Source organism: Pongo pygmaeus, chromosome 1, assembly GCF_028885625.2.
Source record: "Pongo pygmaeus isolate AG05252 chromosome 1, NHGRI_mPonPyg2-v2.0_pri, whole genome shotgun sequence".
Classification (NCBI taxonomy): domain Eukaryota; kingdom Metazoa; phylum Chordata; class Mammalia; order Primates; family Hominidae; genus Pongo; species Pongo pygmaeus.
Genome location: NC_072373.2, coordinates 57,106,104 through 57,178,192, shown reverse-complemented (window position 1 = coordinate 57,178,192; position 72,089 = coordinate 57,106,104).

Genomic DNA, 72,089 nt, shown 5'->3' with positions numbered 1-72,089 from the left:
TATTCATAGCGTAGATATTTTATGGTAAGGGGTTGATATTTGAATTGATACTATACTCCCTCAAGTTGCATCATATCTCCCTCTTCAAACGTCTTTTAGTTTTTTAAATACACTATTATGAACTGAGTTAGGTCCCCTCAAAATTCACATGTTGAAGTTATAAAACTCAGAATGTGAATGCATTTAGAAATAGAGTCTTTAAAGCAATGATAATTAAAAATAAATAAGCAAAGTGGGCCCTAATATGACTAATGTCCAATCAGAAGAGAAAATTAGGGCATAAACATGTATAGAGGGAGGACCATGTGAATACACAAGGTGAAGACAAGGAGAGAGGCCTCTTAAGAAATCAACCTTGCTAACACCTTCATCTAAGGCTTCTAGCCTCCAGAATTGTGAGAAAATAAATTTCTATTGTGTAAGCCACCCAGTCTGTGGTATACTTTGTTATGGCAGCCCTAGCAAGCAAACACATGCACTCAGTGCTTTAATCTAATGAATGACTTGGTAGTTACACTTGTATAGATACTAATGTTATAATTACCATATGGCTAGTGATCCTGCTGGCCTGCCATCCCACTGAGAGCAGCAACTATGAACCTAGAATTCCCCACATCTGGGTTTCATTTCCCACAGAGCTCATCAGGATCCTGTGTACTCAGTAAACAATAATTTGATGGTCCTTGATGGATGACTAAATTTAAATTACCTTAGGAAAAAAATCAATCCTGTAATTAATTGCCCCATTGTTTATAAGAATTCATCCATGACACATGTTTTTAATTTACCCTTTACCCTCTGAGTGTCATGTAACTCTCCAGAGATTTTCTCTTCCTCTCTATAAAACTACTTCTTGAAAGTTTTTAATTCTTAAGGAAATTTTTAGAATTTAAGAAAGAAAAAAAAATCCAGTTTGCTAAGTGCCTATTCTTTCTTCAAAACAGTTTTCTCTGTTTTCTAAAAATATGTCAAGTTGACTTAAAATAATCATCATAAAAATTACAAAAATTAAGACAATAAAGAATATCATGTTATTTCAAGTAACTGTAGTATTTATTTGTATTACTTTGTACATAAATTTCCAGAGAAATCAAGGCTTTATAGCTGCACTCTGTTTGCATTGATACTTACCTCTGCTTTTAGTGTAGGAGACATTTTCCAATGGTAAACACTGCTTTATATCTTCAGGCTCATTAATCCCCAGCATCAGTGTGCCTCATCACAGATGAGAAAATGCAGAAGGTTCCTGTTTGGGGCCTTGCTGTCATGGTTTCTTGTTGCTAGCAACACACAGAAGCATGACCAGCTGCTGCTGCTGCTGCTGCTGCTGTTCCTGCTAATCTGCTAACTAAATATGGGTGAATTTTTCTATGAGTCAGTATTTCTCTACTGTCAATAACAATGTGTGTGTGTGTTTAAATTAAGGCCTGATTGTTAAGTCACTAAGGATCGACTGAATCCAATTCTAACATGAATAATCTTCAAAATTTGGCTTATGGTGTGCCATAGATGTCCAGCTAAACTGAATATAATATTCAGGCATGAATTATGTTAAGAAAATTACTGCTGATTGAAGCTATCGTTCGTGGATTAACTCACACTTAATAAAAAGCTATGCTCCTTTGATATCTTTTCAGGTTTAGTCCAGATTTGGTGGGAGTAGGTAGAGGGATGTTCTGTGGTCTTGTAAAATTGGGAAGCATTAAGAAATACAAAATTAAACATATTCCAATAATACATAAAGTTTTAGAGACTAATTAATGTCAATTTGTATCATGACTCTCCTAAAAGGGAATAGAGAATTTTCTAATTCTAACACTCATTTGGAGTAACTTATGGCAACTACAGAAAATGTGGTTTAAGACACACAGGAGTTCCATATGTATTTGCAAGTAATTTGAGATGCAGTATCATATGATGTGGAGTTAGAGGCAGAAGACCTGAATTTTTCTCTTACCTCTGTCAAGAATTAGCTGTGTGAACTTGGGAAGGCCTGGGGAAAGGCATTTTTATCCCATGTCTCATTTTTAAATTTTTAAAATGGAGATAAACTTATAAGGCTATTGTGAAAATTAAATTAATAAATGCATAGTGAAATTACTGTGTAAAATGAAAATCACTATATGAATATGAGTTGATATTCCATTTATAAGATGCCACTTACATTTCCTTCAGGATTTATAGTACTTGCTGTCTCTGATTAGAAGTTGTCCTACTCTCTGGCTCTAAAACACTGCAAAATGAAGCAATCTTCTATCTGATATAGTCGTCTAATTACAAGTCCAGGTCAAGCAAAATAAGACAATGTTTGAAAGTTTTTCTGATTTTTGAATTTAAAGAAATACTTTCAAATAAAGACTATAAATATAAATTTGCTTTTATTTTGAAACCATAGAATGATAAAATAAAAATTATTAGGATGGTTACTTATGGCAAAAGACACAGGGACAGAAAATGGATGTCTCGGAATATGTGTGTGTGTGTGTGTGTGTGTGTGTGTGTGTGTGTTTACATAGACATGTATACATATCTGTATACATATATACACATACACACACACTTTGGAACCCTGTAAATGCTTTATGCTCTATGTAATCAAAAACTGTGATTATTTGAAAATTAAAAGCTAAGCAGTCGCTCAAAATTTTTTGAAGCAAAGGGATCTAATTGCATATCAAATTGTTGACAAAACCACACAGAGAAAAATTATTTCGAGTGACTTTAAAATGCAGGTTTTTTTACTATCACTAGTGAGATATATCCCAAGTATAAAAATCTCCACAAAGAAATCACAAGCTTTATTCGGTAGCATTATTATTAATGATAATAATGTTTGTATTGTTATTTTGAAATTACTATATGTATATGGTATAAGATAAATAAATAAGTATGTACATGTAATTAGGAACCAAGAGTGTCAATATAAGAAAATTTGGGGAGAAAAGGTATAAAAGCAAAATAATAGAGGTATAGAATTATCAAGGTAGAACAACATAAATTAAGCATATATTTAAATATAAATATCAACATGAACACGATTTTTCCTTTTCCTAAAATATATAGACCTTGAATTTATTTTTAAAATATATAACTTGAATTTATTTTTTTAGATACATATTACATAACTACCTCTTCACTGAAAAGCTACAGAAGCAGTGGCAAACCAGTAGTAATGACCACCTCTAGGGCCCAGATTCAGGTCTCTAAACTTTAATTCTGTCCTCAGGGAACTGATTGTTTCCAGGACTGGCTGGACAATATGTTGAATAAGTCTGGAACATCTTGTTGTGCTGAAAAGCAAGAAAGCAATCAAGGATTACAGGGAACATGTCAAAGAGACAGAGAACCCAATTAGAGCAGCTCCCACTGGCGAAACTGTGGAACAGTTGGAGCAACAATAAAAATGACTGGAAAGGTCGTATATATCCATAAGTTACTAATTATACTAAAACAAAACACACACGCACACACACACTCATTGGTCACCTTTGATAATTACTAGAAAATTTCAAATACTGATTTTAAAAAGAGAAAGCATTATGGATTGTTTGTTCTGCCTTTCCTGTGTGTAGCGTATTTCATGCTGTTTTCCCAAGGTAGCTGTTCAGTATAAAATCCTGTTTTCTCAACTGAAGATGACTCAGAAGTCTACCAGAGCACCGAACTCTCTGTGGGATCAGCTGAAGCCATTGCTGAAATTGTATCACAGGTCAATTCCTCCCTCTGCCCACTCCTGTTCCCAAGGGCACTCCCTAGTCAGTATCCTGGATGCTAACCTCCATGACAGTTTGCATCCCAAGAAATCTAACCTGTTGCAAGCAGTTATTGTCATGTGTGGTTCAAGAAAGAAAAACCTAAAACAGGGGTTTAGAGCTGAATTAACCTGCTCCAGAGCTGGCAATGAGGAGCCTACCGCTGATGGCAGGTGGAGCACAAATAGCCTCTGGCACAAGATAGCAATGCAAATGGTAACATTTTCAATAGGTTGGTGCACTGCTGAAGAGAAATGCATTAGCTAGTGCAATGTGTCAGAAACTGTGAAACATGGGGGAGTAGTAATGATAAGGAGACTTGAGTGAGCTCAAGTAACACTCTGGGAAGAAAGATAAAAACTAAGAGTGATTAATTTACAAATAAAAGTTAAGTGTAAAAGTCATAGGTCACCTTGGTCCGAGAGAGAGAGAGACTGGAGGAAGGGGAGTCATGTCCTTTCTCCTAAGGTGGGAAGGCAGACTGTACAGTAAAAGCTGATGACGAGGCCTATAAAAGTAGCAAAACTCCAAAAAAGGTTAAACTTCCAACCAAGGCAGGTCTGCAACACCAACATCAGGTTTCTGTCTGGGAAAAAGTATGATCTTGACATATGAGGTAGGGAGAGCTAGGTTGGTGTACCTGAACATCTTAAACTCTCTTCTAAAAAATATTGATCCCAAAAGCAATGCTTACTAAATGCCCTCCACTTATCTCTGTCTCAATGTCTGCCTTTCGGGAAAATCAATCTGCAATAGTAACCAAATACCTAATGAAAATCTTCTCCGTGGAAGAATTCTAGCTAATAAATGTAAAAAGATTATAGAATTAGTAAATCACCATTGGCAAACTGTAATGAAATTATCTGGCCTCTCATCACTATATAACAAGCAACACATTAACCTACTGATCAATCTTAACATCACTAAAAGTGAAACTCAATAATATGCCCCCTACATGCCCCTGATGCGATGAAAGATACTATGTATAGCACCACCTATAAAGTATTTCTTCCAAAGTTGAACCTGAATCTAATCAAGTCTATAAATTATCAACTTACAGGAAATATGGGTGATAGAGATACAACCACCATACCTAGAGGTAGAAAAATAATAAACCAGTATCTTCAACAAATATATGGCATTATTTTAAAAAGGCATTTAGAGACATATTAACTAAATACAATATGTGGTCTGTGTTTGGATCTTGATTCAAAAAACTGTAAAAAGACATGTTTTTAGATAAAAGAAGAAAATAGAACATTGGGCCAATTATCGGATGATGTGACATTATTTGTAAAATGTTGTTATTCATGATGAAATACTGCTAAGCTAAACCTTTTTTATAATTATCTATTAAAGATGTATATTGTAATATTTATAGGTGAAATTATGCAATATCTGTTATGTGGTTTATAATAATCTAGAGAAAACTCATACATAAGATAGGGTATAGATAAATAAGAATGGGAAAACGTTGATAATTGTTGAGCTGGGTGATGGGTAGATAGGAATTCATTGTATTGTCAACTTTAGTACATGTTTAAAATGTTCCAAAATAAGTTTTTAATAATTATTTACATCTTTAATGTTACTCTACTTGTAATACCAAATCAAAAGATTGAGTTAAGAATTTATGAGGTAATTAAGTTTAAGAAATGTTAGGAATTTTAGGAAAATCTCTTCAGGGCATTAGCCTATGCAAAGAATTTATGACAAAGACCCCAAAAACAAAAGCAAGAAAAATAAAAATAGATACATAGGACTTAACTAAACTAAAAAGCTTCTGGATAGCAAAAGAAATAATCAACAAAATAAATAGACTACCTATAGAACGGGGGAAAATATTTGCAAATTATGTCCCTGGCAAAGGACTAATATCCAGAATTCACAAGGAACTCAAATAACTCAAGAAAAAAGCAAACCACCCCATTAAAAACTGGGCAAAGGACATGAACAGACGTTTCTCAAAAGAAAAAATACAAATGGCCAACAAACTCATGAAAAAGTGCTCAATATCACTAATCACCAGAGAAATGCAAATTAAAAACACATTAAAATATCATCTTATATCAGTCAGAATGGCTTCTATTAAAAAGTCAAAAAACAAAAGATGGTGTAGATGCGGGGACAAGGGAATGCTTATATACTGTTGGTGGGAATATAAATTAGTTCAACCTCTATAGAAAATAGTATGGAGGCCAGGCTCAGTAGCTCATGCCCATAATCCCAGCACTTTGAGGGGCTGAGGTGGGTGGATCACTTGAAATCAGGCATTTGAGACAAGCCTGGCCAATGTGGTGAAACCCCATCTCTACTAAATATTTAAAAAAATAGCCAGGCATGGTGGTGCATGCCTGTAATCCCAGCTACTAGAGAGGCTGAAGCAGGAGAATCGCCAGAATCTGGGGGCCAGAGGTTGCAGCGAGCCAAGATCCCACCAGGTCTCAAACTCCTGGTCTCAAGTGATCCTCCCATCTTGGCCTCCCAAAGTTTTGGGATTACGGGCATCGACCACCACACCCAGTCTTGTAGCTTAAATATAAATATAAAAAGTGAAAGTTTAAAGGAAAAAATATATATGTGCTAAGCAAAGGGTGAGCACATGAAATTCGGTGTGGCTATGTTAATATCAGATAAGAAATGCAAGCAAGGAAGGAGACAGATATTAAAAAAGATATTTGGTAATAATAAAAGGGACCGTGCATCATGAAGATTTAACAATCATAAACACATATGGATCTAATGACAGAATTCAAAATATGTGAAACAAAAATCACGGAAGTAGAGGTACTAATAGACCAACAACTATACTTGGGGATTATAAAATCTTTTTGTGCATAAAAGAACAAGTAGAGTTTTAAAAATAAGTAACAACATAAACAGTCTAAACTATACTCTCAACCAACTTGATTTAACTGACATTTATAAAACACTTTCTTTTCAAGTGCACATGGAACTTTCTTCAAGAGAGACCACGTGAAATACTATAAAATAAATTTCAGTAAACCCCAAAAACTTAAAAGACTTATAGAATGTTTTTTGAGCACAATGGAATTAAACTATAAATCAATAACAGTAAGTCTAAAAAAGCCTCCAAATATTTAAAAATGAAACAACAATCCTATAACAGAGATTATAAATAAATCATGTGGAAATTAGAAAATATTTTGGACCTGATAATAAAAAATATAATATGTTGAAATTTATGGGATTCAGCTAAAAATGTACTTAGGAGAAATGTTTAGCTTTAAATGGATACAAGAATTTTTTAAAGATTTAGAATCAATTATTTAACCTTTCATCTAAATAAGCTAGGAAAAAAGACCCTATTAAAACCAAAGTAGAAGAAAGGAAATAATAAAAATTAAATCAGACCAATTAAATAGAAAACTAACAATAATTAGAGTCAAAAAGTGGTTCTTTGAAAACACCGATAAAATTGATTGACCTCTCTCAAGATTGACCATGAAAAAGACAGAAAATACAAGCTGTCAATAGCAGTAAAAAAAGGAGGAAATAGACATATATTGGCAGTAAACAGTATTATTTCTGTGTAGAGATCTTTTATATTTTGTGTTAGATTTATTGGTAGATATTTGATTTTTTCCATACTATTATAGACAGTAGTACTGTTTATAATAAAATGTAATAAAATACTGTTTATAATAAAATAAAAAATCAAATATCTATTAATAAATCTAACAAGAATAGAAAAGATCTCTATACTGAAAATAATACCTTGCTGAGAAAAAATAAAGACCTAAATAAATAGATATTTTATATATGTAACACAGAAAATTTCTTATTTCTAATACATTTTTTCTACTCTAATTAACCTATTCAACACAATCCCAATCAAAATCTCTGTATGCTTTTTAGAAGAAATTATGAAAGTGATTATAAAATTTATATGAAGTGCAAAGGATCTAGACTAGTCTGATTGATCTTAAAACACAAGAATAAAGTTGGGGACTTATACTACTCAATTTCAAAACTTCATAAAAAGGTACTGTGATCATGACAGTTTAATATTGGCATAAGAACAAAGTTTAATATTGGCATAAGAACAAATAGTTCTTAATACAAAGGTACTGTGATCATGACAGATTAATATGGGCATAAGAACAAATAGTCCTCCAACTACTCGACGAATATTTGAAAAACATTAAACTTTGATTTCTATCACAATCACATTCAGTACAAATGTTTGTATATTAAGATGAATCATAGACCTACTCATAAGGGCTGGAACTATCAGCTTTTATGAAAAATGAAAAAATATTTTTGTAACCTGAAGTTTGTGAGTTAAAATGTATCTCTGAAAAGGACATGTTCGAGTCCTAACCCCAAATATTTATAAATATTACCTTAGACGGAAATAGAGTCTTTTCAGATATAATTAGTTAAGTTAAAATGAGGTCATACTAGAGTATGGCAGGCCCTAATCCAATATGATTTGGATCCTTATAAGATGAAGAGAACAGACACAGACACACACAGGGGAGAATGTCTTATGAAGACAGAGGCAGAAATTACAGCGGAATGCCAATGATTCCCAATAACCACTGATGTTACGAGAAGCATATGAAATGGATTCTCCCTCAGAACTTCCAAAATAAACTAACCCTGAAAACTCCTGGATTTCAGACTTGTACCTGCAGAACTATAAGAGAATAAATAGTTTTGTTTTGGTAAGCCAGCCAGTTTACAGTGCTTTGTTACAGCACCTCTATAAAACTAATATACTTTGGCAAAAATTTCTTAAACAGGATATGAAAAGCACCAAAGAAAAAATATATGTATTTCATAAATATACACTTCATAAAAGTTTTTGTTCATCAAAAGTTACCATGTAGAAAATAAATAGGCAAGGCAAAAACAGCAACACATATGACTAGCAAAAGATGTATATCCAGAATACACAAAGAACTCCTCTAAATCTAAAACTTTTTTAAATGAGCAAATACTTGACCAGATATTGTATATTAAGATGAATCACAGACCTAATCACAAGAGCTGAAACTATCAAGCTTTTGCAAAAAAAAATGGAAAAATGTATTCATACAAAAATGCATCTTCTTCATAAAGGAGGTATTAGTAAAAATGAGCATATGAAAAGTTGTTCACCATCATTATTCATCAGGTAAATGCAAATTAAAACCACAGTGATCTATATTTCAAACCCACTGTGATCGGTAAAATCAAATATTGCTGAGGATGGAGAGCACCTGCGCTTCTCATATATTGCTGCTGGAATTGTAAAATACTAGAACTGCCTTAGATAACTATTTCATAGTGGATTATAAAAGCAAACACCTACTCTATGAGAGAGCAATTTCATTCTAAAAAAAAAAAAAGTTTGTTCATTAAGCAAATGTGTATATTCATAGAAGCTTAATTCATTACGGCCAAAAACTGGAAACAACCTGTATCAGTTTTCTAGGACAGTCATAACAATGTACCACAGACTAGAATCCATAAACAACAGAAATTTGTTTCCTCACAATTTTGAAAACTACAAGTTCCAGATCAAGATGTGAGCAGAGCTGGTTTCTTCGAAGCCCTTTTTCCTTGAGTTGCAGATGGCTGTCTTTTCCCTGTATGTTTACATGGTATTCCCCTAGTGTGTGCATGCAATGGTCAGTATTACATTAGGGCCTACCCTAATGACTTGACTTTAACTAAATTATCTCTTGGTTGTGGGGTGGCGGGAGGGGGGAGGGATAGCATTGGGAGATATACCTAATGCTAGATGATGAGTTAGTGGGTGCAGCGCACTATCATGGCACGTGTATACATATGTAACTAACCTGCACATTGTGCACATGTACCCTAAAACTTAAAGTATAACAATAAAAAAATAAATAAATAAATAAATTAGCAGGGGTTAGGCAAATTGAGCAAAAAAAATAAAATAAAATATATAAATAAATAAATAAAGACCCTATCTCCAAATGTGTCCGGAATTGGTGGGTTCTTGGTCTCCTTGACTTCAAGAATGAAGCCGCGGACCCTCGCAGTGAGTGTTACAGTTCTTAAAGACGGTGTGTCTGGAGTTTGTTCCTTCTGTTGTTCGGATGTGTTCGGAGTTTCTTCCTTCCGGTTCGTGGTTTTGCCAGTTTCAGGAGTGAAGCTGCAGACCTTCTCGGTGAGTGGTACAGCTCTTAAGGCAGCGAGTTGTTCGTTCCTCCCGGTGGGATCGTGGTCTCGCTGGCTTCAGGAGTGAAGCTGCAGACATTCGCAGTGAGTGTTACAGCTCATAAAGGCAGTGTGGACCCAAAGTGAGCAGTAGCAAGATTTATTGCAAAGAGCAAAAGAAGAAAGCTTCCACAGTGTGGAAGGGGACCCCAGTGGGTTGCCGCTGCTGGCTAGGGCAGCCTGCTTTTATTCTGTTATCTGGCCCTACCCACATCCTGCTGATTGGTCCATTTTATAGAGAGCCGATTGGTCTGTTTTACAGAGAGCCGATTGGTCCATTTACAATCCCTGAGCTAGACACAAAAGTTCTCCATGTCCCCACTAGATTAGCTAGATAGAGTGTCAATTGGTGTATTTACAAACCCTAAGCTAGACACAGAGTGCTGATTGGTGCCTTTACAATCCCTTAGCTAGACATAAAGGTTCTCCAAGTCCCCACCAGATTAACTAGATACAGAGTGTCCACTGGTGCATTCACAAACCCTGAGCTAGACACAGGTGCTGATTGGTGTGTTTACAAATCTTGAGCTAGATACAGAGTACTGATCGGTGTATTTACAATCCCTTAGCTAGACATAAAGGTTCTCCAAGTCCCCACCAGACTCAGGAGCCCAGCTGGCTTCACCCAGTGGATCCCACACTGGGGCCGCAGGTGGAGTTGCCTGCCAGTCCTGTGCCCTGCTCCCGCACTCCTCAGCCCTTGGGCTGGGGACTGGCACTGTGGAGTAGGGAGTGGTGCTGTCGAGGAGGCTGGGGCTGCACAGGAGCCCACGGCGGTAGGGGGAGGCTCAGGCATGGCGGGCTGCAGGTCCCGAGCCCTGCCCCGTGGGGTGGCAGCTAAGGCCCAGCGAGAAGTCGAGCACAGCAGCTGCTGGCCCAGGTGCTAAGCCCCTCACTGCCCCTGGCGGTGGGGCCGGCTGGCCGCTCCCAGTGCGCCCCCCGCCCAACCAGCCCACGCCCACGCAGAACTTGAGCTGGCCCGCAAGCCTCCCGGGCAGCCCTGGTTCCCGCTGGCACCTCTCCCTCTCCCTCCACACCTCCCTGCTAGCTGAGGGAGCCGGCTCCAGCCTTGGCCAGCCCAGAAAGGGGCTCCCACAGTGCACTGGCGGGCTGAAGGGCTCTTCAGAGTGGGCGCCAAGGCTGAGGAGGCTCCGGGAGCAAGCGGGGGCTGTGATGGCTGCCAGCACACTGTCACCTCTCACAAATACTGTCACATTCTAAGGTACTGGGAGTTAGGACTTAAACATAAGAATTTTCTGGGGACATGATTCAGCCCATAACACAACCCAAGTGACCACTAACTTCGGAATGGGCAGTCATCACGATGGTTACATTTTATGTAACAAGTTAACTAGACTACCATGCCCAGGTGTTTAGTCAAACACCGGGCTGGATGTTGCCATGAAGGTATTTTATAGGTGTGGTAACATATATAATTAGTTGACTTTGAGAAAAGGAGGCAACCTTCTCAAATGTGCATCACCTTCAGCCGATCGTTGAATAGCTTAAAAGCAAAGGTTGAGATGTCCTGGAGAAAAAGGAATTCTGCCTCAAGACTGTAACATAGAAATCCTGCCTGAGTTTCCAGCTCACTAGTCTGCCCTGCATATTGCAGACTGAAGACAGGGACATCAACTGTTTCTTGAGTTTCCAGTCCACTGACCTACCCTATGGATTTATACTTTCCAAGCCCCTACAACTGACAACCAATTTCTTAAATTCAATCTTACTGGTTCTATTTCTCTGGAGAATTCTACATGTTACAGTCATGCATGGAAAACTACTGTCATAAAAAGGACCAAAATATTCATACATACATACAACATGGATAATGCTCAGAAATGCTATACCGCATGGAAAAAAAAAAAAAGCCAGACAAAAAAGGATGCATACTCCATCATCCCATTTAGATGAAGCCCAAGAACAGGCAAAACTCATCTATGGTGATAGAAATAAGAAAATGGCTGTCTGGGGTAGATGAATGAGGATAGATATTGACTGAAAACAGACAAAAGGGACCTTCCTGGAGGGATGGAATTGTGCTATATCTTGTTTTCAGCGGTGTTTTCATGGATATGTACCTTTGTCAAAATTCAGAGACTTGAATAGTCAGAATCTATGCATTTCATTCTGTGTAAATTGTATCTTTAAAAAACAACATGAAAAAATTACATATTACCTTAAATTTCAACTATGTATATATATTTACTTCAAATATATTTCAAATATAAATTTTTCAAATGTTACGTTTTTTATTCATTGTAGATGTAGCTACAATGAATAAAACATATGTAGATGTTTAGGAGTGACTTAACATCAACTCTAACCTCCTAACCATTGTCTACATTCCTTTTCCTGGCCATCTTTCAGAGACTTGTTTAACCATTAGGGGGACCCCTCAGGTCACGCAGGCAGTGTGCGACTACTCTTATTAGACATCCAACTTCAGGTTGGTGATCAGTTCATCCCAATCAGGTTCAGTGTAACTCAGTCAATATTTACAACAAACAGGAAACTTTAACTGGAGTGAAAGTTATAATTAATCTCTTCATTATTTTGGTACAGATTACAGTTAAAATGTAACACATTAATTATATTCATGTGTATCATGTGTTGTTAACTACTTAGCTCACTTAAATATCCATTTCCCAGCTGTACTATAAATTCCTCACAGGCTAAGATCATGTGTTAATATTTTTCTGTGTCTGCCAAAAAACGAAGACAGCCTGGATATGTATATTTGGCAATTGAATTGATGAATAAATTAGGTGTGTTGTTTTGGCTTTGCCCGGGGAAAATAAGTTAATTCACTTCAGGCTCCCTTCCCCAGCCACCCCCCACACTCCCCCCGACCCTCCACTGAGTTATCCTATTCTATACCATTGAATAAAACCATTGAGTAAATCCATAAGTTTGATTTCAGCTCTCTGGAAGCGTTTGATTAATTGTAAAATTTTTTCTCAAAATCATTATAAAATACAATTTAAAAAGGGAATATATGGATCAAGAGGAAGACAGGGAGATGGTGGAGGAGGAGGAAAAAGAAAATGAAGAAAGCAAAGGAGGAGAAGGGGGAAGAGATGATGAAGATAAAGAAGAAATGTAGAAATTGCAAGTACACAAAATCGGGAATCTTTTAAAAGACTTTGGTTTTATCTTCTAAATTCTTAGGCATAAACGCTCTCTCTCTGAATGACTTAAAAAATCAACATAAAGCTTGATTCTATGGTTTATTGATTCTATATTTCAATTATCCCTAATTAAAATGTCTGCTATGATTTTAATTTCCAAACAAGGGGAAAAAATTACAGGAATTTCTTTTAAATGTACTATTTCATCCTCAACCCAGTGGATGCCATTCCACTATATTTAGTGAATTCCAGTAATATAAATATATATGATATTCTTGCATATAGATACATATATATTCTTATGCACAAATTGAGTGGTACTTATTTTCAAAGGATTTAGTAGGAGAGAAATATATAAGTGAGTGTCTCTTTCTCCCTAGGATCACAGACCTGTTGCTCCAACTAAAATAAAAAGCATATTAGATTTAAGATATTATGACTCCCTATGATTGATTCAACACATATTAATTGAGCCCTTACTATGCCCCTAATACTCTCTTAGTATATGAATGCTACCTATCCATAAATGAGTGAATAATATTTATAAAGAAATATGGCATAGAAGACTAAAACAGAGAACAATGTGAGACGGAAAATAATCAGGTGCCTCAAAAATATGGGCAATAAGGGCTATTTAAAATCTAAAGGATAGAATAATTGAAGAGTGCTCTGAGATACATTTCCTTCTCTTTATCATCTACACAACAGAACTAATAACCTCCTATGAATGTTTTAAATATCAAATGAAATAATAATATATATAAGAAGAGTTAAGTACCCACTATATATATAAGAAATTGGCCGGGCGCGATGGCTCATGCCTGTCATCCCAGCACTTTGGGAGACCGAGGTGGGCAGATCACGAGGTCAGGAGATCGAGAGCATCCTGGTTAACACGGTGAAACCCCATCTCTACTAAAAATACAAACAATTAGCTGGGCGTGGTGGCAGGCACCTGTAGTCCCAGCTACTCGGGAGGCTGAGGCAGGAGAATGGCGTGAACCGGGAAGCGGAGCTTGCAGTGAGCGGAGGTTGCACCAATGCACTCCAGCCTGGGTGAGAGAGTGAGACTCGTCAAAAAAAAAAAAAAAGAAATTAAAATGGACCAGGTGAAAACAGGCTTACAGAAGTAAAAAAAAACTCTAAATTCACGTACAAAGACACTGCAACCATGATGAGTATCCACAACATTTGTAGTCCTATGCTTAATAATGTTGAAGGAAAAACTTCAGCCAAATTAAATTTAAAGGAGTTTAATTGAACAATGAATGATTTGTGAATCAGGCAGCTCCCAGAATCACGGCAGATTCAGAAGGAGTCCAGGTATGCCTCGTGGTCAGAACAAATTTATAGACAAAAAAAAAGAAAAGTGACGTATAGAAATCAGAGGTGAGGTACAGAACAGCTGGAGTGATTACAGGTTGGCATTTACCTTATTTGAATACAGCTTGAAGACTCAGCGGTGAATGACTGGTTGAAGTATGGCTGCTGGGACTGGCCAAGACTCAGCCACTGTTAATAGGCCCATACTCCTAAATTAGGGTTTCAATCTTGTCTACCCACTAGGTTAGGCTGCAGTTGCTCCACAAGGACTCAAATATAGAAGTATAGAGTCCTTCTCAGGCCATATTTAGTTTGCTTTAACAATTATGAAAGAATTTTTATAAAGTATCACATAACATCAAGTATTTGATGATAGGAGACATAGGTGATAGGAGATAAAGTCATAGAGGCAAGGAGGGCAAAGGTGCACAGCATCTTATAATGATGTTGTCTTCACTCTTACTAAGGTAAGAATTTTTATAAAGCATTACATTCATTAAATATTTGATTGCTTTATCTGTCATACCAGTAAAAATGTGTTCATAAATACATATCATAAGGTGACAGGCAATAAATACAAAATATGTAGTATGGTACACGTTGAGAAATGCTAAGGACAAGCACAAGCAGGGAAAAGAGATAGAAATTACGGGTTGGTGGGGGGAATTGTAATTTCAATTTAGATGACCAGAGACAGCCCCACTGAAAAGGTCTCATTTGAGCAAAGACCTGAGAGATGAGGTGAGGAACAACGACATGTAACTATTTGGAGGAACGGCATTTCAGGTAGAAGAACAACATCAGTAGCAGTTCTGACGGGGGTGAGGCCTGTTGTGTTTGAGAAACAGCCAGGTGAGCAGTGTGCCTGGAGGCAAGAGTGAGAGGAGGATGATAGGAGACAAAGACACAGAGGCAAGGAGGGTGAAGCTGCACAGCGTCTTATAATGACGTTGTCTTCACTCTTACTAAGGTAAGAAGCCATTAGAAGGTCGTGACCAGATAAATGAAATTATTGTTTATGGTAGGAGATTATTCTGGCTGGTGTCACTGGTGAAGTGGAGAGAATAGTTATAAAGTTATCATTGCAATTAGGTGAAGAGATGATAGGGGCTTGGACCAGGATGGTTGCAGTGAATGTTGTGAGAAGTATTTGGATCCTCAACTCTACTGTCAAATTGTTTATAGCCCAGTTAGGAGAAAAAGTCTGCGAAACTTTAACAACGTGTTTTTTTAAAAAAGAGAGAAATAAATCATTAGAAGCTAAATGGTATGAGTACAATTACAAATTTAAGAGGGATTTGGGAAAAGCAAATTGAACAATGTGACAGAAATGTGACTGATTAATAGTGTTTTAATAAAAGTAATAATTGCTGACATTCATTGGGTTCATTGCATGCCAGGTGCCAGGCATAGTGCTTTATGTGTGATATCTCAAATAATCTCCACCAAAAACCTATGATAAGTTGCTGCTACTGTCCCATTTCCTATATGCTATAAGAGCAAATCAAAGAAAGAATATCTGGAAAGGTTAATAAATTGTTCAAAGGACGTAGCTGTAATTTCATCATGATTTGGCTTTTATAAGAGCCCAAGCTCAACACTGACACGCTATTCTGATTTGCCATATAGGTGGAGGGGGAAAGAATACATTCTAAATGGGTGAATCCATGTGAGTGAAGGTTAGGAATTCATATGTCTTGTGTGTGCATGAGAATGGCAGGTCTGGAGCAGAAGGTTCATTTTGGGGAACAGTAAAAGAAATAGTGGAGACTGAAAAGTATAAACAGGTTTTAGAAGTCCTCCAGAGCTAGCCAAAAAAGCTTTCATTGTATCCAGGAGAGCCTGGGAATCTAAGATGAACATGGAAGGAGAAAAATTATTATTATTATTATTTTGAGATGGAGTCTTGCTCTGTTGCCCAGGCCAGAGTGCAATGGCGTGATCTCGGCTGGCTGCAACCTCCGCCTCCCGGGTTCAAGCAATTCTCCTGCCTCAGCCTCCTGAGTAGCTGAGATTACAGGCATGTGCCACCACGCCTGGCTAATTTTTTTGTATTTTAAGTAGAGACAGGGTTTCACCATATGGGCCAGGCTGGTCTCAAATTCCTGACCTTGTGATCCACCCGCCTCAGCCTCCCAAAGTGCTGGGATTACAGGCATGAGCCACCACGCCCAGCCAAAAAATTAATTTAAGATTATTCTGGCTCCAAGGTGCAAGATGAGCTGGGGGCAGTAGAGATCTGGCAAGTAGAATAGCAAGAAACAAACATGATCATTTATATATGAGGTAATAAGAACTAGTAAAACTAGGGATTGAGAGGTAAATGTCAGCATATTTCCCAGAATTTTTTTTCAAAATCCAGGACAGAATTTGGTTCTGAGTTGTTTATTAAAAATATTGAATCACAATCCATGCCATGTCCACAATTAGTTGTGTAAATTTGGGCAGTTTCTTCATCCATAAATAAAGTTGTATTAGATTACATTTAATGTTTTCTTCCTTCTTTTATATTATGATTAAGATTTGTTTGCTGATTTGTTTTAAAGTCACAGTTTAGAACAATATAAGAGCCTTTAGCATCTATTTCTTTCAAGGCATTAAGATTAAATTTCATTGAGTGTGTGGCGCTATGTTTGGAACAAAGAAGACGCACGGAAATACTCCCTGAGTTGAAATGAATTTAATTGAAACTTAAAAATTATCAAAGAAAAAGAATAATTTCTAGCCTTATCCCTGTATCTATTAAAGACTGAATATCAAAATATAAAATGTTTAGAATTGGTCTAGATTCATCCATTGTCCTGCTGAATTTCTTGGCCAGTGATATTCCAAGTGTGGTTCCTGGACCAGACTATAGGTTACTAAATAATTTATATATAATTGTGTGTGTATGTGTGTGTGTGCACATGCACGTGTGTGTGTGTGTGTGTGTGTGTGTAAAATCACCTCAGGCATTTTTCCACACTGGAAGTCACCTCACAGCCTTAGGTAGCAAAACTATGCCTGGGATAGCTGTATTATTCCAGAACTTTTTAAATATTCCTAGATACTCTTTATGAATGTATCCAAAAAGCGAAAGACAGAAGCAGCCTGACTGAGAAGGCCTTGGTCCCTGTTTCTAAGAAAACTATTATACAAAGTGAAACAATATAAACAAGATTTATTTGTTTGTTGCCTAATCTTTGAACCCAGAGAGATGATCATCTATAATGGCTTTGCTTTTCAGCTTTTTCTGCCTCCTGCTGTTCAGACTAATGACGTGGAGAGAGCTCAAGCCTGAGGAACTGACAGTTATTAGTTCAAAATCCAATTCTGCTGTGCAATCTCAGACATGTTTCATAAACTCTCCATGCCTCATTTTCCTTATCTCATTTCTCAGATTTCTTATCTGATAAATAAATAAGACACTATAATAATAGCATAGTATTTGGCACAAATGAAGTACTCAACAGATTTGTGTTCCCTTCTTCCATCTCTAATTTGTGAATATTATTTCTGAACCTCTTTCTTAAACCCTAGAACTAACGTAGGAAATAACTTCTCCACCCCATCCATGGTGTTATACATGGAGGAAATACACATTTGGGGAAGTGCACAGCTCAAGTGACTCTAACCCTGGATTTCCAGCTGCTCCCACCCCAGAACAACCCACAGGGAAAAGGAAGAGAAACCACTTCCCACAACTGGGGCTTTCCTCATTTCCGAAGCTACAGAAGAATGATCATAGTACTCAGAGGAAGCACTGCTGGCCTGGAGGTCATTTGCCACAAAGAGGGAGTTCAATAGCCGCTTAGTCCTGTCAGGGCTTCTCCCTTATTCCACATTACTCATCTGTAACCTAGTACTTTAAGTAAAATCTTGTATTTTGCAAAGTAAAGAACATTAATCTTCCACCTTTTACATTCCTACTTTCTCAATTTATGTTTTGTTTGAATAACAAGAATGGAGGAGATAAGGGGAACAACTGTACTTCCTAATGGTTAGTCCACAAAAAGCCATTAGCATTCACTCTAAACAGTATTCATCAATGTGCTGTCTTGGGTCAGGATCAACTTCCTTATCTGAACTTGAGAAGGGACTGCCCTTTTTTCTCTATCTCAGTTATAATACTTGTGGGTGGCAGAAATGAGAGCAATCACACACTGCCACACAAGAATGAATCTGACACTTCACTGTTGAAATTCTATAATTTTTTATCTCTTTGATATCTTTTACATTAAACTTAATTCTCAAGTTCTCCAATTGGTGTCTACATCAGACTTGTAAAGAGTTATAGAAATTATAGGAGTCAAAAATAGTTTAAAAGCCTTGTGATATCCATATATGTAAGAAATACTCTTCTTTGAATAGTAAAATACCTTAGCTCTCTAGTTCAGCTAATGCACATATTTTCAAAACAGGGAAAAGACAGCTCTGTGGATGTAGAGAAGTAGGGGAGAAGAGAGGGTGGATTTGCATTAATGATGGGGCTTCAGTGGGAAGGAAGGAAGGAAGGAAGGAAGGAAGGAAGGAAGGAAGGAAGGAAGGAAGGAAGAAAGGAAGGAAGGAAGGGCAGGAGGGAGAAAATAGCTAGCTTCATTTTAGTTTCAAGTTAAATTAAATACAAAAATACAACCACATTCATTTCTCCCTAAGCGTTGATACAGATATATAAATATTGTCAGAAAGATGCTGTCTAACTTTAAATAATTTAAAGTTACAGAAAATAATCAATTTTCTTGGTGTTTATCATTTCAAAATCTTAAGACGCCTTCTTAGTGTGATTTGGACCAAAAATAAAATAGAATCAGGCAAAAAAAAAAAAAAAATACAAGACATCTCTTGTTTTTTAATTTACCCTACACAGGATGCTTGTACTATAAGGTAAGCTGTTGGCTTCTCTTCAGCATACCACTGCTTTCCCAACTTCCACAGGTAGGCGGGAAGCTTGGCTCTTGGGGCCGGTGCAGGCCCTCTCAGTATGGAAGTAGGATTACACACTGTTAAGTGTGTAATCAAATCAGTCAAAGTACTCCTCATCTCTACCTGGTCTTCTCTCTTTCATTTCATCCCAGAACCCACCATCAACTCAAGTTGATTCATTATTATTAACCAACAAACTTTGGTTTTTTTTATTTTTTTATTTTTAAATTATTCATAATTAATTCACTTTGGCTACATGTTTATGAGTGCAAAGCAAAATATATGCCTCATGATCTCAAAAATGGTTCTAAATAATAAGATCTGGGCCAGTGTTATGTGAGTTAATTTTCTTTTGCAAATGTTTGGGATTGATCAGTTTACAGATATTTTTTTTTTTTCCTTTGCCAGGATTCCTAAAGACATTTCTGGTTTCCGAGAACAGAAGGGTTTATTATTCCAATCTGTTGTTAGCACCTTGGAAACCAAAGACATTTATTAGATTGCCCTTTATAAAACTACATTTAGCAACCAGTATGCCAAGATTTACCTTAGATTCTCTTTGTCATAGTGATTTCTGCTGATACATATACTATGCTAGGAAGATTCCAGTCAGTGATTGTGAAATATCTCCTATATTATTTGAATTAAATAGGCTATGGTCCCAGCTCACGTCTTAAAACTCAAAGATATATATGTCTATAGATACATACATAGACAGATACATACCACTAGATATAGATATATATTTACCACTGTAAAGAGTTCATATTTTATTGCTGTTAACTCTTTCAACCACTAAGTGTCTAAGGTTATGAATTCATCAAATATACAAGTGCAATTTTTTTTTTGAGACAGAGTCTCACTCTGTCACTCATGCTGGATTGCATGGCACTATCTCGGCTCACTGCAACCTCCGCCTCCCAGGTTCAAGTGATTCTCCCACCTCAGCCTCCCAGGTAGCTGGGATTACAGGTGTGCACCACTGCACCTGGCTAATTTTTGTATTTTTAGTAGAGATGGGGTTTCACCATGTTGGCCAGGCTGGTCTCGAACTCCTGACCTCAGGTGATCCACCTGCTTCAACTTCCCAAAGTGCTGGGATTACAGGCATGAACCACTGCACCCGGCCAGTGCAATGATTTCTAAAGCAATCAAAAAGGAGTAAGATTTATATTTAATAAGTGTCTGTTATATACTTGGTTTCATGCCAGATGCTTTATATTTATTATATTGTTTAAATTTTTATAGCATTCTAAATCTAACCCCATGATTCAGAGTTGACGTGAAGCTATCGTATAGCCAATCCAATTTTTTTTTTTTTAAGACAGGGTCTTGCTCTGTCCCCCAGGCTGGAGTGCAGTGGTGCAATCATGGTTCACTGCAGCCTCGACCTCCTGGGCCCAAGCAATCCTCCCATCTCAGCCTCCCTAGTGGCTGGGACTTCAGGCCTGTGCACCACCACGCCCAGCTAAGTTTTGCATTTTTTGTAGAGACGAGGTTTTGCCATGTTGCGCAGGCTGGTCTCAAACTCCTAAGGTCAAGCGATCCACCTACCTCAGCTTCCCAAAGTGCTGGGATTATGAGTATGAGCCACCATACTTGGCCCACGAATCTAATTTTCTATGAAAGGAAAGGCACTAAAATCAACAAGTCCTGTTGAAAGTATCTGCTGTTTAGGGCCAAAGAAGCCAGGACACACATTCTGCCTCTACAGTGTGTTCTGAAACTCCAAATCCTCGTTTTTCATTTATAAACCAGGGATAATAAAACTACCTCATGATGGGTTGGTGATGGTTACAAGAGACAATGTAAAACAGTAGCTATGAAGTAGGGACTAAATTAACATCAGTTTACTTCTTCTACGTGCTCCTTCTTCTTCTCCTTCCTTTTCCCCTATAGGTTTCTCTCCTGTCTTATAATCCACTTATGTTGGATAGGTAACTAAAAACTAAAATCGAAAATGGTAAAGCTGAAAGCGGCTGTAGTGGCCTTATTTAAAAAATAAAGAGAATAAGGTCCAAGTGTTTAAAGGTATAAACACAGCTAAGCAGTGGCAAATATACTAAAAAATGATCCAAAGTTCAATGTATTTTTCACTCTATCTAGATAATGTCTATAGCTAAATTAAGTTAGTTCATGTTTCACCCACCCTCCAGAATCCCTTCCATTCTAAACTCAGTCAAGAATTTTTCAGCACCCAGGTTTTTACTGCAGATAGTGATTGTAAAGTTCTATGTGCCTCAAAAATGGATACAATGGCAATCTGGAGATACCACCCATGTACCCTGTTTAAAGGTTGCAGCCACTGTTTAGTTTCAAAAAATTATTGCTATGCAGAAATTTTGACCTACGGTTGCTAGATATTTTTCAAGAACAGAGTATCAGTGTAAATCTGAGTATCAGTGTAAAATTTTCCATTTTTTTTAACATTAAGAAGGCTAAATAAACCACCAGTTTGTGCCTTTCATGATAATGTCTAGAATGGAGGAAACAAGCTTTGGATAATCCAAGAACATCCATGCAAGTTCTCCTCTCAATAAAGGAATTAGGGGAGAATAGAGGAGAACTCTTTTTCCTCCCGGTTTCTGTTTTCACTTGCTTGCATTTTAAATTGAGTAAAAAGTGATCCTGAATGAGTCTGTTCTATCATATTTCCCTTCACTCTCTTTGAAGTTCAGGGCTCAAAAGTAGGAGATTAGTAAACATTTATCAATTAATTCATTGGTTGTGGGACTACTATTAATTTCTCCACCTCTCAGATTTCTTTATTTCTCCATCCCTTGATTTCTTTATTTTTTCTGCAAACACTCATTCAATAAACAGTCACTAAGCACCTGCCAGGCCCTGTGCTGGAGATGATGAAGAAATAAATAACAAATAGTCCCTGCCTTCGAAGAACTCCTAGTGTAGAGCAAGACCTGAATATGTAAGCAAATAACTCTTTGTGATGGTATGTAAAAGTTATACCGAGCATGATTACCTTTAAAGTGGCATTTGCTTTACTTACAACCCGCCACGTTGCCACAAAAGAGCTCAGAAGTTTAAAAAAAAAGAAGTGCAGCTGTCAGTAGTGATTAACACAATGGCTAGACACTGTGTATGAGAACGGATATAGGTGGTTTTATAAGGATCATGTGGTTAAGTGGGACACGCATGTTGAACAGAGTCTGCAGACATTTTGCCCAAAACTTCCTTTTGCAGTGTGCACATGTAAATGAGACTTGCGTGGAAGTTTTTGCTTCCGGAATAAGATTGACTAACCAGTGAACCTCCTTATTACTCATTTCAGCAATCATTTGCTTTTCTTGATGCAGTATATAAAACGTGTACAAAATACAGCAAAGGAACTTAGGTCACCCACGTTAATTTAGGACGTTTCTGTTGACAACTTTGGGCGTACTATTTACTAAAATTTGAAAGTCATAAATGCTGGGCTTAAAAGAAAAGAATCTCTCAGAATGTGAAATGAAAATTTAGCATTATATGACAGTTTTGAGAAAAATGATTCAGAGTTCTTTAAAAATTAAACTTTCCAAATGATTCTAGATTGAATTATATTCTGAATACCTAATATTTGCAGATTACTGTTTTAGATGCTATAGAGACAAAAAGTAGGTAAATTAGCCTTCTAATCCTTAAAGAATTTGCAGTCCAATTGGGGAAGTAAGCACAAGGCAGGTGGAAAAGAGAACTAATAAAACAAAGCAGCATACAATAAATTTCCAAATAACTAATGCCAATAATCAGAGATATGTGTGCAGTTAGATAAAAGTAACTGAGTTAGAGCTATCTAGAAAGAAATTGTACTTGATGTGAGTCTTGCAGAAGGGAATAATTTGGATAAAACAGGAGAATAATTGGTGTATAAAGGAGAAAGAAGAGTGGAGCAAAAACATAGGTGTAGATAAGCTTCAGAGAAATTTAGGAAACAGGGATCAGACTCCCCCGGCTGTAGCAGAGGAACCCTGGGAGGACAGCGAGGACTTGGAGGGAATGAAGGTTGAAGTGAGATAAACAAGAACATAAATGCAAAGCCAAGGAGTTCAGACCTCCTCCCACAGGTAACGATGAGCCACTGGATATTTTCTGTTAGCTGAGTCATGTGATGAACCTGGAGGTTGCATGAAGGAAAAAGGCTAGGAGTCATAGTTAGAACTAGGTATGTTGAGAGAGACGTAAGAACTTCATCAGGCTAACAACTTGACATTTCTTCAAATATATATATTCTTTAAATAGAATGTTCAATATTTCTTTAGAAGGATTAGAAGAAACTAACTTTATTTTATTTTATTTTTATTTTTATTTTATTTTTTGAGACGGAGTCTCGCTCTGTCACCCAGGCTGGAGTGCAGTGAAGCAATCTCAGCTCACTGCAACCTCTGCCTCCCGGGTTCAAGTGATTCTTCTGCCTCAGCTTCCTGAGTAGCTGGGACTACAGGTGCGTGCCACCACGCCCAGCTAATTTTTGTATTTTTAGTAGAGACGGAGTTTCGCCATATTGACCAGGCTGGTCTTGAACTCTTGACCTTGTGATCTGCCTGCCTCGGCCCCTCAAAGTTCTGAGATTACAGCCTGGGAGAAACTAACTTTCTATTAGTGTAGATTATATTCCACTTTATATTAAAAACAGATTTATTGTGTTGACTGAGCCTTGCGTAGAAGTTTTTGCTTGAATTTTCAAAGGCTTTGTCGTTTTTTTCAGAATCAATTATAAAATTCTATCCATATGAACATATGAACATATGGATTTCCAAGTGTACGATCCCTAGCATGAATAGTATATAGCATTTTCACTCTTTTCGAATTTTCTGGTTTTCAGGTTAATTGTTTCCTACTTTTCAAAATTCATATTTTCCTTCTATTTTCCTCTGTGATTTCTTGTAACATTTGGCTACTTTGCATAGATTTGAGAATATAAATAATATTTATATTCAGTAAATAGTGCTATGTCATGCATTATTCATTTTCAGAGTTTCAGTGTACTTACTTAGCCACCCACCACCTCACAAGCTGAGAATGACTCTCAGCTGACTAGTTTCAAGTTAGTGGTGTGGCCTTTATGCACCGTAGAGCTTCCATGTATGTTCCCCAAATACTAAGCCAAGATAGGTCAATGTCAGTAAGAATGTATTTGATTTCATTATGTACTTTTCATTTTTCATTACATGTTTATATTAGGTATTTATTTTATATATTTTACTATGTATTTATTTTCAGCCTTGGGCATTGCTTCCTTTGGCTAGAGTAAGACCAAGATTCATTTTGCCAAGTTTGAAAATGGTATAGTTGGAGAACTGAGTGACCTGGCACTTCATTGATTATATAAATATTATATGTTTCTATGATATATGTATTATAGTATATAATTTATTATATAGATTTATTATATAGATTATATAGATTTATTATATATATATTATAAGGTCACATAAATAAATAGCCCAGATATCTGGTTGACCAGCCCTCCTCTTAACCTGAATATGATTACAACAAATCAAACTTCCCCTTTTAACAATTAGTTTAATACAATCTATTTAATAGCTCTGAAATGGTTGCTGCATAGCCTATCAGAAACCAGAGTAGGCCACACACTAGAGTTTATATTTGTGCAACCACATTCCATAGGATCATCCAAGCTTAAGGTCCAGTTTGGGGGTGGTTTGACATCTCTGGCCTGGTCCTGAATTTATTAAGCTGTCTTTGGGGTTCTTACTCTTTTCTGCTAAAAATGCAGGAAGGCAGCAGAATCATCTGTCTTGGGTTCAACATTAAATTACATTTTTTTTTTTTTATTTTTTTTAGAGACACGGTCTTTTTTTAATTAATTAATTTATTTATTTATTTATTATTATTATTATACTTCAGGTTTTAGGGTACATGTGCACAATGTGCAGGTTAGTTACATATGTATACATGTGCCATGCTGGTGCGCTGCACCCACTAACTCGTCATCTAGCATTAGGTATATCTCCCAATGCTATCCCTCCCCTCCTCCCCCCACCCCACAACAGTCCCCAGAGTGTGATATTCCCCTTCCTGTGTCCATGTGTTCTCATTGTTCAATTCCCACCTATGAGTGAGAATATGCGGTGTTTGGTTTTTTGTTCTTGTGATAGTTTACTGAGAATGATGATTTCCAATTTCATCCATGTCCCTACAAAGGACATGAACTCATCATTTTTTATGGCTGCATAGTATTCCATGGTGTATGTGTGCCACATTTTGTCAATCCAGTCTATCATTGTTGGACATTTGGGTTGGTTCCAAGTCTTTGCTATTGTGAATAGTGCCACAATAAACATACATGTGCATGTGTCTTTATAGCAGCATGATTTATAGTCCTTTGGGTATATACCCAGTAATGGGATGGCTGGGTCAAATGGTATTTCTAGTTCTAGATCCCTGAGGAATCGCCACACTGACTTCCACAAGGGTTGAACTAGTTTACAGTCCCACCAACAGTGTAAAAGTGTTCCTATTTCTCCACATCCTCTCCAGCATCTGTTGTTTCCTGACTTTTTAATGATTGCCATTCTAACTGGTGTGAGATGGTGTCTCATTGTGGTTTTGATTTGCATTTCTCTGATGGCCAGTGATGATGAGCATGTTTTCAGGTGTCTTTTGGCTGCATAAATGTCTTCTTTGGAGAAGTGTCTGTTCATGTCCTTTGCCCACTTTTTGATGGGGTTGTTTGTTTTTTTCTTGTAAATTTGTTGGAGTTCATTGTGGATTCTGGATGTTAGCCCTTTGTCAGATGAGTAGGTTGCGAAAATTTTCTCCCATTTTGTAGGTTGCCTGTTCACTCTGATGGTAGTTTCTTTTGCTGTGCAGAAGCTCTTTAGTTTAATTAGATCCCATTTCTCAATTTTGGCTTTTGTTGCCATTGCTTTTGGTGTTTTAGACATGAAGTCCTTGCCCATGCCGATGTCCTGAATGGTATTGCCTAGGTTTTCTTCTAGGGTTTTTATGGTTTTAGGTCTAACGTTTAAGTCTTTAATCCATCTTGAATTGATTTTTGTATAAGGTGTAAGGAAGGGATCCAGTTTTGGCTTTCTACATATGGCTAGCCAGTTTTCCCAGCACCATTTATTAAATAGTGAATCCTTTCCCCATTTCTTGTTTTTCTAGGTTTGTCAAAGATCAGATAGTTGTAGATAAGCGGCGTTATTTCTGTTCCATTGATGTATATCTCTGTTTTGGTACCAGTACCATGCTGTTTTGGTTACTGTAGACTTGTAGTATAGTTTGAAGTCGGGTAGTGTGATGCCTCCAGCTTTGTTCTTTTGGCTTAGAATTGACTTGGTGATGTGGGCTCTTTTTTGGTTCCATATGAACTTTAAAGTAGTTTTTTCCAATTCTGTGAAGAAAGTCATTGGTAGCTTGATGGGGATGGCACTGAATCTGTAAATTACCTTGGGCAGTATGGCCATTTTCACAATATTGATTCTTCCTACCCATGAGCATGGAACGTTCTTCCATTTGTTTGTATCCTCGTTTATTTCCTTGAGCAGTGGTTTGTAGTTCTCCTTGAAGGGGTCCTTCATATCCCTTGTAAGTTGGATTCCTAGGTATTTTATTCTCTTTGAAGCAATTGCAAATGGGAGTTCACTCATGATTTGGCTCTCTGTTTGTCTGTTATTGGTGTATAAGAATGCTTGTGATTTTTGTACATTGATTTTGTATCCTGAGACTTTGCTGAAGTTGCTTATCAGCTTAAGGAGATTTTGGGCTGAGACAATGGGGTTTTCTAGATATACAATCATGTCGTCTGTAAACAGGGACAATTTCACTTCCTCTTTTCCTAATTGAATACCCTTTATTTCCTTCTCCTGCCTAATTGCCCTGGCCAGAACTTCCAACACTATGTTGAATAGGAGTGGTGAGAGAGGGCATCCCTGTCTTGTGCCAGTTTTCAAAGGGAATGCTTCCAGTTTTTGCCTATTCAGTATGATATTGGCTGTGGGTTTGTCATAGATCGCTCTTATTATTTCGAGATATGTCCCATCAATACCTAATTTATTGAGAGTTTTTAGCATGAAGCGTGGCTGAAGCATGACTGAATTTTGCCAAAGGCCTTTTCTGCATCTATTGAGATAATCATGTGGTTTTTGTCTTTGGTTCTGTTTATATGCTGGATTACATTTACTGATTTGCATATATTGAACCAGCCTTGCATCCCAGGGATGAAGCCCACTTGATCATGGTGGATAAGCTTTTTTTTTTTTCTTTTTTCCTTTTTATTATTATTATTATTATTATTATTATTATACTTGCTTTTTGATGTGCTGCTGGATTCGGTTTGCCAGTATTTTATTGAGGATTTTTGCATCAATGTTTGTCAAGGATATTGGTTTAAAATTCTCTTTTTTGGTTGTGTCTCTGCCCGGCTTTGGTATCAGGATGATGCTGGCCTCATAAAATGAGTTAGGGAGGATTCCCTCTTTTTCTATTGATTGGAATAGTTTCAGAAGGAATGGTACCAGCTCCTCCTTGTACCTCTGGTAGAATTCGGCTGTGAATCCATCTGGTCCTGGACTCTTTTTGGTTGGTAAGCTATTGATTATTGCCACAATTTCAGAGCCTATTATTGGTCTATTCAGAGATTCAACTTCTTCCTGGTTTAGTCTTGGGAGAGTGTATGTGTCGAGGAATTTATCCATTTCTTCTAGATTTTCTAGTTTATTTGCGTAGAGGTGTTTGTAGTATTCTCTGATGGTAGTTTGTATTTCTGTGGGATTGGTGGTGATATCCCATTTATCATTTTTTATTGCATCTATTTGATTCTTCTCTCTTTTTTTCTTTATTAGTCTTGCTAGCGGTCTATCAATTTTGTTGATCCTTTCAAAAAACCAGCTCCTGGATTCATTAATTTTTTGAAGGGTTTTTTGTGTCTCTATTTCCTTCAGTTCTGCTCTGATTTTAGTTATTTCTTGCTTTCTGCTAGCTTTTGAATGTGTTTGCTCTTACTTTTCTAGTTCTTTTAATTGTGATGTCAGGGTATCAATTTTGGATCTTTCCTGCTTTCTCTTGTGGGGCATTTAGTGCTATAAATTTCCCTCTACACACTGCTTTGAATGCATCCCAGAGATTCTGGTATGTTGTGTCTTTGTTCTCATTGGTTTCAAAGAACATCTTTATTTCTGCCTTCATTTCGTTATGTACCCAGTAGTCATTCAGGAGCAGGTTGTTCAGTTTCCATGTAGTTGAGCGGTTTGAGTGAGATTCTTAATCCTGAGTTCTAGCTTGATTGCACTGTGATCTGAGAGACAGTTTGTTATAATTTCTGTTCTTTTACATTTGCTGAGGAGAGCTTTACTTCCAAGTATGTGGTCACTTTTGGAATAGGTGTGGTATGGTGCTGAAAAAATGTATATTCTGTTGATTTGGGGTGGAGAGTTCTGTAGATGTCTATTAGGTCTGCTTGGTGCAGAGCTGAGGTCAATTCCTGGGTATCCTTGTTGACTTTCTGTCTAGTTGATCTGTCTAATGTTGACAGGGGGGTGTTAAAGTCTCCTGTTATTAATGTATGAGAGTCTAAGTCTCTTTGTAGGTCACTCAGGACTTGCTTTATGAATCTGGGTGCTCCTGTATTGGGTGCATATATATTTAGGATAGTTAGCTCTCCTTGTTGAATTGATCCCTTTACCATTATGTAATGGCCTTCTTTGTCCCTTTTGATCTTTGTTGGTTTAAAGTCTGTTTTATTAGAGACTAGGATTGCAACCCCTGCCTTTTTTTGCTTTCCATTTGCTTGGTAGATCTTCCTCCATCCTTTTATTTTGAGCCTATGTGTGTCTCTGCACATGAGATGGGCTTCCTGAATACAGCACACTGATGGGTCTTGACTCTTTATCCAATTTGTCAGTCTGTGTCTTTTAATTGGAGCATTTAGTCCATTTACATTTAAAGTTAATATTGTTATGTGTGAATTTGATCCTGTCATTATGATGTTAGCTGGTAATTTTGCTCGTTAGTTGATGCAGTCTCTTCCTAATCTCGATGGTCTTTACATTTTGGCATGATTTTGCAGCGGCTGGTACCGGTTGTTCCTTTCCATGTTTAGCGCTTCCTTCAGGAGCTCTTTTAGAGCAGGCGTAGTGGTGACAAAATCTCTCAGCATTTGCTTGTCTGTAAAAGATTTTATTTCTCCTTCACTTATGAAGCTTAGTTTGGCTGGATATGAAATTCTGGGTTGAAAATTCTTTTCTTTAAGAATGTTGAATATTGGCCCCCACTCTCTTCTGGCTTGTAGAGTTTCTGCCGAGAGATCCGCTGTTAGTCTGATGGGCTTCCCTTTGTGGGTAACCCGACCTTTCTCTCTGGCTGCCCTTAACATTTTTTCCTTCATTTCAACTTCGGTGAATCTGACAATTATGTGTCTTGGAGTTGCTCTTCTCAAGGAGTATCTTTGAGGCGTGCTCTGTATTTCCTGAATCTGAATGTTGGCCTGCCTTGCTAGATTGGGGAAGTTCTCCTGGATAATATCCTGCAGAGTGTTTTCCAATTTGGTTAAATTCTCCCCATCACTTTCAGGTACACCAATCAGACGTAGATTTGGTGTTTTCACATAGTCCCATATTTCTTGGAGGCTTTGTTCGTTTCTTTTTATTCTTTTTTTTCTAAACTTCCCTTCTCGCTTCATTTCATTCATTTCATCTTCCATTGCTGATACCCTTTCTTCCAGTTGATCGCATTGGCTCCTGAGGCTTCTGCATTCTTCACGTAGTTCTCGAGCCTTGGTTTTCAGCTCCATCAGCTCCTTTAAGCACTTCTCTGTATTGGTTATTCTAGTTATACATTCTTCTAAATTTTTTTCAAAGTTTTCAACTTCTTTGCCTTTGGTTTGAATATCCTCCCGTAGCTCGGAGTAATTTGATCGTCTGAAGCCTTCTCTCAGCTCGTCAAAGTCATTCTCCGCCCAGCTTTGTTCTGTTGCTGGTGAGGAACTGCGTTCCTTTGGAGGAGGAGAGGCACTCTGCTTTTTAGAGTTTCCAGTTTTTCTGCTCTGTTTTTTCCCCATCTTTGTGGTTTTATTTACTTTTGGTCTGTGATGATGGTGATGTACAGATGGGTTTTTGGTGTGGATGTCCTTTCTGTTTGTTAGTTTTCCTTCTAACAGACAGGACCCTCAGCTGCAGGTCTGTTGGAGTACCCGGCCGTGTGAGGTGTCAGCCTGCCCCTGTTGGGGGGTGCCTCCCAGTTAGGCTGCTCAGGGATCAGGGGTCAGGGACCCACTTGAGGAGGCAGTCTGCCCGTTCTCAGATCTCCAGCTGTGGGCTGGGAGAACCACTGCTCTCTTCAAAGCTCAGATGGAAATGCAGAAATCACCCGTCTTCTGCGTCACTCACGCTGGGAGCTATAGACCAGAGCTGATCCTATTCGGCCATCTTCTAGAGATGGGGTCTTGCTCTGTTGCCCAGGCTGGTCTCAAAGTTCTGGGCTCAAGCAATCTGCCTGCCTCCCAAAGCGCTGGGATTACAGGCATGAGCCACAGCACCCAGCCCCAAATTACATGATTTTACCACATGACCCACAGTACCTTTATTAGGCTGTAAATTTCTGTAACATTGAACCATCTGAAGAGAAGTGAAATCCATAAGTAATAAGGCAACTTGCTTTACAGAATTAATTTGCAAACTTTTTTTTTTAAAGTAGGCTACTTCAATAAATCAAAACACCCTAAAATATACCTACCCATTTTCTCACACCCATGGCCAAACAAAAAACTTTCCAAAAGTAAAATTCACAAAACAAAATTCTAAACAGAAAGACTAACACAGGCTTTGTTTTGTGTTTTCATTTTAAGGAAGGATTCTTATTTAAGGCCATAAAAATATACAAACATTATCATAATTAGAAACCTTAGTTCTCTAAGAGGCCATCATAAACAATGTATAAAACTATTCTAGGTTTCAAAACTGATCATATGCATGTATTATATGCGTAGAATATTGTGACAAACAAGTCGCAATTCTGTCTGCATAGTGTTCTGTCAGCTGTGGGGAATACATTGGTGGTTTTGTCCACACACGCCAGAGATGAATATGAGAAAACCCACATCACCGCTGAAAGTATAGACCTAGTTAACAGTCTTAGGGAAGAACCAATGAGAAGTACTTCTGTGAGCCTGCATGCCAAAAGGAATATTAATTCTCTTCAAGTATTGTTATACTTTTCAACCCCAAGATTAAACTCTGTCCACATAATCCTGAGTATATGAGAGAAGGGATGCTGTTTCTCCCTCAAAAGAACCTTCCCCCAACTGCTGCTGTCTGAGGGTCTGCAGTGAAGCCTACTGCCAACAGAAATACACTTTGAAGTGCAGGTTGAGCATCACTAATCCAAAATTCCAAAATCCAAAATGTTTCAAAACCCAAGACTTCTTGAGCACCTGCATGATGCCGCAAGTGGAAAATTTCACCCCTGAGCTCATCTAACAGGTCAGTGTGAAAACACAAGGGCCCAACACAATTTATTGTTTCCCCAATGAAAAAAAACACCCACTCTGCCCTCTTTCTTTAAATACATCTTTTTCACACATGCCCAGTTTCCCCCACACAAGCGCAACCACAAGGGTAATATCAAAACTTTGTTTTATGCACAAAATTACTTAAAGTATTGTATAAAATTATCTTCAGGCTATGTGTATATGGTATATATGAAACATAATAAATTTCATATTTAGACTTGGGTCCCATCTCCAAGATATCTCATTATCTGTATGCAAATATTCCAAAATCAGAAGAAATCTGCAATTCAAAACTCTCCTGGCCCCAAACATTTAGGATAAGGGATATTCAAACTGTGTATATACATATATATACAGTTAACTATGTCTATATATATATAGGCTATATATACATATAAAACTATGTCTATATATATAGACTATATATATATAACTATGTATATATATATAATCTTCCCAAGACATAGTTCCAAAACTGTGCATTTGTGAAATAATAATTATGAGATCCTTTCCTTATTACAGAAACACAGTCTTGCTATAGTTTGGGTTTGATTACCTTGCATATCTAATGTAATACAGAAGAACACACACAACACTCACCGTGAGAAGATGTGTGGACACTGCCATTTATTACCTAGGACACCTGGAGACAGACACTTAGTTTTCTAAATCTCAGCACTTTCATCTGCACCTTAAAGATAATGTTATCTACCTCACCAGTAGACTAAACAAATAAAATAGCATATACCAGAATAAACTATACAGCATGAATTTTCAAAAGTTTTGTTGTTTTTTCGGAATCAATTTTAAAGTTCTATCCATATGAACATATGGGTTTCCAAGTGTATCATCCCTTCCTTTATTAAACATTTGCCAAAACTAATAAAATACTAGGAATGATATCAGACACCAAATGTGCATTGGTGATTAAGTAGAGTTCCTGCCTACATGGAAAAAGCATACAGACAGTAAGTGAGTTTGTGTGTGTGTATTTGTATATGTGTATTCACAAAACTTACAACTGTAATAGGTGCTACAACAGAATAAAAGCTGAGTTAAGGGAGGGTCCACTTAACAGGCTTAGAGAAGTTCAGCAGAGTCTCTGAGGAAGTGACATTTATGCCAAAATTGGAAGGACAGGAAAGAGTGAATCAAGCATGGGGGTGGGGTGGAGAGATGGGTTAAATGTGTGAATGAGTGACTTTACACTAAGGAACATTTTGAACTTAGCCATTTAAGAAGAAATATTCAACAGTGTGCACAACCAAGAGAGCCAGCAGTTATTACAGAAAAAAAAGTCACACTTCCTAATTTTCTTTGTTCTTCACTTATTCCCTGAACATCAATAATCAGTCAATATGTGTTTTCTGAACTCTTACTACTGACTCTAGTATTTTTCAAAGTATAGTAATGATCTGTAGAGATAATTGATTTAAAAAAATATTATGAGGCTCCACCCTATAATTCCTAAATCACAATATCTTGGGAGGGGCTCTGGAATATGCTTTGTAACAAGCATCTCAGGCAATTATTGTAGGTGATAAAATGGGAAAAATGCTGGATTAGGCACTAAACTAGGTGTTACATACAATATCAAAAGAGACACTCATGTATTCTGACCACAAGGTACTCAAAATATAGCTGATAGGTGATAAGACATATACACTTGAAATTATAATTAACACAGTATCTTGTCAGGATACATGCCCAAACAAATGGAACCCATAAATGGCTTAGTAGTCCAGGCATTAGAGATCAATGAAAATAGCAGCTTCTCAGCTGCAGCAACTAGATGTCCTCCTAGGGTACACACTATAAGGCAAAAATGAGGCCAGAACCCTGTGAATTCTATAAAATGCATGAAGAAGCATTAGTTGGGATACTTTGCTGAAAGACCAAGTGACATTTTAGAAGTTCTAGTCATGATTGGGGAAATATTTGTGCAGCAGAGTGCTGTCCAACTTCTTCAACTACGCATGTCCTAGGAAATGTAAAGGATAGTGCAAAACACACGTGGACAGAGCACAGGAATGCCAGGACTGTATCTTCAACTCTCTCCCCCCGTGAAAATCGATTCAGGAAAGGTGATCTGAGTCACTGCAAATTCATAATCTAGGAATTCAACCCGTTTTTTCAGGCCTCGTTCTCCCACTCCAGCCAAATGTAAAAAAGCCTTCAATTATGAAATCAGAATTGCCCACCCCTGTGATAGTTACAGCCTTGGAAAGGATATAGGCTCCGACCTGCACCAAAAAGACTTTCGTTTAGGATAAAACAACATACAAACTTAACTGTCATTATCCATCCCTGTTTCCCAAATTGCTGCCTAGAGTCAGGTACTTTGCTAAACAGGATTTTTTACCGGGATGCCTAATCCTTCTTTCATGTTTTAATCTCTAGGGTTGATGGGACTTGGTCTGGACTGAATTTTATGATTTCCCCACCTGCATGCACTTAACTCTTTGTTGTATTGTTTAATTTTGCCGGACTTGACTTCAGGCCTTCCAAATAATATTACTTTCTGATGTTATATTCTAAGGGCAACAAATATTGACAAAAGAGATGCTCAGAAGCAAGTGTAGGATTGAAGAGGGAATAACTTGCCCCACTGCCTTCCCTCTTTTTCTCTATATTTTGATTCTTGCTCCTCTAAGTGACTTGATAGCACAGAATTTGGAGGAGCTTTCCTAACACATATCCCCAACATGCCTTACATGATTATGAGGCTCTGTCCCATAATTATTAAATCACAATATCTTGAGAGGGGCTCTGGAATATGCTTTGTAAAAAGCATCTAAGGCAGTTATGGTAGGTGATAAAATGGGAAAAATGATTGTTACATAATTGTTCATGTAAGCTTCTGGGTATGTATGCCACCACAACCTCCCAACACCACCAGCCTATGCCCAATTTGAAAGAGCATGAATGAATATTTAAACACAAAGTGACCTGAAATTCTACTTTGGAAAACTTTTCAATAACTGGTTTATTAGCCATTGAGATCTTTTGCATACGATCACCAAAGTCATCACTGATAATTCTGTGCCTTTTCTTGTGTTTCTCCAAAAGTTGGAAATGTCACTATCTCTCATCCTTATGTGTTAAGGCACAGCAGAAAATAGACATCTGTGACTGTTTTTGGCCTTTTCAATGGATAATTACTTGTTCCTGCCACTAGTTCACAACAGTGAACCATGTTTATCATACTGTATACTGCTTAGCTGTGTATGTGTCTATCACTTAAATTGTCAGCATGTTAGAGTGCAAGGAACATGGGCTTTGAATTCGGAAGGTTTTGGCTTCATCATTTACTTCCTATGGGCATTTAATAAAATTACATAAACACTATTGGTTTTCCAATTTTCTTCTATTTAATGTAATTAGTAATATCTATTTAATGGGCTTGTTGGGAATATTATGTGACAATATTTATAAAGAGGGCCTTGTACAGTGCTGGATACAGAGTAAGTGCTCAAAATGCCACCTGAGCTGATGAAATCAGAATGGCCAGTATGCTCTGGCACTGGCACTTCTGGTAGAACTCATGCTCACAGCAGTGGCTATTTTTATCATATCCTGAAGAGACTTCTCATGTCTCAAAAATTCCTGCCAAATAAATGGATAGTTTTGTTCTGCCTTCAGTGCCCTCCCAGTTCCCAGAGAGAAACACAATATGAACTACAAATTCCAAAATCCACATTTAAAGTTCTACCAACTGCCAACTAAAACAGAATTTTCCCAATTCCTCCTTTTTCTATGTTCCAGGCAGCTAGTGAGAAGGTGTTGGTAAAAAGTGTGGTTTCCCCTAACACAACCTCATTGACCTTCTGCCCTTTCTAAAGATGTTTTCCTCTTCAACATTTAAAGAACTGTACAGTTAATTTTTCCCACTGAATAACCAATGACTATATAGGCAAACATCTAACAGAAATACTGAGAAGGAAGAGGAGGATAAATAAATCTTCCCTAGGAAATACTATTTTCATCACAGATTTACCTAGAACACTTTTGATAGACATGGAGACCAATCTATCCCTACTAGAGAAATCATTACTTCTGAAACATTAAGGTCCCAGAAAATAAGCACATAGTTGGAGCAACATTGGCAAGTGGGTTTAATAAGAACATGTGAAGTAGGACATTATTAGGACATTCCTAGGGAAAGATAAATTGAATTTTATTTTCAAAAGCTGCCTTAAAATTTCTAACACACACGTCAGAGAGAGTGAGCAGTAAAATATGTTTGAAAGTACAATAATAGATGAGCAGTCTAAATTCCAAATTTTAAGTAACGACCAAGAAGGAAAGGCCCTTCTATAAAGCTTATAAAGGAAAACAAAAGGTTTTCTACAAAGAGTTAATTACTGCAAATTAGATGACCACAGAATTTTGACTACTAAGAAAGACAGAAAAGTATTACCAGACAATGGAGTTCTAAGGTGAAAAAAAAAAAAGAATCTTCTAGAGACTGAAATATGTTTCCATACCTTGCTAATGATTGTCCAAGGACCTTCATGCTTCAAATTCCAGTGATTAACTGTCATTCTTTTTCTTAATCTATCAGCTGCATTTAACACATAGGCCCCCTCCTTATGAAAATATGTACTTTCTTCACTTTGTTCCAAGAGATCTCAGTCTCTAGGTCTTCTCCCTCTTCCTTTCCCCTCCTTTTTGCTGGATCCTCCCCTTCTTCCCAACCTTTCAATATTGCTCCTTCTTCATAGGTGTTCTCATCAAGTCCTATTTATGTGCTGATGTCCTCCAAGTTTATATCCCGGCCTTCCCCTCTCTCCTAAAATCCAGACTCCTGTATCCAACTATCTTTTCAATATCTCCCCTTGGATCTTTAGTGGGCTTTGCAAATTTAACATTTCTCAAAATGACCTCTTGATTCCCACCCACCCATCCAAACCTATGCTTCCTCCCACAGTCTTCACCTTGTTACTTAATGCCACCATTATTCATCTGTTGCTCTACCCACAAGCCTAAAGGCATCCTTGGCTCCCTCTCTTTCTCTCTCAACTACATCGTCTCCTTCAGCAAGCTCTGGCCACTCTATGTCCAAATTTTACTGTACCTGAATCCTAGACCAAGCGCCATCAGTTTTCCCCTGGATTCCTGCAATAGTCTCCTATCTGGTTTCTCTGCTTCCATTTTTCTACCCTGTTCTCCCATTAATCTATTCTCCAAAGAAAACAGGAATTCTTTTGAAAATATAAACAAAATTCTATCATTTTCCTCCTTGGAAACATCTACTGGTTTCCCATCTCACTCAAAATAAAACCCAAGCTCATTAGGTTGGTCTATGAGATCCTCCTTTATCTGGCCCAGTAACAGCTGATACTTTTAACCCTATCAATCTTTTCATCACCACCCATTACACTACTGCCACAGAGCCTTTAGATTTGCGGTCTTTTTTTCTTTTTTCTTTCTTTTTTTTTTTTTTTTGAGACTGAGTTTCATTCCTGTTGCCCAGGCTGGAGTTCAATGGTGTGGTCTCGGCTCACTGCAACCTCCACCTCCCAGGTTCAAATGATTCTCCTGCCTCAGCCTCCCAAGTAGCTGGGATTTGGGATTACAGGCGCCCGACACCACGCCTGGCTAGTTTTTTTGTATTTTAGTAGAGACGGGGTTTCACCATGTTGGCCAGGCTGGTCTCAAACTCCTGACCTCAGGGGATCCACGCACCTTGGCCTCCCAAAGTGCTGGGATCACAGGAATGAGCCACTGCGCCCGGCGCTTGCTGTTCTTTTTGTCCAGATGCACTTCCCTGAGATATTGTTATAACTTGCATTATGACTTTTCTCAGGTCTCTGTTAAAATGTCAGATCTTCTAAGAGGCTTTTCCTGATTTCCCTTCCTTATTCTCCAACGTTGTCCTCTACTTCTTTTCTCTCTCTCATGGTTCATATATCACTATCAGGCATTATATCATTTATTTATGTGCTTATTGTCTTCACCACCATCACCACTAGAATATAAGTTTCATGAAGTCAGGGACTTGATTTGTTTTATTCTCTGCTATATTCTCAGTGTCTAGAGCAATTCCCAAAAGATCATGGGAACCAGTAAATAATTTTTGAATACAAAAATTCTGAATACAAAAATTACTAATTGAATATGTGTAAGTTATTTGTTAGTAAACTACAAGTTTATATGGACTTAGTCAATCTCAATGAATTATCTTGACTTTACACAGCCTTCAGTTTAATCTCTACAGACCTGCCTGGTACTAATAGCAAAGTTCTATTGTCCATTTCTGTCGGTATAAGCAACAAACATATCATTTACAACTAAATGCAAGGGTAACTTACAAAAATAATAACTAAACCTGGATATTAACAAGTTCATATTGAACTGCGAGTTAATAAAATATTATCAAGAAATCTGAAGGTACGTAATATCAAAGAGCTTAACACTGCAAACAATACAAAGAACCCCCACAATGAAAAAGCAAATGAGTACCACTCATGTGGTAATCAGCCTGAGATCACAAAATCATGATAGGAAAGGATCAAGTTCAAATCATTTGATTCACCTTCACATGACCACAGGAAAAAAGAGAACTTGCTATGGTCATTTATTGCCTCTCTCTAGAGTTTCCAGAAGACAGTATGAGGTCTACTCACTAAACCATTCAGTGACTAGATCCAGGAATAATCATTTGTCAGAGGAGAGGCTCACTGAATGATAACACAATAAACCCAGGCTAACTCACACACCTTAAATAGAATATAGGTTTCCTAAAGGAAGCTATCCATGAATATCAAGTTAAGACTCCTACTGGATTCCAGGAACAAAAAGGCTTTCGCTTTTACTCGCTTTCACAAGAGCTCTATGCCATTTACTTCTGGCCAAGGGAGTCATGAGTAAAGTCAAGTGCTCAGCTTCCATGACAAAATATTGGGGATTTCTCAGGAATAGTTTCCTTCTCTTGAGCAGCTTCAAATATATTTTAAAACTAGGCACGTGCCCAGAGATACACATCCATACACACAAATATATATAGACATATGCTAACAAAGATATATAATAAGAGGTTACAAAAGATACATGGGTCATGCATGTATTCTTCTAAATTTTTTTTCTTATTGTCATTTTCATGTTTTGGAAAGGATAATTAGACATGCCTGGAAATTAGGGTATTTGCACAATTTGGGAAAACTCAGTCATGGAAAAGAGGGTTGTGATGTAACATCAGGTACTCTCTACCTTCTTCTCACTCTTTCACTCATATTCCATAGGCTGAATGGTAGCAGAATCAGAAGATGCCTCCTCTTCAGCTTGGGAACCTGTGAGTGGCCAGTACCAGAGAACTCTTACTGACCCATGCAAACTTTTAGAGCTGAAAATAACTATTAGAGTCAAGATGTCACATGATGTGGTTATGGAACTTGCCTTCTAGTCACAGTGATAAACAAACAAACAAAAAAGAATTAAGCTAGGAGAGTAGTAGAAAAATTATATGCAGAACTCAATAAGTTGTGTGTATATATGTAAAATATATAATAAAACATAATATTTCATTTTTTAAAACAAAAATAATTATATCTCACTGAATCTCTGTGATTTCTTTTTTACCTAGCTTCTCTCAGTGGACTAAAGTAAAATCTATAACTTTTCCCTTCACTTATTGAAGACTTTAATTATATATGCATATAAACAAGTATGTAAAAAATATACCCATCATTTATTAAACAAATATTTCTTGAGCACTAGTATGTGGCAGGCACTGTTCTATGCACCAGGAAAATAGTAATGAACAAAAAGACAAAAATACCTGCTGGGAGTTACATTCTAGTGTGAGGAGACAGGCAGTAAAAACTGGCAACAATATATAGAATTTATATGGTTATAACTGCTGTGAATAAAAATAAATCAGAAAAGGAGGATAAAGAGTTTTGAGAGGTTGCAATTTAAATATTATGGTCAGTGAAAGCATCATTGAGAAGCTAAGATTTTAGTAAACTCTAAAAGAAGTAAGAGAGCAAGTTATTCAGGTATTCAAGGAATATTCCTCCAGGTGGAGGTCACAATTTGAGGGGGCGGAAAAAACAGTGCCCAGCACAGTAAAGGAAGATTTGTGAGTGAAGTAAAACACACAAAAAGAAAATACAGTTAGAGGAATTACAGGTCATATTACTTATAGCCTGTAGGACTTTGGCTTTGCTCTAAGTTAAATAGAAGGTCAATAGAGGATTTTGAGCAAAGGAACAAATAATCAACACTTTTTTTTAAAAGGATCACTCTGGTAGCTGTGTTTAGGATAGACTAAAGGTGTGAGATGGAATGGAAAACTTAAAAAGGATGATTAGCTAAGAGGTCATTGCTATAATCCAAACAAAGGATAATCAGTCTTACTTAGAGAAGGTTAGTACCAGAGGAAATGGCAAGAAAGAATCAGATACTCTGAATATATTTCAATGATTAAAATTAACAGGATGTACCACAGACTAGATGTGAGAGGCATAAAGATTGACTGTAAAGATTGTAGCCTGAGCACCTGGAAAAAACAGAGTTCCTATAAATACACAGAGAGTAGAAAGAATTTACCAAAGGCCAGTTAAGAGTGATGGAAAATACAGACATCCTAATTTTGAGAGGCCAATTAAACATTCAAGTAAAGAGGGACAACTATATCCTGAATTAAAGGTAGGGATTCAGATAAATATTTAAATTTAGGGAATTTTCAGCATACAAATGGTACCAAAACCATAAGAATGAAAGATCACTCATTCATTAAGAATGAGAAAAGAGGAGGGTTTTGAGGTCTGAGCCTTGGGCATTTCAAAGTTAAGAAGTGTGGTTACGAAGAAGAACCAGGAATGGAAAATGAAAAGGAAAAGCCAGTGAAGTCAAAGGTAAACCAGGTTTGTCCTGGAAGACACGTGAAAGAACTTGCCAAGGAGGAAGTAATAGTCAATTTTGTCTGATTCTACTCATAGGTCAGGTAAGAGGGGTTTGATGATAGATCTTGGTTTTAATGACATAGACAAGGGCAGTTTCTATGGAATGCAGAAAACAAAAGCTTTAATAAATCTATTTTATTCACTATTGGAGATAGTAAGCATAATTGACTCATACTACAAAGAAAGAAAAAATGGTGCAGTAGCTGAGGCAGATAATGAGATAAAGAGATCACACTTTTTTAAATGGGAGAAGTCATAGCATATTTACATGCTGATGGGAAAGATCATGCTAGCAAGGGGAAAATTCCAGAGGGAGGAGAATTGCTGGAGTGATATCTTCCAGAGGTTGGAGAGCTGCCCAAGACTCCAGCATGGATAATTCATCCTTGAGAATAAGAGAGAAAGTACAATATGTGGGCACGGAGGCCAGAGGTTGAATGGATGAGGTAGTGGGAGTTTTCAGGAATTCTCCTCTAATTGCTTCTATCTTCTCAGTAAAATGAGAAGCAAGATTATTACCTGATAGTAAAAGCTAAAAGAATAAAACTCATAACATAATTCAAGGAAAAAATAAAAGGAACGCACAGAGAGAAAGGACTGATCCCTCCTAATAACCTTATATCTCATGATAGACAAACTTCTGTACAAGGGCTGAGGACAGGACAAGATGTGCTGATGTATAAAAAGTCTAAATCTGCAGCATAATCTGTGAAGAGATGAGGAAAGCCACGTACTCGAAGCCTCACTTAAAGGAAATGAAACAGTAAAACTAAATCAGATTTGGCTCTTCACTTCTGCCTTCAGTGCTGTCCAGACTCAGACATTATATCAGTAGGTTTCAGTTTTACTAAACAATAAGTTCTTTGTGTACTTAAAGTTGGTTGTTTTTTAATGGGGATGTGGAATGGAGGGGTAAATATTTTGTGTTTTTTAATGGGGAATCCCAAACACTAGAGTTTTATCTTTATGTCGCAAAGACACTGATGCCCCTTCTCACAAAATATTTCATGCTTCAATATTGGCCTAAAGTTGACTATCTTTATATAAATTAAAATCTTCTCATGTTTTAGTGATGTTTTAGAAGATCTTGACATGTTACTTTTTGAATTAGAGTGAAACGCATAGCATATGGACTCAACAAAACCATTCTCCGTGAATAAAATGTGTCACATTCTATAATAAAACTACATATAGCATGTTATTCCATATTCTATGTGATTAACTATAGAGATTATATCTTGAATTCTGCTATCAATCTACAATATTTATTCATTCATTCAACAAATATTTGTTAAGAACTACTATGTGTCAAGTACCTAGTTTGCAACAGTGAATAAACAGATATTCTTGAGTTTGTGAAGTTTATTATATTCAAGAGACAGAAATATAGACAGTACACAATTAACATAATACCTAAGAAAAGAATTTAATATGTAGTAAGATCATAAGTACAATGAGAAAAAATGCATCATAGTAAGGAGACTGGGGAGAGTTTGCAGTATGAATCATGTGGTCAGAGTGAGTCTCATTGAAAAGTTAACATTACAACAAAGACTGGGAGAAGACGCAGTTGTGAGTCATCTGTGTTCTGCAGCCGGAACGGCAAGTACAAAGGCTCTGAGGAGGGAGGGCGCCTGGAGTGTTTGCAGCAGTGTGAGGAGGTCAGCTTAAAAGTAGAAATGAGAAGAAGAATAGATGACAGGATCAGCTGGCTATGCAATTTGTAGTGCAAAATAAAAATTTGTGGGGACTCTTGTTAAAATTTCTTTCTCTTTTTTTATTATACTTTAAGTTCTGGGGTACATGTGCATAAAGCGCAGGTTTGTCACATAGGTATATATGTGCCGTGTTGGTTTGCTGTACCCATCAACTCATCATTTACATTAGGTATTTCTCCTAATGCTATCCCTCCCCCAGCCACCCACCTCCCAACAGGCCCCAGTGTGTGATGTTCCCCTCCCTGTGTCCATGTGTTCTCATTGTTCAACTCCCACTTATGAGTAAGAACACGCGGTATTTGGTTTTCTGTCCTTGTGATAGTTTGCTGAGAATGATGGTTTCCAGTGATAGTTTGCTGAGAATGATGGTTTCCAGTTTCATCCATGTCTCTGCAAAGGACATGAACTCATCCTTTTTTATGGCTGCATAGTATTCCATGGTGTATATGTGCCACATTTTCTTTATCCAGTCTATTATTGATGAGCATTTGGGTTGGTTCCAAGACTTTGCTATTGTGAATAGTGCTGCAATAAACACACATGTTCATGTGTCTTTATAGTAGAATGATTTAAAATCCTTTGGGATTGCTAGGTCAAATCGTATTTCTGGTTCTAGATCCTTGAGGAATCGCCACACTGTTTTCTATAATGGTTGAATGAATTTACACTCCCACTGACAGTGTAAAAGTGTTCCTATTTCTCCACATTCTCTCCAGCATCTGTTTCCTGACTTTTTAATGATTGCAATTCTAACTGGCATAAGAAGGTATCACATTGTGGTTTTGAATTGCATTTCTCTAATGACCAGTGATGATGAGCATTTTTTCATAAGTTTGTTGGCTGCATAACTGTCTTCTTTTGAGAAGTGTCTGTTCATATCCTTCACCTCTTTTTTGATGGGGTTGCTTGTTTTGTTCTTGTAAATTTAAGTTTTTGTAGACTCTGGATATTAGCTCTTTGTCACAGGGATAGATTGCAAAAAATTTTCTCCCAATCTGCAGATTGCATGTTCATTCTGCTGATAGTTTCTTTTGCTGTGCAGAAGCTCTTTAGTATAATTAGATCCCATTTATCAACTTTGGCATTTGTTACCATTGCTTTCGGTGTTTTCGACATGAAGTCTTTACCCATGCCTATGTCCTGAATGGTATTGCCTAGGTTTTCTTCTATGGTTTTTATGGTTTTAGGTCTTACATTTAAGTCTTTAATCCATCTTGAGTTAATTTTTGTATACGGTGTAAGGAAGAGATCCAGTTTCAGCTTTCCACATATTGCTAGCCAGTTTTCCCAGCACCATTTATTAAATACGGATCTTTTCCCCATTTCTTGTTTTTGTCAGGTTTGTCAAAGATCAAATGGTTGTAGATGTGTGGTGTTATTTCTGAGGCCTCTGTTCTGTTCCATTGTTCTATATATCAGTTTTGGTACCAGTACCATGCTGTTTTGGTTACTGTAGCCTTGTAGTATAGTTTGAAGTCAGGTAGCAAGACACCTCCAGCTTTGTTCTTTTTGCTTAGGATTCTGTTGGCTATGTGGGCTCTTTTTTGGTTCCATATGAAATTTAAAGTAGTTTTTCCCAATTCAGTGAAGAAAGTCAGTGGTAGCTTGATGGGGATAGCATTGAATCTATAAGTTACATTGGGCAGTATGGCCATTTTCACAATATTGATTCTTCCTATCCATGAGCATGGAATGTTCTTTCATTTGTTTGTGTCCTCTTTTATTTCATTGAGCAGTGGTTTGTAGTTCTCCTTGAAGAGGTCCTTCACATCCCTTGTAAGTTGAATTAGGTATTTTATGTTCTTTGAAGCAATTGTGCATGGAAGTTCACTCATGATTTGGCTCTCTGTCTGTTATTGGTGTATAGGAATGCTTGTGATTTTTGCACATTGATTTTGTATCCTGAGACTTTGCTGAAGTTGCTTATCAGCTTAAGGAGATTTTGGGCTGAGATGATGGGGTTTTCTAAATATACAATCATGTCATCTGCAAACAGAGACAATTTGACTTCCTCTTTTCCTAATTGAATACCCTGTATTTCTTTCTCTTGCCTGAGTGCCCCAGCCAGAACTTCCAATACTACGTTGAATAGGAGTGGGGAGAGAGGGCATCCTTGTCTTGTGCTGGTTTTCTCTCTTTTTTTTTTATTTACACTTACATGTTTATTCTCAGTTGCTTTTCTATTGATAATTCTCATCACAAAATTTTTGTTTTTTTATTATACTTTAAGTTCTAGGGCACATGTGCACAATGTGCAGGTGTGTTACATAAGTATACATGCACCATGTTAGTGTGCTGCACCCATTAACTTGTCATTTACATTAGGTATATCTCCTAATGCTATCCCTCCCCCCTCCCACCACTCCATGACAAGCTCCAGTGTGTGTTGTTCCCCACCCTGTGTCCAAGTGTTCTCATTGTTCAATTCCCACCTATGACTGACAACATGCGGTGTTTGGTTTTTTGTCCTTGCGATAGTTTGCTCAGAATGATGGTTTCCAGCTTCATTTATGTCCCTACAAAGGACGTGAACTCATCCTTTTTTATGGCTGCATAGTATTCCATGGTGTATATGTGCCACATTTTCTTAATCCAGTCTATCATTGATGGACATTTGGCTTGGTTCCAAGTCTTTGCTATTGCAAATAGTGCCACAATAAACATATGTGTGCATGTGTCTTTATAGCAGCATGATTTATAATCCTTTGGGTACATGCCCAGTAATGTGATGGCTGTGTCAAATGGTATTTCTAGTTCTAGATCCTTGAGGAATTGCCACACTGTCTTCCACAATGGTTGAACTAGTTTACAGTCCAACCAACAGTGTAAGAGTGTTCCTATTTCTCCACATCCTCTCCAGCACCTGTTGTTTCCTGACTTTTTAATGATCGCCGTTCTAACTGGTGTGAGATGGTATCTCATTGTGGTTTTGATTTGCATTTCTCTGATGGCCAGTGATGATGAGCATTTTTTCATATGTCTGTTGGCTGCATAAATGTCTTCTTTTGAGAAGTGTCTGTTCATATCCTTCTCCCACTTTTTGATGGGGTTGTTTGTTTTTTTCTTGTAAATTTGTTTGAGTTCTTCGTAGATTCTGGATATTAGCCCTTTGTCAGATGAGTAGATTCCAAAAATTTTCTCCCATTCTGTAGGTTGCCTGTTCACTCTGATGGTAGTTTCTTTTGCTGTGCAGAAGCTCTTTAGTTTAATTAGATCCCATTTGTCAATTTTGGCTTTTGTTGCCATTGCTTTTGGTGTTTTAGACATGAAGTCCTTGCCCATGCCTATGTCCTGAATGGTATTGCCTAGGTTTTCTTCTAGGGTTTTTATGATTTTAGGTCTAACGTGTAAGTCTTTAATCTATCTTGAATTAATTTGTGTATAAGGAAGGGATCCAGTTTCAGCTTTCTCCATATGGCTAGCCAGTTTTCCCAGCACCATTTATTAAATAGGGAATCCTTTCCCCATTGCTTGTTTTTGACAGGTTTGTCAAAGATCAGATGGTTGTAGATGTGTGATATTATTTCTGAGGGCTCTGTTCTGTTCCATTGGTCTATATCTCTGTTCTGGTACTCGTACCATGCTGTTTTGGTTACTATAGCTTTGTAGTACAGTTTGAAGTCAGGTAGCGTGATGCATCCAGCTTTGTTCTTTTGACTTAGGATTGTCTTGGCAATGTGGGCCCTTTTCTGGTTCCATATGAACTTTAAAGTAGTTTTTCCAATTCTGTGAAGAAAGTCATTGGTAGCTTGATGGGGATCGCATTGAATCTGTAAATTACCTTGGGCAGTATGGCCATTTTCACGATATTGCTTGTGCCAGTTTTCAAAGGGAATTCTTCTAGTTTTTGCCCATTCAGTATGATATTGGCTGTGGGTTTGTCATAAATATCTCTTATTATGTTGAGATACGTTCCATCAATACCTAGTTTATTGAGAGTTTTCAGCATGAAGGGCTGTTGAATTTTGTCAAAAGCCTTTTCTGCATCTATTGAGATAATCATGTGGTTTTTGTCGTTGGTTCTGTTTGTGGGATGGATTACATTTATTGATTTGTGTATGTTGAACCAGCCTTGCATCCCAGGGATGAAGCCAACTTGATTGTGGTGGATTAGCTTTTTGAGGTGCTGCTGGATTTGGTTTGGCCTTTGTTAAAATTTCTTAAGAATTTCATGGCAACTAAAGCAGAACCTTAAATCATGCATAAGCCCAACCATTCTCAGCACAGGGCCCTGAGTGGCTGCACAGGTCACACACCAAAAAAGCAGGCTTTGGTAGGAGATAAGGTCAGGACAAACAGGTAAGAAAGTAGGAGAACATATTTTGAAGGGCCTTCTAAACTCTTGTAAGAAATTTGACTTTCAATCTGAGATAAATGAGACATAATTGGAAAGATGAGCAATTTCAAGTATAGGATCTGTGTTGAAATTAGTTTAGGAGCCCAAAGTGGAAGCAGGAGACTACTTGGAAAACTACTGCAATAATCCAGGTGAAAGATGATGGTGGCTTGGCTCAAATGCTGAGAAGTTACAGACTCTGGAACTCACAAGATTGGTGATGGGTTTTATTAAGGGAGAAGAGAAATTTCAAGAAGAATAAAGAATGACTCCAAGGTTTTTGACCTGAGGACCTGAAAAACTGGTGTTGCCATGGACTTAGATAAGAAAGTGTGGGAGAGAGTCCGAAAGAGGCAGTGGTGGAGGGGGAGGGTCAGGAGTTCAATTCTCAACACAAGAGTTTGAGATGTTTAGACACTCAAGTGGAGACAGTGAGTTGGCAGTTGGACACATGAGTCCAGCGTTCAGGGGAGTGGTCAGGCTGAACATATAAATTGAAAAGTAATCAGGAAAGCCTTTTTTCTTCAGTGCAGCAAAAAGTAGAGTTCTCAACACATCTAGATTCTTCAGAAGTTCTAGGCTAATCAAAATTCTTTGTATACCCCATTGCTCTTGGCTAATGACACCTGTACTGAAATTTTTACATCTTACTCCATTCATCTTTTATTAAAAAGTCCTTTTTTTCTCTATTATTTAACAGTACGCCTCGGCTGTAACTGAACACCAAGGTGTTTAAAATGTGACTAAGAAGAAGTTGAGGAAATCTGTTTGTAAATATCATAATTAGATTTCTCTACCAGCAGTAGACTTTTCTATTTGATTTTGGAACAGACTATTGATTTTTTGCAATCTCCAGACTGGCCTGTTACATAAATGTAAAGAAAATATCCATCTATAAAATCTATGATATCATCATTAATCTAAATGCAGATAAATATTCTGGATAATAATAAACATTCTGGTTTAGGAATGTAAACTAGTAGGTTGAGCTAAGGCTGCATATTATTTTTGTCAGTAGGGAAAAAGAACAGTTATCCAGGGGTGAGAAGGACTACCAATGTGTCTGGACTTCTGCCTGCACCTGGTCAAAGAGTTGGGGGTATTTTTTGTTAGTTTTAGGAGTTGCTAAAACATGAAACAGAGGGGCTGCCTTTGCAAAGATATTAGGAATCTCTAGGTACAAACAATGCTGTGTAAGAGTCTGACTATCTAAAAGAATTTAAAGAGAAGAATGTTTTTCCTGGCTCTGTTCAGAAACTGATCCACAATGCCGGTGTATCTGACAGTGGCAGCTCTGAGAGAATCTGGCAGAGAGTGCTTCCTTAGCAAGATCCTGGTCAACTGGTCAACCAAGAGGCCCAGGAGAGGTGACTTCCAGGTGCATGAGGTAGTAAACACCAGCCAGCTGGAGCAGTATAGGAAAGAGGAGGGAATGAGAGGCCCCATGGTGAATGCATGTGAGGCACCCTCTGAAGAGCCCAGAAATAAACTTGGAAATGTTTTGCAAGGAGAAGATTGCTATTCAGTAATTACTTCCTTGGAAACTTTGAGCGTGATAGAGGGTCAGGGTCACTGTAATTTACTGATGTAGTTTACTGATGTATGATGCCATTTTTACCCTCAGTTTGGTAACAGCTGGATGTACACATATATACTAGTTCCAGTTAGGCACCGAGATATTTGTCAGCTGTTTTCTTTGAAACTAGGTTTCTTTCAATATGGCCCATTGGCTAAGGCCAAGTAATATAGTCTAGTCTATTTCTCTAAGCTGAGTGAACTGCTTTCTATATTCTTTCCAGTCTTCTGCCAGGTCCTCTTTTTCCTGCCATCTGTCACAATGAGAGAGATTGATAGGAAGAGAGTTTTCATGATTAAAATTCAAAACAAATACAGATTTCCATTGCTTATTATACTTAGAAGTGCAGTGATACCTAACCATGCAATGACATTATATACCTCACCCCACTCTCATACTCCAACAAGAAGAGGAAAACCCAGACATGTTACTATTTAATAACTCAGCATAATATGAGTTATAATAATATACACAGTGCTTACAACTTAAATGTGAACTAGAACTTTTTTTCCTGTAATTTGCTTTTAACTTATTCTCGAGTTTGAAGATTGGGGGTTTATGAATGGGTGGAGAAAGGTAAATTGATCCTCACACACAAGCAGAAGAAGAATTATGTCTCCTTTTCATGTCTTTAAATATACCTATAGTTGTTGTACCTATAGTTGTTGTACCTATAGTTTCAAACCAGGTACAACATGACTAATTTTTTTTGTTTTTTAATAAACTTCTTTTTTAAAAAAAATGAAGAAAGCATTTAGTTTTCTAATCTTAAAAGAAGTAAAACACTTTAGAATTATATCATATACATATGAGGTAATTTATTTATTCTGATTATTCATATAAAATAGAGTTTTTCAACCCCAGTGCTGTTGACATTGAGGCTGTATGAGTTTTTGTTGTGGGAGGCTATCCAGTGCACTGTGGCGTGTCTATCATTATCCCTGGTCTCTAACCACTAGATGCCAATAGCACTTTCCTACCTCACCACCCGAAGTCATTAAAATAAAAAGTGTCTTCTAAAGTTGTGACATATCCCCTGGTGGTGCCCTAGTTGAGAACCATTCATAAAGAATCTATTACTTTACAGAATGTAAAAGAGAATTAAATTCATTTTCATAATATATTTTATTATTCAATCATCTCGAGCAACCATTTGAAGTCTTCAACCAAAGGAAGACAACAGAGTTTTGCCAAACAGATAATGTAAGACATCATATCTCCCCAAAATTGTTAAATGAAACCATGTACACTATCATTTGATGAAGCGTAGAAAATATCAGTTACCTCTGGGTCATATTCATGCTACTCATAGATGACACAGTTGACTAATCAATTTCCTTCAGAAATTTCAACAACAGCAAGTATCAGGTGATTTTTGTCCACTCAGTAGAGTCTGTGTCTCATTAAACTGGGCAACAGGCAGAAAGATTACAGATCGGTACTGGAGAACTCTGTTGGTTTTTAATCTGTTTACAGATAACAGCTTTTACTTTTGTGTGCACTTCTAACACTAGTATCTTTTAATACAATTATCTTTCATGTCAGGCATTTTTTAAAGTTATATGTTGATTGTGTAGATTTCCATTTCATAGGGGAAAAGCAACGGTTAGAAACTTCTGAATGGAACATAAATAAAACCAAGCATTTTTTCATATTGGTCCATTACACTCCCATCTCTTGCTTGATGCTTGAAGAAAAACTCAGTCGCACAGGCTTCATGCATATAAAGCATTTCTTATGTGGAATATATGAAGAGAAACTCAACAGCAAAACTTACTTTCAAGACTAGATGAATGAGCCACTTATTTCAAAAAATATATAAAAGATAATACCAAGGAAGTCACAGAATTTGATTTGTTCTATGAGTTTATTATGTTTACTCTTGATTGTATTTGAACTTTAATCCTGTCTTGCTGACTTTCTTCCACTGTACACCAAGAGCCTCAAAAAGAAAGGAAAATTGGAAGGTTTGATGACGTAAAACCTGAGACATTTAACAGATATTTTTAAACTTCCCGTACTTATTCTACATTTTTTTCTTTTTTTGTTCACTTTGCCCACCTCAATTTATTTATTTATTTTTATTATTATACTTTAAGTTCTGGGGTACATGTGCAGAACGTAGTTTTGTTACAAAGGTATACACATGTCATGGTGATTTGCTGCACCCATCAATCCATCACCTACATTAGGTTTTTTTCCTAATGTTATCCCTCTGCTAGCCCCCACCCCTTGACAGGCCCCAGTGTGTGATGTTCCCTGCCCTACGTCCATGTGTTCTCATTGTTCAACTCCCACTTATGAGTGAGAACAGGCAGTGTTTGGTTTTCTGTTCTTGTTATCACAAGTTTGTTGAGAATGATGGTTTCCAGCTTCATCCATGTCCCTGCAAAGGATATGAACTCATCCTTTTTTATGGCTGCATAGTATTCCATGGTGTATATGTGCCACATTTTCTTTATCCAGTCTATTATTGGTGGACATTTGGGTTAGTTCCAAGTCTTTGCTAGTCTGCATAGTTCTGCAATAAACATACATGTACCTGTGTCTTTATAGTAGAATGATTTATAATCATTTGGGTATATATCCAGTAATGCAATAGTTGGGTCAAATGGCATTTCTAGTTCTAGATCCTTCCAAAAAAGAGCCCGCATAGCCAAGACAATCCTGGGCAAGAAGAGCAAAGCTGGAGGCATCACACTACCTGACTTCAAACTATACTACAAGGCTACAGTAACCAAAACAGCATGGTACTTGTACCAAAACAGATATATAGACCAATGGAACCGAACAAAGGCCTCAGAAATAACACCACACATCTACAACCACCTGATCTTTGACAAACCTGACAAAAACAAGCAATGGGGAAAGGATTCTCTATTTAATAAATGGTGTTGGGAAAACCGGCTAGCCATATGCAGAAAACTGAAACTGGACCCATTCCTTACACCTTATACAAAAATCAACTGAAGATAGATCAAAGACTTAAACGTAAGACCTAGTACCATAAAAATCCTAGAATAAAACCTGGAAAATACCATTCAGGACATAGGCATGGGCAAAGACTTCACATCTAAAACACCAAAATCAATGGCAACAAAAGCCAAAATTGACAAATGAGATCTAATTAAACTAAAGAGCTTCTGCATATCAAAAGAAACTATCAGCAGAGTGAACAGGCAACCTACAGATTGGGAGAAAATTTTTGGAATCTATCCATCTGACAAAGGGCTAATATCCAGAATCTACAAAGAACTTAAACAAATTTACAAGGAAAAAACAAACAACCCCATCAACAAGTGGGTAAAGGATATGAACAGACACTTCTCAAAAGAAGACATTTATGCAACCAACAGACATATGAAAAAATGCTCATCATCACTGGTCATTAGAAAAATCAAAACCACAATGAGATACCATCTCATGCTAGTTAGAATGGTGATCATTAAAAAGTCAGGAAACAACAGGTGCTGGAGAGGATGTGGAGAAATACGGATGCTTTTCCACTGTTAGTGGGAGTTTATACTTTTTTTCTACACAGGGATATTCAGGTGGTGGCACATCTAAAAAACCTTACATAAACAAAAATGTATTTTTAAAATATATTTTATGTTATTTAAATAAGAAACCAAAAAAGAAAAATGGGAAGGCGATTTTCCTCTCCTCCCAGGCAGGGTAGATAAGAAAATAGAGAGGCAACATGAAATGGATACTTGCAACTCTTAATGAAACTGAACCAGATACTCAGACAGATGGGTTCCCCTACATCTTGCAAAGTAAAATTTATTTGTTCCTTTTACATTTTCAATTGCTTAATTTGAATTTCTTGGTGCAGGCAAAAGGATTTGTGAGAAATGTTTTACCCTCTTTCATTAAAAAAGAAAAAAAAACTATTCAATAGCAACTGTCTGAAGAAGGGGAGAAAAAAGGAAAGAAAACAAGAAAAGCCACAAAGCCCAGCTGCACTTAGTTCCTGTTCACTTAGTGCAGCTTATGACGTAGGCTTGTTGTATTTTGAATTTGCACATTAAAAACATTCATTCAGAGAGGAAACTGCCTTTGGCATAACCTGCAGAAGCAAATAGCATTCACAGAACTGTTATTCAAAAAATTGTACCCAGAGAGCTATATTTCTTATTTAAATGAAACTTAAGTAGAACCAGGGAGGAGGGGAGGTGTGTTTTATGGTGGGTAACTTCTGACTTAAAGTTTGAATCAGGTTTCATAAACAATTATTGGAATCTGAGAAAAAGTCAAGCATCAAACCCTGAGTAGCTGAGAGTTTGGGGGTCTCACAGCACAAAAAAAAAGGGTGTTGAAAGAGGAAGCCCCGTTTTTGCTCTAAGTGACTTGCCTGATCCTGAAGTTATGTTAGCTTGTTTACCTCCAAGCACACCTTTGGAGTGAGATTTTAAAGCAGTTCTCTTTGTAACATCAACATTACAATTTATATCCCGAAAACTACCAAGTTTTATATTCCTCCTTCCCCTCACTAGGCCTCCCCTGGCCTGCTTGTGTATTTACTTCTTAGGGTCTACAGGCCTCTCTCTGAACTAAAGCTCTTTTGAAGTCCCAGACTTCATATCTCCACGCAGGATCTAACTTAGTGTGATAAAGGATAATTTATTTATGAAAAACATTCATGCCATTCTTTTAAACTAGAAGCTTACATTTCAAGGATATGGAAATGATTGCTAGCTGCCCTAATTTCATGGCATTGGGCTGTCGTATGTCATATACCACTGCACTGTTCATAATATTTAGACAGTTCCATAGCAACCTGTAAAATACAGCCTCCAGAGGTTTGCATTCCTCCAGCTATTCATGAAGGATTGGAGGAATTCCAGAGGAAAGAAACCACATTACAGAGAGCGCTGGGTCTGAAATGCTCCCTTTATGGTAGCAATTGCAGGAAACCTGGAGCAAAAACATGTCTTTGGATTTGATGCAGACCTCACTACAGTTTCTAGAAGCATTCCCTTTTCACTTCTAGTTTTCTGACTTTACTTATAAGGTATCAAAAAATGGTTTGATAAAATTAGACTGCTTTATAGCTTATCTTTTTTTCCTTTCCAGAGTAGACAAATAAATTATCAGATTTTTATTACTTAAAATGTGTTATACAAAAATATTAGTGGGCAATACAGAAACACAAATATTTTTCTAAGGCCTGGTTCTCTTTCCATTTGCTTCTTGAAATTTGCAAGTAAAATTTTCATTTTGGCCTACTTTTGAACTAGACCTCAAAAACTTACTTTATTACACTATCCATTCACATTAAAATAGAATTTCTACAGTGTCCAGCACAGAGATTTTAAATAAATGTGGTCAACACTCCTTAGTCACTGTTGCCATCTTCACTCTCTCCATCTCTCATTTTCATCAACCTGTAAGATAAGTCACTATCTATTTTCTATCTATATTTCATTCAAAATGTCTTATATGTTTGTAGCTCTCTATTCTCATAGGTACTACTTATCTCCAAATTATATCTCCTCGCATAAGATTACCATAATAGTCTACCACTTTATGTCTTTTAAAATATTTCCTGTAGCACCTTATAGAACACACAATATTTTATATATTCATCACATTTGATCCTCAAACAACCTATGTTTTAAGCAAAGCAAACATCATCCCAGCTTCACAGATAAGAAAATGGTCTCAAGAAGACTAAATGACTTTCTTAATCAATGTCATGAAGCTAGCAAGAGGCAGAAACAAAACTTGAACTCAAAACCCTTGAATCTAAATCCCAGTTCCCTAAACTTAATACTGCCTTCTTAAGGCCAAATAACAGCACCACAATAAAACGCACTAAAAATTTCAACAGGTCCCTATTTATTGAACACATGTGGCAACTTAGAAGTGGAGTGGCCTTACAGAGTATTAGGTTTAACAATCCTCATTTTATACATTATAGCTCCAGAAGCTTGAGGACTGGGTGATATTTCCAACATTACAGAACCAATGATAGACCCCACCAGTTCTTGAATCCACTGACTCCCAGCTACAGCATTTTCTGCTACACTTTTCTGTCTTACTGCCTTAAGTGCCCCCCAGAATTTTTAGCTTTTGATAACATGTCCCAGTAACGTGTCCAGCTTTAATTTTACCATCTCAAAAATGTGCCTCTGCTAAAGACAGGTTTATACATTTCACTTTCCAACGGGGGGACCACACTGATACAACCTCTGGACAGTGGTCCACATTGCTCACCAAACCTGGAGCAATGTTCCCTTCAGTCTTTCCAAGTACAAGTCCTAGTCAAATTCTACTCCCTGCACAGAGCTGGCATCTCTGTACCTCAAGAAACCTCCCTTCTCCGACTTCTTGCAGTACTTGTAGTTTCTACCACACAGATCTCATACCTGCAAGTCCCTTTGAGGTCAGTGGCCAACTGGTCCTATGTTCCTGTCTCATCTCGTTCCCATGTTCTCCTCACTGAGAACAGTTGATATATGAAATGTTATTTCCTTTTCCTAGAATATCCTTCCACTCTCACATATTAAACTATCTAGAATATTCCTACTCAGCCTTTGCTTCTCCACTTAAATGCTGCTTCCTCCATAAGGCCCCTGCTGTCTCTAGGTGACGTAGGAAAGCTGTTTTCTGAGATCCTGTAGCATTCTGTACATTACTCCTTCAAACCAGTTATCTGATTTATATTGACGTCTGCATGTCTGTTTCCTCACTAAAGATTCCTTGTCATAGACACAGTCATCAGCTTTTCTTCTGTACTAAGTACTATTCCCACGACAAAACTTGCACTTGATATTTGTTAAATAAATCTGAAAATGAAATATTTATTTCATTTTGAAATAATAATGAAGACATTCTGTGTTATTTTAAGCTTAATAAATAAATACAGAGTTGGAAGCTTAGAGGGAAAATGTTTATCAAGAAAGCAGATATTGACTCTCATTGGCCTAGATCTAATTCCTACAGCAAACTATAAAGCAATGTTGGAGAAAGACAAAGTAGCAATTTATTTAGCTATTATTGTTCTTTCAGGGGTCATGGCCTTATACTTAGAGGTAAGTTCTTATATTCCACTATTTTCTAGAATTGGAGCTACTTATCTTTATAATAGAACTGTACTGAACATTTTGCTATTCCTTTAGCTCACCAGACTTTTTTTTAGTCTTTATTTTTTATTTTTCTTGTGATAGGTTCTCACTCTATTTGTCCAGGCTACTGCAGTGTAGTGGCATAGGGTTCACTGTAACCTGGAACTCCTGGGCCCAAGCAATCCTCCCGCCTCAGCTTCCCAAGTAGCTAGGATTATAGGCGCATGCCACCATGCCCAGCTAATTTTTAAAAAATTGTTTTACAAGTAGGGTCTTGCTACATTGAGCAGGTTGGTCTTGAACTCCTGGCTTCATGTGATCCTCCTGTCTCAGCCTCCCAAGGCACTGGGATTACAGGAGTGAGCCCCTGCACCCAGTCATAGCCCACCAAATTTCTTAAACCTATATTTTTAAATAGACTGTGTTCTCTATCTAAGAGGATATCCCCAACACACTCCTTATTGGACAACCTCATATTCATCTTTTCATAGACAATATAAGGGCCATGTTTATGACCACTTCTCTGATTCCATCTAGAGATAAATTCTTCATGCTTCCAAAACCGTGCATGCACAATTTTAGTATAGCACTTCACTTTATTTATAACAAGTAAATCCTCTTTTTTGCCCTGTGTAGACTGTGACTACGTAAAAGCATGGAGTTCACCTATTTCATGTATAATTTTTAAAGCTCAGCAATGTTTAGCACTTTTCATGGAACAAGCATGTATTCATACATTTAAAAGATGAAGAGGAGAAAAGGAGGGGAGGAAAATGGAAAGACATGAAGATACTTGAGTAGCTAGTATTCTGATGCAAGTTAGTTTCTGTTTATTAGAAGATTTGGAAGCAAGCAGCAAGGTCAAATCTATCTTCTTATTTCTGTTTGCATGCAAAGTTGTGGAAACATGAGGTGTTTCTACAGTAAACTGTCGGCATCTATTCCACAGGTTCTTGGGTGTCAAGAATCAATGCCTAGCTTGTAACTATGGGAATCCACTTTCGGGTGTTATTAGTGTTGGAAGGCAGTTGCAATGGTAGCAGTGCTCCACTTCTTAATTCCAGCATTCTAACACCTGCATAGCAGCTCCAGGAATTGTTCCTAAACTTACAGCTTTAGTGAAGACCTCAGAGGCGGTAGCTTCCTAGTGGAGTCAATTTGGGATCAGTCCTGAACACCCAGCCTACTATCCTCTAACATTTCAATAATTGTTTAAGTACATCATGTTCCGTATTTTTAAAATCCTTCTTGCTTAAAATACCTACAGTGGTAATTTCTGTTTCCATTAGTGCATCCTGACAAAATAATAGGGAACAAAGGGAAGGAGAGGAGAGAAAAGAGAGAAAAAGAAGTCTCAGCACGTAAGAACTTAATTTCAGTCCCTGCACTGAGAGACCTGACCCACAGTAGCTAGTATGGGTTCTAAGCAGCCTAAGTTTGCACCCCTGGTATGACCCAACCATCTCATGAATTTCTGCCTTTAAAAGCTCGTGGGTGTCAAAAGCATTTCCTGTTTGTTCTGGCTAATACCTGATGATAGGCCCCTGACATCTCCTTCTTAGTGCACTTATTAAAAAAGGATTATAATTGTGAATCATCCTGTCTCTTTCCCTTTGAGATATATATGCAGCTCCTATGACTTCACTCGCTCCCTGTCCCTACTCCCTCATTTTCCCTTTAAAACACTCTGTCACTTCTGCATAAATCAGAATGGAGTTCAGTTCTTTCTTCTTCTTCCTTTTTTTTTTTTTTAACATTTTTAGAGACAGGATCTTGCTATGTTGCCCAGGTTGAGCTCAAACTCCTGGCCTCAAGCAATCCTCCTGCCTCAGCCTCCTATAGCACTGGGATCAGTTCTTTCTCCTGTTGTCAGCAGTTTCCGAATAAAATCTGTTTTCACTACTGTAATGTCTAGATTAATTTATCTTCAACAAGAGAGACTTATTCTTTTTGTTCTTTTTCTTCAACTTTTGTAGGTCAACTGATAGCCAATTAGATTATAAGAATAATTTATTATTTCTATAAAAATTTAACATTGGTTCATTTTAAATAATATAGCTCATTAAATATCATAATGATTTATTATGAAACCACATTTTCTATATATCTTTTAATGGAGAGATAGTGTTCTCTCTCCAGAATATTTAACCTGTGATTTTACCTAAAGTCTGACAGATTAAATACTTCAAGTATTACTCAGTATTATGAACCAATCCCATAAATATTAGAACTTTCTAGTCCACATATAGTTTCAAAGTAAACACTAATGAACAACATGTCTCCAAAATTCATCTGCACAAACTACAATTTAGTGTAGGAACTACAAACTACAAAATAAACTAACATTAATAGAATCGTTCTTTGGCTGGGCACAGTGGCTCACACCTGTAATCCCATCACTTTGGAAGGCAGAGGTGGGTGGATCACCTGAGGTCAGGTGTTCAAGACCAGCCTGGCCAACATGGTGAAACCCCATCTCTATAAAAATGCAAAACTTAGCCAGGCATGATGGCAGGTGCCTGTAAACCCAGATACTCGGGAGGCTGAGGCAGGAAAATCGCTTGAACCCGGGAGGTGGAGGTTGCAGTGAGCCTAAATCGCGCCATTGCACTGCAGCCTGGGTGACAGAGCAAGACTTCGTCTCAAAAAAAAAAAAAAAAGAATTGCTTTTATCAATTGGGGAAAAAAGGAAAGTCCAACTGATGCTTTAAAAGAGAAATTGCCTGGAGTAGAGAAAGACTGTAAGAGATCTACTCTCTTTGGCCTTCGATCAAACAGAAATATTTCAGAGGAGCTTGAATCCTTTGAAACACACTTATACTGCACAGTACGTTGCTATCCTCATTTCTTTTACTTAGGTTTTGCATTTTCAGGAAATGAGTAATTTGCCAGACATGCAGAGTCCCATTATTTAGATTCAGTTCTCTTGAAGGGATAAAAACAGTTGATTAAGAGGGACTCGAAGATTCTTCACAATTTAAGGGTAATATACTTGTAAATGTTTCTCACTTGGAAGAAACTGCTGACAGGTGTGGTTGTGGGTTAAGCTTTAAGAAAGCTTGAGAAATTCCCCTGTTGACTAAGTATCAATTCACTGTAGTCCTAGAGCGATCGCCTCTGGACATCCCCTTTGAACTTTTTTTCCTCTAAAGGGGTTCATGCAAGAACTGTGATACACTGTATGTTCTTTCCTAAAAAGAAAGTACCTCCATGGACAACTTGAAAATTTCCAGCAACAGTAACCTTATTATCATTTTTCTCATCATTCCTAATCATTTCTAATGAGGAAATGCAAACAGCTTGGAATCAGGAGCTATAGACTGTGAATGAAAAATGCAAACAACCTGGAATCAAGAACTATAGATTGTGAATGAGTAGTCTCATTTAATCTCCACTGTATTCACTCCTAGAGAAGCCTGGAAAATTTCTCCACCTTTAAAATAAAATGGTAATTTTTTTCGAGTTGTAACCTCATAGAAATAACACAAACATTAAAAAACAGAATCTGTATCAAAATATGTGAATTCTTTGAGGGACATTAATATTTTTGGCTACAATATTGGGATTATAATGGTAATTATTTGGAAAAATAGTACTACAAAACTTAATACTTCACAAGTTTATAATAGAAGAAGGAAGGTAGGGTTTTGGAACTGTAAGTGTAGTTCCAATGGTGCAAATTCTTTCTGGACATAAATATTTCCTTCATTTCTGTTAGATCTCAAGTCAGATTCTCTATTACTGAGGAAATTTTCTATTCCAAGAAATTTAGCTAAAATAACTGATGGGATTATCCCCACTTTTAAAGAATATTTCACTGAGAATACTAACAACTTCACTCTTATCACTTCCTCTTTTTAAAGTGAAGGCGATCTGAAGAAAGCATAGATGCACAGAAATATTGTACAATCGTCAAAAATAAAAGAGCACAGAAGATGGGATAAGCTGAATGCCTTTCTGGATGCAATCCCTATTGAAAATCATATCTGAGGTTTGCATCAAAATCATGAGCTGAGATGGTATCCAAGGCAGAAAGGAGCAGATGCAGGCTGAGGAAGGACCTGTGTGTGAGGATTGCCTGAGGACTCAGAATACTGGGTAACTGCATGCATTAGGGAACTTGAAACCACCCACCAGTAAGTACAAAACATGATTCCAACATGTTAAGGTGGCTTCTAATGGATCTTAGCAGTTTATGGTTTCCAGGCTCCATTTAATTAATATCACAGAGACTTTCATTAATGCGTGAAATACTGATGTACCTAATCTCTGCAGTCTTCATAAAATAATGACTCACTTTTGAAGTAGATGCTGGTACTTCTTTGGTACATTTGTGTCTTCTCTTTTTCATGTGGTCAGTGACAGTACTACACACCCCATAGTGGATGGAAAATGTTGAGAAATGTTCTGTGCAAATTCATGCCTATCATCAATTTCCTTGAGTAACAGAAATATGTACTTTATTTTTAATTAAACGTAAACTTTTTTAGCTTATTGCTGTGGAAAGGGTTTTGTTGCCAAATTTAAAAAAAAATAAACAGATATATAATAACAGCATATGATAAATTTGGAAAAAAAACACTTTTGCAAGAATATTCAGATGGCCTTCTACACATTCTCTGGCAGGAGTGCTCAATTTCTATTTCCTGGCAATGCTTCGTGTGCAATTGACTTTTCATTTCCCGCATTTCCCCATGACTCCACCAACATAAGTTTGTTCAGCTCTTTTTATCTCACATATCACAATACCATCATGAGCACAGCACAAATGACTGGTGAAAAAAGACACTAGCTGGGACAAAAAGCTTCAAATGCTCCTCTTATCCACAAGCAGAGAATTGAGCTGTCTCTAGCTGTGTATGTCTCATCACTTCTGAAAAAACATAGGAAAAAGAGAGCTATCACCCGTCACTTATCAGATTTAACCAGGTGTTGAAATTAGAAGTCTGTTTACTGCTATGTGATTCACACTGTAATAGATAAGATCATGACAGAAACTGGAAATACAAATTAAAGGTTCACCAAATCCATTCCATTTTATTTTAATGCAACCATTAATGAGTATTTTATTAAAAAAAAAAAACTATGGGACATAAGCTAAACTAGAAGAGATGATTGTACATAAACATAAAGCATGAACCACAGTTATCTTAAGCAAGCCAGCAATGAACATGAACCAAAAAATCACAAAATTAATATTGGCATGAAATCATAAATGAAATAAATATAAAAGTGGGCAATTAGAACTCTAGTTTTACTTTTTAAAATATTTTATCTTTTAAAAACTACATTTTCAAACATAAAAAAACTTGAATTATAACAAAATCATATTTATTATCCCAATTCAATAAATGTTCATTTTTTTCATATTTATATATGACAATTTTAAAATAAAAAATATTTGGATATACAACAACTACTTTCCTCCATCCCAGATGGAAATATTATACCATAGTTGTTATGCATCTCACCTATCAGCTATTGCTATGAAAAACGCTGTATAACAAACTACCCAAAACTCAGTGGTTTAAAACTACAATCTTTTATTTTCACGGATCTGAATGAAAGATCTGCAGATCTCAGCAGAACCCATTCATGCATATGAGGGCTAGTTGGAAGACAGCCAGTTAAGTTTTGGCTTGGCTGGGGCCATTTAACTCTGTTCCATGTATCTTCCCTTAGGACTAGCCTAGGTATGTTCTTTTTTTCCAACAACGCAGAGGCACAAAAAAGCAAGGAGAAATACCAGTCTATTGAGGCCTAGGCTCAAAACTGTCACACTACCACTTCCATCTCATGCTTTTGGCCAAAGCAAATCACATGGCCAAATCCAAAGTCAAGAGGGTGAAAGGTGTAGCCCACATGTAATGAGAGGGCATATAAGTTACAAGTCAAAGGGGATGAACACAGTAGGGGGTAAAAAATTAGGGCCAAAAAGGCAATCAACTTCAACTCCCATTCATGTTTTTATATTAATCCTTTATGTCTATGTCTATAATAATTAATGATATTTTTAATTGTTGATTCACATTAAAATGATATAATGTTTTCCTAACCTTGTGCAGTTTGACTTTCTTAATCATTTTGTTTGCAGTGATTACCTAAGTTGATCATTAAATTTATACTAGTTTTTACTGCTACTTTTTTTATTCTATAAATGGATTATAATGCATTCCTCTATTGATAAACATGTATGTCAGTTGTTTCTAATTTCTTATTATTAGAAAAATGAATAAAATGAAAGTCTTGCATATGTTTCCTCATGCAAAAGTATGAGAATTTCTCCAGGGTACATCTAACATAATATATCTGAGTCTCAGGGTAAATATTCTTTCTACATTCAAGGCCAGTGCTGTCTAATAGAAATATAATGTGATCTCCAAATATAATTTTAAATTCTCTAGTTCCCGTGTTAAAAAAATATATTATACACATTTAATAAATTTTATTTAATACAATATATTCAAAATATTATTTCAAAATATAACCAAAATAAAAATTGTCAATGTGATAGCTCACATTTTTGTATTAATTCTTTGAAAATTCATGTGTATTTTATACTTATAGCCCAGCTTAGTTCAATACATTTCTTTTTTGTTGTTGTTGTTGTTGTTTTTTGTTGAGACACAGTTTCGCTCTTGTTGCCCAGGCTGGAGTGCAACGGCATGATCTTGGCTCACTGCAACCTCTGCCTCCTGGGTTCAAGCGATTCTCCTGCCTCAGCCTCCCTAGTAGTAGTAGCTGGGATTACAGATGCCTGCCACTATGCCCAGCTAATTTTTTGTATTTTTAGTAGAGACAGGGTCTCATTATGTTGGCCAGGCTGGTCTCGAACTCCTGACCTCAGGCAATCCACCCGCCTCAGCCTCCCAAAGTGCTGGGATTACAGGTGTGAGCCACCATGCCCAGCTCATAGTTCAACACATTTCAAGTGCTCAATAGCCACATGCGGCTAGTGTCTACCCTATTGAACAGTGTAGTTCTAAATATTACTAAATTATTTGCCTCAGTGTTGGTACCAATGTATAAGCATTCCAATTGGACATCCTTATCAACATTTGGTCTATCAGATATTTTCAGTATTTTGCCAATCTGAAGGGTAAGCCAGAAAAGAACTCTAGTAGAAAAATTGAGGAAGTTTGAGTAAAGTCTGTAGTTCAGTTAATAGTATTAACTAATGTTAATTTCCTAGTTTTACTAATTATAAAAATAATTATAGAAGATGTCAAAATTAAGGGGAGTGAGTGAAAGTTATTCAAAAGCTCTGTACTATCCTTTCAAGGTTTCCATAAGTCTAAAATTATATCAAAATAGAAAGTTTTTAAGTCACCCCCTAATTGAACTTGAATTTCATTTCTTCCTACAGATTATAGGTATACTACTTCAGGCTTTCCAAAGGACAGTTTTTTATATGCTAACTGAAAGCGTTTTTATTTAAACTACAATAGTAGATGAAAGAATGTACTAATACTACTCTCATTTAATTCCATCTATAATGAAAGACCGACCAGACAATTTTGTGTCAGTGAATACTGGAAGCAAGGTAGCCTCTGGGAATTGAACTTGACACCTCTATTGTGAGTTCTGCATCTTTTCAATGTTATATCACTTTTCTGTACTGGTCTAATAGCACTAATTTTATTCTGCTGTGTCTTAAACATAATGGTGCAATTAGCATGCAGCACTTTCTCTACCGGGTAAATAGTAAAAACAATAATAATTCTGCATTGCTTTCAATAGTGTGCATAATGTACTAATCAAATGCCCTAAATTGAATAGATGATGAAAGTCACATTCCAACCCTTAAGAATTTACTAGAGAAGTTAAAGTAACAGATTCTTCCTTTCACTTGAACTGGTCTTTACATAAAATTTTGTCTTTCCCCACATTATTCCTCAGAAGTCTTCATGGTTGCTTCTTAGTAACTAAAGGTTTCAACTAAAAGGAAAAAAGAAAGAAAGAAATAAGCACACACACACACAAAACCTCTAACCCGCTTCTGTTGCTGCCCTACTTATAGTTACTTAGAAATCGTGAGCCTCTTTTAAGCCAACAGAAAGCTGCTGTGAGGACAGGCAGAGAGCCCTCTGAGAGTAAGCTGTGTTTTTTTCTTGAGCTTTAAGCGTGGACACCCATGCCAGTGCCATTTTTCAGAACTGAGATTCGCCTACAGAGCTTTAACCAATTGTACTTTCTCCTGATTCTTTATTCTTCCTCCAGTAGCCTTTAATCAGTACTTATCATTCATATGCTAATTTAGCTTCCACTTAAATTCTCAATTTGAACTCACTTTAATGACAAACAGCCAAGTAAATCCACTTTTCAAAATCTTATAGTTTTTTAAAAAGTTATTATTATTGTTATTTTCAGAGACAGGGATCTCACTATGTTGCTTATGCTGATCTCAAACTCATAGCCTCAAATGATCCTCCCACCTCAGCCTCCGAAAGTTTTAGGATTACAGGCATGAGCCAACACATCCAGCCAAATCTGCTTTTCAGATGAGCTGCAAAGGTCAAAACATTAGCAACTGTTTAGAGTAAGCATTATAAGGGGCTAATACAGCTTGGAAGTGATAACTGTGCCCTAAAATATCTCCCTTTAACCATCCCAGTAACTGATTAAAATACACAGGGAATACATGTTATAATTATGCAACTACCCAGGAGGTTCACTGGAGACAGTGTAGTCAAAAGCACTAGAAAAAGGTCATCCAGAGAGATGCAGGGGATTTACACATCAATTTTCATTTAATTAATAATTGTATCTATGACTTATGTTGGAATTTTTCAGTCTGAATTTTCAAGGTTAAGGTTTGCAGTAGCATTTCCTCCCTGGTAGAAAGACATAACTTCCAAGCATTAATCATACACTTAGGATGCAGCCTTGTGTCTGCAGCCACAGTGTCATTTTCAAAAGCTGTGGGAGCCTTGACTTGAGGCTGTTTGAGCATTGAGCTAAGGCTTCTACTCTGAGTAGACAATGCTCCAATGGAAATAAAAGAGCAAGGATCTGTCTATATCATGCAGTTTATGACTAATTGTGGTTACTAGCTTTCCTGCCAGCATTTTTCAAAGTTTTAGAGCCATTTATTTCTACAAAGAGAAAGGGTGCTATAAGTCACCAATGCTCTGAAAGAGAACTTGAGAAACTGGAAGACTTCCCCCATATCAGATGTCACTTGGGGAAGTTCAAGAGAAGAATTGACCTCTGAGGACAAAGCAGTTGGTTACTATGCACATTTGCTCATAAGCACAGCTCTGAAGTTCACTGCAGGGGAATTTATCTCAGTTTACAGGACAGGAAGGCCAGGGGGTAGTACTCCAGAAAAACTCACCACCACTTCTCCAGCAGGGTTTTTTTGGTTGACTCAAAACTAAGGCTTTGCCATGCACGTAAGGTAGATGTTTCAAATAGTTAAGGGAAATACCCTACAGAGGTTTTATATTATTTATGGTTAATACTTTTAGTAACAACTGATCACTCTTGGGGTCACCCTTTTAACTGATAAGAGGCTCTTCCACACATTAGTTGCTGTGCCAAGTTACTAAAACATTTTCTAGGCCGGGCATGGTGGCTCACGCCTGCAATCCTAGCACTTTGGGAGGGCAAGGTGGGCGGATCGCCTGAGGTTGGGAGTTTGAGACCAGTCTGGCCAGCATGGTGAAACCCCGTCTCTACTAAAAATACAAAAATTAGCCGGGTGCGGTGGCAGGCGCTGGTAATCCCAGCTGCTTGGGAAGCTGAGGCGGGAGAATCACTTGAACCCAGGAGGTCGAGGTTGCAGTGAGCCGAGATCACGCCATTGCACTCCAGCCTGGGGCAAAAGAGCAAGGCTCCGTCTCAACATAAATAAATAAATAAATAATAAAATAAAACATTTTCTATCACTTTTACTCAAGGATATATTGTAGGGGCAGATGTTTCTATGGTTTTACTTTTATGGGTAAAAAATAAATAAATAAATAAATAAATGAAGTGAAAAAAAAGAATTCTAGTTGTGGAAATTATTGCTATCCCTAGCCATCAATTTGTTGATGATTTTATATAAATTAAATTCTGATACTTATAAATTTTTAGCACATCTTAGAATGGATACCCCATTGGAAGCCCTGGGTATGTTCCATGGTTCTGTCATGATGGAGCCAATGACCAGGGAAAGAAAACTGGTAAACTGGACAGTCACTGGGGATCAAATCAGACAACCAGGGCTAAAAATCCTAGCCCTAAAACTTGCTAATTGTGTAAACTCAGGCAAATTACTTAACCTTTCAAACCTGTAGTTGCCTCATCTGTCAAATGGAGTTAATTAAGCAATGACCTCCTATGGTCATTGCGAGGATTGATGAATACACAGAAAAGATAGCACATAGTGAATTCTTAATATATGTATCTCTTATTAGATTTGTGAACTTAAGTTTTTAAGAATCTCTGAGGCTAGACATTTCATTCTAAATTAATAATACCCATCTCATAGTGTTGTATTAATGATGAATTGACACGTGAAAAATGTGTATTTCTAAGGATCTGTGATACACATATTATAATATACATGTTTGAACCTATGTACCTGTCTAGTAAAGATATTTTGATATTCTTTAGGAGAAGCATCATATGTCAAGAGTGAAATGTAGATGAAGTTGATCATTTTAAGTGGTTTTCTGAATGACATATGAAAAGAGAAAGAGAGAGAAAGCATAGATACCATACAGTTGCCTGGGCCCACCTGTCAGCATTAATAATAAATACAAGAACATATGACCATATCGGCAAACATGCTTGAGAACTTGACTGAATGTGGATATCCTCCTGTCACTGTGTTTTAAGTATATCACGTGAAAAATAATCAACCATTGATTCCTGGAAATGGCCACATTGGTATGAACTGGTATGCAGGGCATCCTGCACAGCTATTTTGTATATCTTTCTTATCTTTTCTGAACCTATTTCCTGCACTGCAAAGAAACTGACACAGGATGCTTATGAAACAAGATTTAATTTTTCAGTCCACATATGCGACAGCTGAACATCAAAAAGCCCCTAGACTTCACAGAAGTAAATTTTAGTATTTTTCTAATGGAAACCCCCACGGTATTCAGGGTTCTTATAAACTGCATTGGAATCATATTATTAAAGTCAGTCACATAACTTCTCACCCGGCTTACTGCCTTCAAAGTCTCTTTTCACGTTTTTCACTTTGGCACAAAATGTTGTACTACTAAGTGACCTTGAAACATTTTAACTTGAAAAACCCTTACATAGTTCTGTAAACTATTACCCAATTCTCCACACCAAAATTTACAAAATACACTTGAAATAATCATATAATAGACGACTTTGAAATCCAAAAATTAGAGTGATTTTTGAACAGGGATATTCAATGAGGCATTCAACTCACAAGCCAAGTCCCAAAAATCTCATAGGATGATACATTGTCATTCTAATTTCAAACTGAAAAAGCTACCTTCTGAATCATACTTGAAAATGAGATGAAGGCCTTAATATGCTGTTAAAAGCTACAGTCTTCATACACTGATAAAAATTTCTGTGAGAAGAACGGCCTAGGGAAAGAAAGCAATTGATTAAGTTGATGGAGGGAGAAATAACGAAACAAAAAAAACAAACAAAAAATGTATAGCCCTGGAAGATAATTTACCAGGAAAGAGCTTTGATTATGAGCTATGGGCTCCATAAAGGTGAGAGAAGTTCCAGATCAGATTTCAACTTGGGAAAGACACAAATGCAAAAAAGAAGCCACAAGGGTAACTCTTGTGACTACCTAAATAGGGGAATAACTTGATTTGAATGAGAGAGATTCTCTCTGTGTGGAAAGGAGGTCTTCTAGGTGCAACATGCTAAATACACTTAGAAGAAATGGCACCTTGAAGTAATGACAGCTTTAGTCATATGAAGCAGCAACTTTGAGAAGCAGCTTAAAACAATGAAACAAGCATGAATTTGAAGTCGAGCTTAAGTTTTATTCCAAGTTTTGACACTTTTAGTTAGAAGAGTTTATCTCTTTTAAACTCAGTTGTCAAATTTGTTAAATGGGGATAGTGAAATTTGTCTCAAAGGATTATGGTAAAGATTAGACCAAGTAATCTAAAACATCTGAGACGGTTTTATACTTGTATCTTAGCGTATTTATTATTAGCTATGATTATCACCTTTATCAGTAGTGTAAAAATGCTTCTACACCAGGACCGGGCACAGTGGCTCACGCCTGTAATCCCAGCACTTTGGGAGGCCAAGGCAGGCGGATCACAAGGTCAGGAGATGGAGACCAACCTGACCAACATGGTGAAACCCCATCTCTCCTAAAAATACAAAAAGTAAATAAATAGCTGGGCGTGGTGGTGCGTGCCTGTAGTCCCAGCCACTCGGGAGGCTGAGGCAGGAGAATCGCTGGAACCTGGGAGGTGGAGGTTGCAGTGAGCCAAGATCGTGCCACTGCAATTCAGCCTGGACAACAAAGTGAGACTCCACCTCAAAAAAAAAAAAAAAAAAAGAAAGAAAGAAAGAAAAATGCTTCTACACCAAGTCTGAAGGAAAACATTGGCCATAAGTGCTTCCAAGGGTGATTTTAATCATTGGCATGTATGACAAATGAAAAACTGGCACAGACAGTTGTGCCTGCAACAGCATAGCAGGAAGTCTCCTGATAATCAGCCTGTTCTAGATCACTTTACTTCCTCTAGTTTATTCCTCCTAGATCACCCCTCGAAGGGTCACTATATTAAATCAGTCTCTTGAAAGTTATTTTTATTTTCAGACGCCTGTACTCCAGTAAGATTCTTTTCTTTTTAATTGGTCAAACCACTGCAATACATAATGTGTTATTTCCAACCATGGTAAGAAGGGGAAATTGGTACATGTTAATAATATTAATGAATTTCTAAATCTGTCTGAGACACAACCAAACTTGAAAGTTATCATTTGACATAAGTATGCTAACAAAGCAAGTAGTACTTCCTTAATCATTTTTAGGGTTTTGAATAATGGAAAGTGTGGTCTAGAGGTTAGGACAAGTGGTTGGAAGTCATGCTCCCAAGAGCTGTCTCTTGCTCTGACAGTGACGCATTGGTTGACGCTAGACTAGACGGTTGACCAGCTATGAGCCAATCCGTTTATTTCAATTACTTCTTTTCAGCCTCAAATGCCATCACTCTAAAGACAAAGTCTAATACTGTAACTTTAAAACTACAAATCGAAGTTATTTGATAATCTATACAATCATATTATAATCATGAATAAATGCAATAAGATCAGCATACTAGTGCTCTGCAAGTCAATTTACAGTCAAATAAACATATAAATGAAGAATAAATTTTGATATGAATGAGCTGTCAACATGTAATATCAAAGCAGGAAAAACTTATGGCTAGAAAAGAATTATATCAACATAAAAATGACACAAAAATTATGGTCACTGAATGTAGTCTGTCACCAGGCTGAAGATTTCTCTTTTCAAAGACTTACTTTCCAGGACTCACAAGATTTTAGATAATAAAGAATAATGATCCCTGTGAGATAGGAAACAACCAAAGTGAGCCTATGATTATACAATTTACTGCCTGGACAGAGTGTCTAGCCTACTGTGTTGGGTAAAGAAACCCAGGGAGAGTCCAGCAGTCTCTGTAAGTTGAAGAGGCAAAAGCTGGGACTTCAAGGAAACTAAAGCAGATAGAATCTGCAGGAAAAAATACGAGAAAAGAACATGCACAGAGATAAATGACTGTAGAGTTTGCAGAGGGTTCCACTTCAGTATTCAGTTGAATACTGATTAGCATTTCTTGTGATAAAACTACCAGGGGCCAAGGAAAAAAACGACTAGAAAGAATCAGAAGGAACAATGCTTAGACATCACACAGGGATGGGATTAGTCCCAAAAGCCAGAGTGAAAAACCTAAAATTTAAAAAGTATTAGGGAGAGTACTAACAAGGGCTTTGCCTCACTACTGGGAAAATTAACCTTTGACAAAATATCGCATTGATCCCACTTCACAAAATTTGATTTGAAAAAATAAAAATATTTTCTAGTAACTGAACCTTATCTCAGAAATAAGGACAAGAATATTTATAGGAATGCGAAGTACCTAGTACTTGAAAAGATAAAATATACAATTTCTGCCATTCAATCAAAAATTGTCAGGTATGCAAAGAAGCCTAGAACATACAACCTATAATGAAGAGGATAATCAATCAACTGAAACTTCTGAAGAAATAATACAGATAATATAATTAGTAGACAAGAATATTAAAACAGTTATTATAACTACATCTCATATGCTCAAGAAGTTAGAAAAAAAGATTGAGCATGGTAAGTAAAGTAATGGAAGATATAAAAAGACACAATCAAACTTCTAAAGATGAAAACTACAATGTCTAAAATAAAAAATGCACTGGATAAGATAAATGTCATATTGGACACTGCAGAAGAAAATGTTACAGAACTTGAAGACACAGCAAAAGAAACCACCCAAATGGAACACAGAGGGAAAAATCACTCAAAAAAAGAAAGAAAGAATGAATGAATGAATGAATGAAAGAGAGAAAGAAAGAAACAGAGAGAGAGAGAGAGGAAGGAAGGAAGGGAGGGAGGGAAAAAGAGAAAATTTTTTAAAAAACCAACGAGCAGTGATCTGTGGAGTAAATTTAAGCAACCAAATATATATGTGATTGAAGTCTCTAAAGGAGAGAAGGGGGGAGGCAACAGGAAGAATATTTGAAGAAATAATTGGTAAAAAAAATTGTAAATTTGATTAAAAGTATAAGACCATAAAGTGATATAATATCACTTGAAGGCAGACACTCATATGTTAAAGATGTTAACTATAAACCCTAAAGTCAACACTGATTTTTTTTAAAAAAAGAATTACAGCTAAGAAGCCAACAAAAGAAGTGATGTTGAAATCATAAAAAAGGCAGAATTCACCCAAAATAAGCCAGAAAAAGAGAACAAAAAATAGATGAGAGAAATAGAAAACAAATAGCAAAATGGTAGATTTAACTACAACCATATTAATAACTGAATTAAATATAAATAATCTAAGCACCCCAAATAAAAAGCAGAGCTCATCAGATTGTACTAAAAATCTAGGTCCAACTACATAAGGCCTGCAAGAAACACATTTTAAAAATAAATACATAAAATGGGTAAAAATAAGATGATACGGGAAAAATATCATGTTAATACCAATCTAAAGAAAACAGCTCTGGCTATATTAACTTCAGACAAAGCAGATTTCAGAGCAGAGAATATTACAGGGATGAAGAAGGTCGTTTCATAATGATAGAGATGATTTGATCCAAAGGGCCTAAAATTAAAATATGTATGCCACTAATAAGAGAGCTTCAAGATAAAGGAGGCAAAAACTGATAAAACTGTAAGATACAAATTTACGGGAGGAGCCAAGATGGCCGAATAGGAACAGCTCCGGTCTACAGCTCCCAGCGCGAGCGACGCAGAAGACGGGTGATTTCTGCATTTCCATCTGAGGTACCGTGTTCATCTCACTAGGGAGTGCCAGACAGTGGGCGCAGGTCAGTGGGTGAGCGCACCGTGCGCCAGCCGAAGCAGGGGCGAGGCATTGCCTCACTCGGGAAGCGCAAGGGGTCAGGGAGTTCCCCTTCCAGGGGTGACAGACAGCACCTGGAAAATCGGGCCACTCCCACCCGAATACTGTGCTTTTCCGACGGGCTTAGGAAACGGTGCCCCAGGAGAGTATAGCCCGCACCTGGCTCAGAGGGTCCTACGCCCACGGAGTCTCGCTGATTGCTAGCACAGCAGTCTGAGATCAAACAGCAAGTCGGCAGCGAGGCTGGGGGAGGGGCGCCCGCCATTGCCCAGGCTCGCTTAGGTAAACAAAGCAGCCTGGAAGCTTGAACTGGGTGGAGCCCACCACAGCTCAAGGAGGCCTGCCTGCCTCTGTAGGCTCCACCTCTGGGGGCAGGGCACAGACAAACAAAAAGACAGCAGTAACCTCTGCAGACTTAAATGTCCCTGTCTGACAGCTGTGAGGAGAGCAGTGGTTCTCCCAGCACGCAGCTGGAGATCTGAGAACGGGCTGACTGCCTCCTCAAGTGGGTCCCTGACCCCTGACCCCCGAGCAGCCTAACTGGGAGGCACCCCCCAGCAGGGGCAGACTGACACCTCACACGGCCGGCCAGGTACTCCAACAGACCTGCAGCTGAGGGTTCTGTCTGTTAGAAGGAAAACTAACAGAAAGGACATCCACACCAAAAACCCATCTGTACATCACCATCATCAAAGACCAAAAGTAGATAAAACCACAAAGATGGGGAAAAAACAGAGCAGAAAAACTGGAAACTCTAAAAACCAGAGTACCTCTCCTCCTCCAAAGGAACGCAGTTCCTCACCAGCAACGGAACAAAGCTGGACGGAGAATGACTTTGACGAGCTGAGAGAAGAAGGCTTCAGACGATCAAATTACTCCGAGCTACGGGAGGATATTCAATCCAAAGGCAAAGAAGTTGAAAACTTTGAAAAAAATTTAGAAGAATGTATAACTAGAATAACCAATACAGAGAAGTGCTTAAAGGAGCTGATGGAGCTGAAAACCAAGGCTCGAGAACTACGTGAAGAATGCAGAAGCCTCAGGAGCCGATGCGATCAAATGGAAGAAAGGGTATCAGCCCTGGAAGATGAAATGAATGAAATGAAGCGAGAAGGGAAGTTTAGAGA